The sequence below is a fragment of the Patiria miniata genome, unplaced genomic scaffold, assembly GCF_015706575.1.
Source record: "Patiria miniata isolate m_02_andy unplaced genomic scaffold, ASM1570657v1 HiC_scaffold_26, whole genome shotgun sequence".
NCBI lineage: Eukaryota > Metazoa > Echinodermata > Asteroidea > Valvatida > Asterinidae > Patiria > Patiria miniata.
In genome coordinates this window covers 3,711,971-3,784,059 of record NW_024037065.1, presented here as the reverse complement: position 1 = coordinate 3,784,059, position 72,089 = coordinate 3,711,971, and the positions used below count along the sequence as shown (strand labels likewise).

Below are 72,089 nucleotides of genomic sequence, written 5' to 3'. Positions count from 1 at the left end.
AACACTTCTACAAACACACCTCACCATGGGGGGTTGTCACTCATTCATGGTGAATAAAAGCGCTCAGGCATGAAAACACTGTGAAAATTAAGGCATGTGCATATGTACATGTACATATGTATGTACAACATGTAGTGCAGTTCGTTTCAGTAGGGGAAGTTGAACATTAGAGGACAATAGGGTTCCCAATTCCCAAAGATTTGGATTCGTGTACCAAACATAATGGGGGGAGTCTTTCTGAGTACAAGCAAAAGAGGGACAATGGTGGTTCCCCTATTGAAGGCTAAACACACTTGTACGAGAATGCAGATGTGCACATCCACATTGTGTCGTTCAATTGTTAATGCATAAAACCACCAAAAAAAAATATCTGACTTTTAATACACATTTTGGTTTTACTTTGGGTCTGAAATTGAAAAGATGTAGGCCTACAAACATGTAGTTCATTTTCAGATGGGCTGTTTTTTGGGGGCTGTTTTAAATACAAGTTGCAAACATTTTAATGGAGGTAAAACTGACCGAATTTGTGTCAAATGTCTTGCCTAAAATGGACAATGTTTGAGGTACATGTAGTTTGTATATTTGTAAAGATGTATTGTGAACCACATTTTGTACATGTTCACCCATTTCACACATTCAATAATTAATGTTTTCCTCCGGACACTTGGCCTCTGAAAAGCAAATAACGGGGGGGGGGGGGGGGGGGGGCTCGTACCATACTTTCAATGGCTGAGGGGGGGGGGTGCATTTTTTGTTCATAAATATGTATGGAAATGTTTATTTTAGAGACCCTTGTGGGTGCCCCCCCCCCCCACCTGGATCGACTGGCAGGGGACATTCTGACATTTGACGCAATGTTTTGTATTAATTCATGATTGCCGTTGGACAAAATGGGCATGAAACTTATGTGGCGTCGGAATTATGGACGGAAAAAAAGTACATACATGTACATTTAATTGTCGGACCCGAGGCTATGAGGTGTTGGACCCACGAGGCATCGGACCTATGGGTCGTCGGACTTTTGAGGGGCCTTTCTTTGGTTAGGGGAGAGAGATTTTATTAGACTTATGTGGCGTCGGTCTTGTGCGCGGACTCAAAATGACACAAACTTGCCTTAAGTTTTATCGAAAATATCTGCCGTCGATAATCTTAAAAATAATGGAAATGCAGGTCAAGTATGCCATAAACACAATGCTAGTCACGACGAGAAACTGGCTAACAACGTCTGAACTTCGCACTAGAACGAGCGTTTGTGATGCTCTGTGTGTGGTGGGCCGGCAATGAGACTCGTTTTACAGTATAGGATTTCGGTGAAACACGCTGCATCGTTTCACTTCACATACCAGTAACACTTCCTCAAAATAAATTCATGAACACGGGAAATACATACACGGACGAGAGAGATCAAGTTCTGTGAATAAGCTTGCAAAGATCGTCCTTCTCATTCGTTCTTTTCTTGGCATTTTTACGATGTCTATTCCGTCCGGCCTGCACGCAAAACACTGTAAGGCAGTGCATTGCACCGCGCGCGACTATCACATTGACTGGTTACCGCATTTTCATCATGCCTTCATTGGGACTTAGTGCGCGGCGCAGCGGGAACCAGTCATTGCTGCACTCGCTCGTATGTATTGTACGGGCCCACGTGTTTTCATGCAGCTTTCATGCAGTTTTCGTGCACGCACAGTATAAAACCGCTGTACACACACGATCTTCTGCAGTACGTACGAGCTCGGTGTTCGTTCATTTTTAGCGATGTCCAGCGGCATATTAACGTGAGTTTGGGCATTATACCAACGAAAAATACGTGTAGCTTAAGACTTATAATCCTTTGCGTTTTTATCACTTCTTATTTTTAAACTTGCCGTGTTTGACGAGCCATCTTGTGGATTTCTGAGGAGCGTTATTTTTGGCACTCCTTCGAGACAGTCGAGGAGCGCAGTAGGAGCGCCTACGCGATCGCGCTCCTTAAAAATGAAGGACTGGTTATGATCAACAAAAAATACAAACAGTAGTAATCCAGCAAGGAAATGTAAAAACCAAAAGATTACCTGCAAACACTTCTAAAAATTAAAATACAAGTGTATTTATATTTAGCAAACATGCTTCATTGTTAACCACAAAATCATTACATGCCAGGAAGTACATGTTTGTTCGTACCGGCGCGGCCGTGGGGCTGTAATAAAAAGTGTACTCTGTGTGTGATGAAACTGTGCTGTCACTCAGCTGATAAGAGCGCAGGGGATTAGCAGCATTATCTGATAACAGGGGCTGTTTTGTTGACAAAGGGATTAACAACATAACAGTGTACCGCTAGAAGTACTGTTTTCTTTCCGAGTTTAGAGAGGCCCAAACTCAGAAAGCCTCTAGCAGCACTTAAACGTGATGTACACGTACTAAATTAAAGATCATTGCGCAATGTTTTCCCGGGCAACCCGTTACGAACAAAACTAAGGACGACAATGAAGGGCATGCAACAAATTAAAGGGGTATCAAAAGGTCCCCTACAAAATGAATATCATTTATTTAAATGACACGATTGGCCTCCAATCTGAAAACTCCATCTTATCCTCGCATTCACACCTGGCCCTAGACTAAACTATAGGCCTTACGCTAGACTAGGCCAGGTCTAGACTGTTTTTAAATCAACATGCGCAATATTAAGCTAAACCTTGACTTAATCATCACAAGACATTGCCTTTTGTTACTTATTAGAGAGGTTAAGTTACGCGTTCTCGCAAGAACGCGTACGCCTACGGCCCGCGTTGCGTCATGGATACACGCGTGGACGTCACGAAAATTGCGTTCGCAACACACGTACAACTGCTAGCTTGCCGTTCGCAACGCCAAAATACTGGTTTTGCCGTTCGTAAAAACGTGTAGAAAGGTAAGGAAAACCTCCCTTTTTTAAAGGCGCATTCCATGTATAATAAGTTATAACGAAGTTTTCTCGCAAGTTACTTCATCTGTTGTCACATTCATGAGAAAAAAATATCATTTGAAATAAAATGCGAATCTTTTTAACCTCATTGAAAAAGGTATGTTTTATGTGTGTGCTTTGATGGTGATCGTGTTGCTGTGATGGTTAAACAAGCATGAATTTATCGTCATCATCCTATTACACGAAGGCCTATGAAGAATTTTGTGTAATTACATCTTTATGTACCATACACTCGCACATCGTAGTCATTAAAAACACTTGGTTTCTGGTATGTAATTGATGACGAATCCATTAAATCACTCTCATCTGTGGGTTGATCAAACATCCATCTCCAAGCATCATTTTTTTTCATTATGTACTTTTTTTTAGATGATCTGTACGTTTCCCGGTATTTCGATTCTATCTTTGTCGAAAAAAAGATGCCTCCATACCTCATCACATCTTTTCGACAATCCTATTTACTATTTCTTGTATTCCCTGCCTGTATTTTTCATTTGGAATGGAAATTAATGTGAGTTTGAATGAATTAAAGTGAATTGAATCAGTGATGTGCATGCTTTGCTTGGCTCAGATTGCTCTTAGTTTCGTTATTCTTTGGTTTGGTAAAGCTATAAGCTTATTCTCGATAGTTTACTTTCCAACAGAAAAGATAAAGCCTACCTACTATGGCCGGAGCAAAAAAAAGCCATTCCGATTTTCGGCCAATGACGACATCATCTTGTTGCGAGAGGTCTTGGCTAATGATCCATACTCCTCTGCTGAACCTGGAAAGAAATGGGATGAAATTGCAGACGCAACGGAACTCCAGGGTCTGAGTGGGCGACGCTGCAGGGAAAGAACATCCCTTTTATTGACCTACTACAAGAAAGAAGATGCCGAGGCGCTGAAGAGGTGCTAACCGATATTTCTTCTCATGAAATCGCTCAAGTCCACTTTATTGTGCGTGATGATTACAGAGAGAGCTATAACTGAAAGTGAGTTAAGAGCTTTCAATTATAACATTGTCGAAATTCTCGTTGTTAAAACTGCTGCATCTTTTTATCAATTTTGTAGATCTGACACGAATGAGGAGGTGGAGGAGAAACATCAACTCCTTCAAGAAATCAAAGAGCTTCAGGAGGAGCAGGTTACCAGACTTGAGAGTGAAAACAAGAAAAAGGAGAAGCAGAGGAAAATCGCATTGGAGATAAAAAAGGCGGATTTGGAAACATTGCCTAAGAAACGTACAGGTAGGTGTCTCGTTGCTGTCATAGTTAAGATGCTTTGATGTTACAAGTTTTGAACATTCACGTAATGCTTTTTTTTTTTAATTTCATTTCATTTGTTACCTATATATTGCAGCCGATGAAAGCCAGATTAGCGACTCTCATTCTGACAACAACTCCACACCCCAGAAAGCAAGGAGATCTTCGTCGTCCTCAGATCTGATGATATTTCTTAAGTCGAAAGCAGAGAAAGAAATGTCACTGAAGGAGCAGGAGATCAAATTGAAAAGTGAACAACTGGAATTTGAGAAAGAAAAGTTTGAGCTAGAGAGAAAAGAAAGGGAAAAGAAAATGGAAGCGGAAAGTGAGGAAAGAAAGATGATAATGGAATTCATGAGGCGGCAACTTCTAAAGTAATTAGGCTATACATGTAGATATCGAGGTGGCAAAAAACTCGTCTGGTTTATTAACAAATTTTATTTGGGCTTCAATATTGAAATAATAAGAGTGTATTATTTTGCAAAACGGTTTGTAACTTTAATGGCTTTGTATTTATTGTAATTTATTGTAGCTATTACCACAAACGCATTGTAAACCCTGGACTCTTGCCGTATTCATGTGACAGAAGAATTTAATAAAACATTTTGAGCTAACGACTTTTAGTTAAAGCCTGTGTGTCTAATAATCATCTTTCAAATGCTGTTGAAATGTACTCAATCATAACATTACGCCAAATACTCTTCCAGCCGTGGGGGCCTGACACCAAAGTAATCTGAAATCTGGGAACCGCAGAGGCAGGTGTGGCAGTTGGTCATCAGAACTGCAACTTTGTACGTTTTGCCCACAGATTGCAAGTAAAACTTCTGATTTTTCTTGAAGTCGACAAAGGCAAAAAACGACACGACCTTTCCAAATGCCCACTCGACGCATTCACGAACACTGCTCATTTTCTTGTTGAACAGCTGCTGGTCCTCCGTTAGATTCGCTCCCTTGAATGGCCCTAGTAGCTGTGGTCGTAACGGGTAAGCTGTATCCTCGTATAAGCGGAGTGTATCCCCTGATGAATGGTTGGGGAGCATCTAAAGATCTTCCATGAGGTTGCTTTCGGTTAGCAAAGCTGAGTCGTGGCGTCACCCTTCCATTGGCCCGAACACGTTGGCAATCAGGCCATTAGGGGTGACGACTGACTGGTATTTGAGAGCGTGCGTTCTCTTATGGACGTTGTATACCTGTTGAAAGAAGGCAATTACTTTAATATGAAAGTTTCCCATCTCATCAGACTAAAGACAGTCTTAGTCACAACTAAAGTATCTTACATGACTTGATCTTACATGACTTGAAGCTTTGCATAGCGGATGAGATAAAGTATCAAGTTTGCGGGAAACACCATGTGGAAAGAAATCTCTTCTTGGAAGAAGTGTGGTCCTAATAAGAACCGGTTGGTTTAGTGTAGAACTCGACGTTTCAGACAGTGTGCTCTGCCTGTCCTCACTCAACCTCCTGAGGACGGACGGAGCACACTGCCTGAAATGTCGAGTTCTACTCTCAACCAACCTCTTTTCAGGACCACACTTCTCCAAGAAGAGATGTCTTTCCACATATGGTGTTACCGATAAACTTTACAATTTATCTTACATGAGGTTATCGGCTTAAGTTTGCCCTTACGATTATTAACCGAAATCAGAACAAATCTTCCTACTTCTCGTTGATGTCTGCCAGGTCGACAAATCGGGCGTACGGTACCATCAATGAATGCCCAGATCGATGCAAGTGGACTCCCACGTTGATGGATGGCATATGCGAATTCTTCCAATGAGTGGGACAGCCAGGGTTGATTGAGATCGGATAACTTATCTCCAGCATTTTCCCATATTATATCTTGGATGGCGTTGATCATTATGGACAACTCTTCAGGATGGCGGCCAAACAGTCTGCTAAGATCTGTCAATCTGTAGTGTAACAAAAATGCGACGTTATAGTCATATTTAGAATTGTGTTCAAGCATTTCCGTTTCCCCTTTTCTTTGATATGTATTGTTACACATTAATAAAAGTAAGCTGAACCAAATGCATACAAAAATTGTACAAACTATACTGATAATCTATAAAAGGTATAATACAAAAAGTGTACTAATTTAAACAAACCTGTTTGGGTACGCCAGACGTCTAAGCAAGAAGAACATGGAATCCTGGCCAGAAACTGTGGACTTCGTGTAGCAAGTGATCTCAGGAGGGATTCTCAGTAGAGTAGTTAGCTGTCTAACCTGATCATGGCTAAATCTAAATAGGTTTAGACATTCACTATCAGTGAGGCTACTCGTGTCAAGCCTTGCGCAAAGAACTCTTTTTACTCGTAGAGCATGCTCCAACAAAATTAAGTCCTCATCGGCATCAGTTAATTCCTCACTTATCAAATAAGCAAAAGCAATATCGTCGACACTCGCTGCCATAGTTGATCCCGTACGAACACGTACTTCAGCAGGGTCTCGGACAACTTAAAATCTTTATCGCGTCCTCGTACGGCAACGCGTACTGGAAGAAGCTTCCAGTACGCGTTGCCGTACGCGTTCAGCAAAAACGCCTAACTTAACCTCTCTAATGCCATATATGTATATTTATTGACTTTTGTCTATTTAAACCGAAGGTAGAGAGATTTCTGACTCTCTAATAATGTGTATCATTTCCAAGTATGTCATATGGTTAAAAGATAATTTTGTTTTTTTTCCAGTTTCAAAAGAACAAATTATGACGGAAAAAAGAAAGTCCCTTATATGTAAACAGCTGTTGATGAACCTTTTTTTGTCCTTGGCTTTCTTGGAACGAAATCTGCGAATCATTTTCATGATCTTTGTCTATATTCCTAGTAATAATATTAATATGTTGCTCGACAGAAAGACTTGGGCTAAGGCCTATGCTAAAACAAAATATACTGGACTTTTTGTATCCTCCGCGCGCTATTTTTATTACAGTATGCCTATATTGCTCCTCATATTTTATATTAGGCTACTAGTTTTGGACGTACGTCTCCATCAGAAATTACAAGAGAATAACAGCAACAGCAACAACAAAACAACTGGATATTCTATTCGTTTATAGACGTATAACGGTGCTCATGTAAACACGTTAGCACGACATGGTTAGGCCTGAGCTGCTAGCCTAGGGCATAGGACTAGGCCTACATGTAGGCCTACATGCCATGCTACATACAACGTATAGCGTGCACGTACACGGTGTTTTCCCAACACAAAAACTTCACAAGCAAGGGTCTTTTTGCACATCAGAAATGCATCAAAATAGACTAAAGTTTGACAAATAAGTACGTCATTAGTGGTCTTCTTTTCCAAAAAAACGTTTCAAAAATGTTGCAATTACTCACGCTTTGACCCGAAATGAACTTACCATGTTACATGAATTGGACGTCTGAATTTTGTATTGGGTTATCTATTTTGGGCCGCCTGAGGGCGCCCTATATGAGACAAACAGTTCCATATGAACGGCACCGCTTCACTGCTTTTTACACCTGGTAAGCTGTGTCCACTTATTCCAGTCGTCCTTATAGTGACTCTAGACAACCGCAATGACAGAAAACGTTGGTCTACACCCACGAATGCAATGGGACGATCCACATCAGGCAAATGGAACCCACATTTTCAAACAGCAGTGTGCTCAATACTTCTCAGTCAAAGACATCCATGCAGATAAGCAAGTGGATCACATTCTACTGTTCATGGGTGCACCAGGTTCACGAATATACAACTCCTGGAGCTTGAATGAAGCTAATCAGAAGAATCCAGAGCTAGTTTGGGACAAATCACGCAGCAAATCCAGCCTAAAGAGAAATTTCGAGTAACCAGGCTGTACTTACAGAAGTTCGCACAGGGAGGCAATGGAACAGTCGATGAGTTCCAGTTCCGATCAGTTCTGGCAATCCGTCTGCAGATCTGGTTCGACTGACAGCAATCAACGCAGCCGTTCAAAGTCCAAAGGAGCACGCGCCAGATCAGCGCAACACAGACAGACTCGCTCCAGTTCCAGACCAAAGACAAAATCCAGCCATGATGTCCACTCCATCTCCAATCCAGACCCTGAGAGTGACCTTAAGGACCAGTTTTTCCAAGTAGTCATTAGTCCAATCGCCATGTCTGACCCCAACACCCCAAATCATCGTGAATCTGACACACGCGTTGAGGCTTACACCTTCATAGATGTGAAACGAGACAGAAAAATACTTGTAAAGCTGTGGGTGAAAGTTGACACAGGCGCTCATGGCAACAAGTTTACAACATTACAACAGCACAAAACATTTTTTTTTAAGACTTTTTTTCAGTTCCTGACTTCCAAGCAAGTAAACATTGAAAATGTACATTCTGTAACGATTAAAAAGTGAAAAATACATGTAACTTTTAGTTTCGGCAAGACTGTGTCTATATGCAAAAATTTGTTAAAGCATTTGATTGTAAAAACAAAAATAAAGTGAATACATGAACATGGGTACTGAATTTGTACTATTATAATAAGGAATTTTGCGTCGGGGTGATAGAAATCAAATTAGGTTTTGCCCTTCACCGACGTTTAAACACTGTATACTCAGAGTGTTACCTCCCGAGTGAAAGTTTGAAAAAATCACTCTGGTGAAACTCGAACCCACGACCTCCTGCCTTCTAGTGCAGATGTCTTACCACTCGACCACCGAGCTAACGGGATCGATTGGCCGGTTCGAATCTGATGTACATAGCAGCGGGTACCGCATAAACTATTATAATAAGGAATTTTGCGTCGGGGTGATAGAAATCAAATTAGTTTTTGCCCTTCACCGACGTTTAAACACTGTATATACTCAGTGTGTTACCTCCCAAGTGATGGTTGGAAAAATCACTCTGGTGGGACTCGAACCCACGACCTCCTGCCTTCTAGTGCAGATGTCTTACCACTCGACCACCGAGCTAACGGGATCGATTGGCCGGTTCGAATCTGATGTACATAGCAGCGGGTACCGCATATACTATTGTAACGGACAGTTTGTTTTCCGTAGTTACAAGTAGTAGACGGCGCCACCGCCGCCGGCGGAGTGCCTCCGGCGGCGCGCACCTGGCCTGGTTTTGGGTCTGGGCCGGCGCGCGCTCCGGAAATAGGTTGTTGTAAATAGATCACTTCAATTGGGTTCTTTTGTTTGGGTACGCGGGAAGGGTTTGGATAAGTTCCAGGGCTGGGTTAAGTTGTTACAAATGTATATATTTTTCAGACAGTGCGTTTTGTATGCTGAGAATGTTCAGTTGTGTTTTTGGAAGCATTGCGGCAGGTAGCCGGTCTTTACAGAATTAAAACGAAACAAGTTGAGTTTTGCTTCAAGCCTTGAGTCAATTGCGTCCCCTTTTTCTGGCGTTTTGCTAAATTGGGGGACAAGAACCCAACTAGGTCTACGCTACACTATTATAATAAGGAATTTTGGGTCGGGGTGATAGAAATCAAATTAGGTTTTGCCCTTCACCGACGTTTATACACTGTATACTCAGTGTGTTACCTCCCCATTGAAAGTTGGAAAAAATCACTCTGGTGAGTATACAGTGTTTAAACGTTGGTGAAGGGCAAAACCTAATTTGATGAAATTGTACTTGTGACGTCAACCTCCCGGAAGACCTGTGCTGACTATTAATTGAATTTTATTTTTATTTTGCGTTTTGGGAGTGATGCACCTAATAGGCATGAAATATTTCCATGCAATTTAAATTGTGAAAAAAACTTTCAGCTGTTGCACTCAATTCCAATAGTGCCCATGAGCACATAACATGCAATTATTATGAAAACTGTAATTTGTTTATGGTATATATGACATGGAGCTCGCCAGGAAATACATTCTTTTCAACTTTGATATAATACATTCATTCTGCAATTCATAGGAAATGAAATCTTTACTAACTTTAACATAATTATTGATCACAATCGCTGAGTCTGACATAATCCCACAAAAGAAATGTGTGAAGCCTGTAAATCCGATACAGTTCACCTGGCCTTTTGTTTACTGCTCACACAAACTCGTAAAGTGCCCACTGTTGGATATCGTTAGGTACAGTACAGTAATTTCGTGCTATATACGAAATACCACTCTCGTATTATTTTTAAAATGGCAAGTTCAGTTAGGCACACAAGTGTTATGATCCTTAAGTTATATAAAAAACAACCTTTTCTTTTCGTTGCATAAATACAAATTAAATGTACAATGTTAATCAGATTTTTCCTGAGATGTTGATCGGTCTATGTAACGTCCCATCAAAACTTTTATTTGAAAGTTTCATATTTCTTTCATGTTTCATACTTAATGGTTTAAACATGAATAAGAGTCCCAAGAGATTTACAGACGGATTAAAAATGCTTTGAATAATAAAATCACAATTTAAATCACCCAAATTTACAATTAATTTTAAAAAAAAACTCATTGTAAAAGAAGATTTTTTTAGATTGTAAGAGATTTTAAAACTTTGAAATCAGGAAATAGCCGAAACAAATATCAGCGCTGGGTTTCAAGACATTAATGACACCTTGCATGCACAATACCTCAGTCATGTGAGTAGGACGTGCAAATTCATCCCCTTCATGGTAAACTCTGGTTTTTTTTTTAGATTTCAAGGTACTGAAAACCAGAAACACACTAAATGATGCACAGTACACTATTAGCAGAAACCTACGGTTTTTCTAGAGAAGTGAATTTTTCAATGGTAGATGAAACAGATTTTTCAGATCAATTTAAAAGGTCCAGTACATCAGACTGCTGAATAATCCTGGTGGAATATGAATTTTTCATAAAAAAAACCTTTTTAGGTTGAAAAATCTCAATGCATATAACACGCCTTGTTTAAACCACGTTTTGCAATGGACATAGGATATGGAGGATTTGAGGACTGAGAGGGTTCGTGGTAAACTCAGGATTTTCCAGAATTTTTCCAGATGTTGTCACCCCTTCAGTTTTACTGGTTCATGTGTGTAAAAGTGGTTCAGTAATCACGTTTTATATGTGCATTCAATGCTATTTATAGAATCACAAACTGTGACTCAGAGCAACTATGTTTGGATTATGCTAGTTCGTGGCTGGTAATCATGGTTACTGCGTGGGGCGGCTTTTTGTATTAATTTTCAAATTGTCATGCAATTATTTTGAAAACTGTAATTTGCTTTTGGTTGACAAACAGGATCGATGATGTTTCTTATAGGCATATTAATGGCATCATTGTTTGTGACTTTTTATCAACAAAGCGATGCTGTCCCAGCTGGCATTGGAAATGTATAATTAAATGTAATTCACAAGGTATGTGTCTGACCCAGAAAAGGTGCCGCTAGCATTTTTGGGCAAGCTATATACATGTACGCATACTTTCTCCACAACTGTGTTTTTGTAAAACACACGTACCTCAGTACTTTATTCCTCCTTTGTGAAGGACGAAACATTCTAGTATTTAACAATCTTGTAATTATCACAAAGCATGCCCCCTTTTTCATATTGCGCTCATTTATGGCTTTCTATATGTTATTATTTTGAGAACTTGTGTGTGCTTTAGTTTCCTGGTGCACTTATGTATGGCCACGGGAGCAAGAGATACATGTAGATGTGATGTGGCCAATGTATCTCACACTTTTTCATGGCGCCATTTGGTTGCTTCTAGAGTACTATTATTTTTCGAAAATGGGTTTTTGGTTTCTTCTCTCCTAGAAGCAATTACAACTTGTAAGATGTTTTTCTTTCAAGTTGTTGGTGACTCACACCTTTAATTACAGGCTGTATAAAGTTTGTCTGATTTCACATTGGCACTTTTGCTTCGACTTCTTAGGCGTGATTATAAAGGTATCACCAGCATTTGCTCCCATTACCATTTGGACCATGGAGATTATCGGCTACTTGCTTTTGTCCTACATACGTGTGCATACCTGTAATTTCAGAAGTAAATAGAGGTATACCCGATTCAATTTACTATTAATTAAAGTACTATGTCCAGTGTATAAAGGCCGGCGGACATGTTTAAGAACATTACTACATTGATAGTAATCATCCTTCTGTGTCATTAGTAACTAGCTATAATTTATCACATCAGTATCTTATAAATTATAATCCAGCAGTTAATTTTAGGCTCTCAAGGCATTTATTGACACGTGTACATTACGGTACATGTAGGGCTAGCATAGGAGATTCTAATAATTTGTAATTTCTGAGGCTATAGCACTCGTGTGGGCAATGCATTGCGATTTCTTTCTTTTGTAGGGCCATATGCCTCCCTTAACATTGGTTGTGTGTGGATTGTGGGTGACACGATCATTTGCTGAGCCCAGTGGCCATTGCGCTTACCTGTATAAAATGGCTTTATGGAAGGGCCAATTGGGCCCGGTGCATGCGTAGCTGCTGTAGCTATCTTACTATAAACTGGTTTGTCATTATGGGTGCGATCCCCCCTCAATTGATCAGTACTCTCATAAACACTGACGAGTTTGCATTTTGTTAGAGTGTTAGCGTGTATTGCGTGATTGCACGTAAGCTTTCACACAAGTTCTGCCGGTGTGGCGGACTTTTTGCCACGAATTATTTTGGAGCGCAATCTATTTGCAATCGAGGGGAAGCGGCGCTCGGTCAATCATTGGGCTAAATTAAAGCGCAGTGCGCTAGCAATTCATGCTTTTTGTCTGCACCACTCCCTGTGTCCTTTCTCTTTGGTTTAAATGTGATGGGGTGCTCCAATGTGAATGATGGTTTTGTGGCCAAACAATACTTGCGTTTTGCATCATGCATCATCTCGGGGGTGGCTGCCCTTCCCTTGTGGGCGCGCGCGTTTGGCAAGTTTTTGTCGGGTTCAGGCTGCCATTTCCCCCTTTCTCATGGTTAAGAGACATTTGTTCACTTATAATTCTTGTTGATGTTCTAAATATTGTACAGTTGCAATAGCGCTCGCAAGTCTCATGGGGTTGGATTTCTGACTGAATGTTACATCAGTGAAAATGCAACTTTTTAATGTTTCTGTCTTATTGATGGACATGGATATGGCCTATAACCACTTGTTTTGGTTTACAGGTACATGCATGTACCTTGTAGCTTCGGCTCTGTACCCTGCTAAGTCTTGGGTCTGTGCACTCTGTGGTGCCAGTGGCTGTATATTGATCACTCAGTAGTGTTCGAAATCATGGGAGTGTACGTTTCCCATGTTGTTGATGTGACCGGTTTGCCCAATCATCGGTATCCGGCACAGTTATGAATATGGAATAATTGGAATGAATTAATAGTTTCAAATGACTGTGGCATAAGCTCAAACCTGCGAGTAATTACATGTGTTTTTGTTATTTGAGTCTGAGTATAATAATGCATTATGTAAACAGCCTTTTATCCTTCTGTTCGGGTGAATCTCCTATGCTTTCTGCAGTCAACTACCAGTACATGTACTAAAGGGCTGTAAACCTATTTCGGACTTCTATATCTGCATCTATATCATTAAGGAAACGGCGAACGTCACAATGGAGCAACAATTGTTGACGTCATGAAATTTGCTTTGTGCCTAGATTCTATATCTAGACTCCCCTATCTGCGCTCCTATTGCACTGTGCGTACGAGCGCAATGCGCGCGTAGAAAAACTAACCAGTTCTTAATTACAGTATCAAACCTGCACCCGATTTCATCAAACTCTTCGTAACTTACAATGCATCGCAGCGATGCGACGCGTCGTAGCTCTACGACGCGTACGCGTCCTGCGATCCATTTCACAAAACACGTCGTAGGTGCGACGTGTCGTAGGTGTATTTATAGCACAACTCGGTGACTGTTTTATGTACTTAGTCACCATACAGTGAATAGTCGTCTGATATTCAACAAAGAGTCGTCGGATCTCAGCTAAATATTCGTTAAAACGTAAAACAAAATGGCGGCCGTGCGTTGCAGTTTTGAAGGAAAACAAGCTCTCATTGGACTGTATAGCTACTTTGAAATTTCATCTCTAATATTCCGGTCTAATTCATAATTATGCAATGAATTTTCTATTTACAACTTTACACACATTGCTTCGGTATTATAATCTCGTTAATGTAATGTTTGTGGCATAAAACTGGCTTAGAAATGACTCTTCTTATTTTGCGATGACCACTAGACACGTCGTAATTTGCGACGTGTTTTAAGCCGTTGTCAAGGAACTTACGACGCGTTCAACACATCGTAACTTTAGTGAAATGGAAGATACGACGCGTCGCGAGTTGCGACGTGTTACACGTCGTAACTTGAGTTGCAACGCGTCGCAGCGCTTCGTGAAATCGGGTGCAGGCGTCACGTAGCTCATGTAAAGTTGCAAGATAATAAAATAAACAGCTTTAATAAGCCTTTATGAATTTTGTGGTGGATAGAGCAGTTATCCTTTATTTTTCTTCAACAGCATTCCATCAAAAAAAACAAAACCCTGATTGTTTCATGTCTGCCAATTCAGGAACCTACATGTAACTGTAAATGTCTTTCTGCATCACAACCCTACATGAGGACTTACAAATGGATAAATCTGAGTGAATTATAACAGAACCTATAAACAGAAGAAAAATAAAACATGTTGCATAATTATAAAGAAGGTGTAAATTGTCATTTGATTTGCAATCATGAAGTTTATGAAGGATACATTTGCTATCCCACATGCTTTTGTAACAAATGGGAAAAACCATTTCAACTGCGGGCACGACAAGTCCCGCCCCCTTTGTTAAATGGATGCCACGCCCCTAAAAGGGTAAATTTGCGATGGCTCCACATCTAAAACAGTTTCTCGCATAAATATAAACAACTGTGCCAAGTTTCACGCTTTTATGCAAAAGTGCACAATTCATCGATATTTTGTCACATATCCGCTTGACTATTTGTGGAACTCAGAAAAATATAGCGCGTCTGCGTCCCATATTCCACTCGGCCTGCGGCCTTGTGGCATGTCGGACGCAGAACCGCTTGTGGGATAACTGCGGCCTTGTGGCATATCGGACGCAGAAGCGCTTGTGGGATAACTAATAGTGAATGTTGGAAAGTTCCACATACAATTCACACTGACTGCATAGGGAATACTCAGTGGTGCATTATGTACAGCCTTGCAGTTGAAAGTCACACACTGACTCCACAATCAAGGAGAGAAAAAATCTGCTTGATCTGCTTCGCCACAGGGGAAACTGTTATCATAATGAGCAAGTACATAAAAACAAAAGCGGGGAACTCATTCTGCTACAAAGACCAGGTGCTATTGAAGACAACTGCCCTGAAGACTATGGCCCATGTCCACAGTGTCTGGGGTACGTATTCAAAGATGACTATGGAGACATGCCAAATATCGTTGTGTGGCAGCAAAGGAGAGGAAGCTGGTCAATCAGGAATCTGGCACTATGAAAAAAATGTCTCCAAATGGAAAGTGACATTTCGACAAGCAGACACATGGCTTCCAGTTCATATTTGATGTTCCAGAAAGTCGTACTGGCATCGATGAACAGGGATGAAGTTTACCTGACTGTGAAGAACGACTCCCTAATTTTGGAGATTGGAAAACAAGTTCTAAAAAAATCAAGAGGATAGAAAACGTCTGTCTGCCCAAAAGATGCGTTCAGTTAGAAGACTGCTTCAAAAGTTGCGGCAGAGAAGTCCAACAGGATGGAATGTCTATGACTGACTTCATAAATCCATCCCATTTTGATGTAGTTGTTCAGGCAGTTGAGGAAGTAGCAGGTCAGTCAGATGTTGACGGAGATGAGGATGTTGATTTCAAGCACCCATCGGTTGCTATTAAGCTCGTCCATGACTTAGCGTGGCTTGCAAGGATCAAAAGGGGACAGGGAATTCGAACCAGTTACAGAAAAGCAGAGGAAGAAGCCGAAAGATTTTTTCAGTTGCATTCAAGCGAATGGGAAGTCAACGTCTCTGCAAGTGCATCAAGAATTCTGAACAATCGTAATAGCAGAAAAGTGGAAAGCCTCCCGAATACAAATGACTTGACAAAACTAACCAAACACATAGTTAGAGAGATTGAGAGTCAATTGTGGAGCTGTGTAAGGTGTCAAAGCTGCTGATGGCAATAGATGCAGGGGAGGTTGGAAAGTGGACAGGAAAAACATTGGACGAAATTTCAGGATCCCTATCCACTGTGCATTATGCTTATGGTGGTGAACCATATTGTCAGATCTTAGCTTTAAGGGGCAAACATCATTGGTATAATTGGTAGTTTAGGATTGTTTAATTCCAGTTTAAGTAACCTGTGACAATTTTCTTGTCAATAGGTGCTCACAATGTTGGGAGAAGGATTAAAAAACAATCTTCCCACAGCTCCAATCTCTGTTTATTTGTTTTTTTATCAACAAATAAACAGAGATTGGAGCTGTGGAAAGATTGTTTTGACTCCTCTTTTTAATACTAGTAGCACAGTTGGTAGGCATGACGGGCCAATTTGAGGACTGTACAAGAAATGACTGATTGCAAATCAGCATCCAAATTTGTCTTAATTTAATCAAGTATTCATATTTTCAAGTTTCAATACGCTTTTTGTCTCAAATTAACACATTTGAGATGTAATAACTTCTCCAAGTGATTCAAAATCTTGTCAACATGATGTTTTATTGGCTTTTTTTTCAGAAGAAAATCGTCGGCCTGGTCCATCATCAGCCTCAGTAGCAGCAGGGCCCAGGCAGCCCTCTTTTGCAAACACTTCCTATCAGCATTCAGGTATTTTTGGGTCACTATTGTCTTACTGTATGTGCCAATTTCAAAAAATGTTTGTATAATTATAAGCAGATAAAATTGCATACATGTTGGTTTCTTTAGACACATTACATAATGTGAAGCATGCATGAGACATTTGTATCGGGCACTATAATTAGTACTAAATAATAGTTATGCTTATAGTATAAGTATAAGATTCTTACTTGTCAATTTATTCCCATGTGTTGAAATCTAACACTGTTCTTAGGCTTCCAAATATTGTCTAACATGGGAGATCAGGTAATTCTTCTGCAGAATTTGAACTGTGTTTATTTTGTTTTTTCTTTCAGAAAATCAGCCCGGTCACTCATCAGCCTCAGTTATAGCAGCATGGCCCACTAGCAGGCAGCCTTTTTTTTGCAAACACTTCCTATCAGCATTCAGATATTTTTTTGGTAACTTGTTTTGCCATAACCGCTGGAGTATTTACTGGTTCATCACACAGCGAGTTGACTGTTTACGTAATACAACATTTTTTTTTTTTTTCAATTTATGAAAAAAAAACTTGTTCCGAGACTTCATGTATTCCTCATTCAATCTCCCTAGTTTAAGCCTGTACAGTCACCTTTAGTCTGGGGTTACCCAGCAAGGACAGTGAGTGTGAGAAAACGGACCCTCCAGGCAAGCCCCATTCATGTGTGTACAAAACTTGTAAAACATTGATCCTTTTTGTATAACCTCTCTCGTTGCCGCTCTGTTATGGCTTACAATCATCCCTGAGGCTGTTTCCAACTAATCTCTGGCCCTGATAAAGGTCTCTGGGGCAGCTGGTTGGCCGAAGGGTGTTCGGTATAGCATTGGGTTGGGGGTGCAGCAGAAAGACAAAACAGTCCCTTGTTCGTCGTCTGTCATCCGTTCCCCCCCTCCTCTCTCCCCCCCCCCCCCCCCAATTTAATGAATTAAAAGATTGTAATTTGTTTGTTTAATCACAAGGAGGAAATGATCATCACCAGACTGACTCAACACAGTCTTCTGCAGGGGCCACACAGCAGCAGCTGCCTCCAACAAACGCTTCAGCCAAGTTCATGTATATTGTACTTCTCCATATTTTTGGTTTACATTATACTGTCTAGTTTGTAATGTTGCCAGATCTAATCTGGCAATTGATTAGCCTTTGCTTCTTGAAGGCAACCAGAAACTTATTCCTGGATGTCCTGCATGGTTTGCATCTCAATATATTTGAACTCCCTCTTTGGTCCTGCATTATTTCAATTTTGGGTGAGAAATCTAAATCCTGCTCTACAGCAGGGCAGAGTTCAACCTGGTTTGAAACCAATCTTGGGGTTGATGTGGGGCACCGCAGGTTTGAAAATTGTCAAGTATGAAACATAGCTTGTTTCCAACCCTGCCTGAACTGCGACCAAATCAACCCTGAGATTTGACAAGAATGGAAAAAGACTATCATTGTTTGGCTTGCATTTAAACTAGCCTTGCTGCATTTTGTGTAAATGGTGTTGATACAACATTGCTAAAGAGTGCAGATTCATACATACAACTCTAATCGGAACTTATGTTGAAATATTTGCCCCTTTGTCTACATTCCAATGTTTTTTCTTCAAATATTAGGAAGGGTTAAAATGCTATGGACTCCACAAGAGACCAAAGTTTTATGGGAAGGAATGCTTGAGTTCATTGTTAGTGAACAAACCCCTTCAATGGAGCCTTGCCTAGCCTGCATCCATGACCATCCAATCTTGCATCGCAGGAGGTGGCAGTACATCATATGCAAGACATATGGCATTATTAAATCTCTGCTGAGGAAAAAAAAAACCTAAGAAAATAAACAATCCTGTTGGAAGTCTCTGTCAATATTGCAATACAGGGTAAGTAAAAAAAAAGAAGTGCCCATTGTTTTAAAATGTAGCGTTATATATGATATCTTTTTGCATGTATTTTTAGAGTAACTCCTAGAGTAATTATCCAGGTTAGGAGACAAGACAGGCAGATGGTTCTCCGTGCATTATCAGCAATGATTCCCCGAGCCCATATCGAACGAGGTCACCATGTTCAAAACTTCACGAAACTTAAATATTTGACTGGCAAAATGTTTAGCATTGAAATCAACGAAAACTTTCAATAAAAGTAATGAAATCCTTTGTTGTCTCTTCCCTTTCCCACACTTAACAAGTTGGCACAATTGTGATTTCAAATAATCCTCTTAATTGTCTCGTGTGCAGTCAACCATGAATATTAAAGAGGTTGTGGAATGCTAAAAATCGTTTTGTTTTTTATATTTTTATATTGTAGAGTAGACCCATATATTTCATAATGACAAACTCCCATTCTTTTCTAATGTGCGTATATAATGTTTATAAAACTGAAATTCATCGCGTAATTTGTTGGTCGGTTAGCGCATAATTGAAATCAACAGCCATCGGGTTCTTCGTAACATCAGAAAAATCGTGACGTAATAAACAGGACTCGTTTATACAACAACTGTTTACTGCTGCCCAACCCACCCCTTCAGTACCTATGACTTGCAGTCAAGCAGTGAAAAAAAAATGGAAAAGACTCTTGGAGATTAATATTCCTTCCCATTGCTTAATTTTTTGATGAGTATATTGTACAAGGACACAGTGACCTCTGAGCTGTTCTTCCGTATAAATTTGAGCCCCAACTGCCCGAAAAAAGGACTAGCAAAAACAAAGATACTGCAACTGGCCAGCTGAAAACGCCAGGCAACGCGGCTCTGATGAGTGGTAGGTCTGCGACGTTTGCGTAAAAAAACAGCTGTGTTTTATCCAAGGACTCAAAGTATTATGTTCATTATAACGTTATTCTGGTGTATATTCAGTCCAAAGAGACGACAAATCGTCAGGTTGTTTTCAAATTATACGCGTACGGCACGCATAACGCACGGCTGTTTCAGCGCTGTAAAAGTGCGCCCTCTGTTGGCCATCTGTGAACGGCCGATAATTTATGCATTATGACGTCATAATCACTGGGCGGGTTTGCGTTTGGGCGATGCGTCTTGCGTTTGAATTCCGGGGAGAGTAACAACGTGATCACCTGACCTCATAGGGTTAGCATAAATTATGTCAATAGGCCATTTAACAAAAGAAACCCATGATTTATTCATAACATGTTGGCTGGTGTCCGTGGTTTGAGGAATAAACAATTTAAGTGGTCTTGCGAAATACCAGCGATTCGAACGAAAACCGTTAAATTTGGCGCTAGCGTTCCTCGACCTTCACAAAAAGGGCAAATGATTCCTCGACTCCGGTGGATTCATGGGAAATGTTATCACTAGTCGACTCTTCGAGGCTTACTAAACACCTATCAAATCATAGCTTTCCTGGGCCGTTGCGATTTGCGTGGCAAAAAGCTGCTGAAAATCCAAGTATGGGGGTAGGCTACCACGCGATGACGGGCAGTACATGTACATGTACATGTACGTGTACGTACAATCGTGTAGGTCTACATGTACATGCACACGTACATGTACATGTACATCGCGTGCAGTGCCATGCCGTGCACATGCATTGTGGACAACTTAGCAGCCGCGTGCCTTCGCCCTGTTTTTCCAAGGTAAGTTCAGTTAATTAAGTTTTAATTTTCATTCATGAAATGATCATTATAATAATGGTGACTAGCATGTTGAGTCTATGGCCTATGCTGTGGGCCTATGTACATGTACATGTTTGAAAAATATGAAAACAGGAATTTTACCGGATCAGATGTTATTGTTAAATAACACATGGGCCTAGGTCCTGTACGTAAGTTAATGTCACAGTCATTACTATAAAAAATACTAAACTGATCTGATGTGATCATGCTGGAACTGGAAGGGACGTTAAACAAAGTTTATCCTTGACCATGTTGACACTCACCATGCTCACTGCTTGATGTGTCTGTCGAGTGTCAATACATTGTTACTGTAAGCAGCCATACTAGCATGACTAAGCTACCTTACTGTAAATTCTTTTCATGCTTTTGCTGCACCATGACACGGATTAAGCCAAATAAATTATAAAACTTAAAAGAACAGACATGAACCGTCATTGATGGTTTATGGAAATCTTAATTTTAACAAAATGTAAATACTCCATCAACAATATAATTATATACATTTATATACATCATTATACATGTACATTATGCACGAACGTTTTATGGTATTCATTCGCAGCATTGGACCATATTTGACATCTACAGGAAAATTGGGAAATGGCACTGCTCAAGCCAATTACAAACATGTACCGATATAATTATAAACAATTATCATACGTTATATAATGGGTTTATAGCATGAGCATTTTATGTTACTCATGCCTAGGATTGAACCTGTATGACACCTACAGGAAAATTGGGAAACAGCGCTGCTCAAACCAATTTCTGTGAACTGATCAAAAACAGAATTGGCTTTCAATTCGTGCATTTTTTTGTACTACTTTGAGAAGTGACCAAATTTAGCAACAAGAAAAGACAAGGCATCAAAATCTGTGACTTTTGTGTATGGCCATGATCACCTTGTTGCTAAACATGAACATGTACATGTATGTTATATTTACTAAAAAATGAAAGACCCTTTTTTCTGTTATATGATTTCTTTTCCAATTTTTCACGATACTTCAGGACAGGTCGAGACATGATGTCGTCGCATGACTGCCATGAGCCTGTCCAAGTCATCCCGCATCCCTTGAACCACTCGGCCGATTCTGTTGAATTCTGCATGGAAAGAAATATAGTTTCGTTAATTTTTTTTGGAGATTAGCAAACTAAACATTTTTAGAATCTTCAGAGCATGGAGAATCGGAAAATCAATCAAATTGTTGAAGCAGATTGCAGTTCCATTCAAGTGTACTGCAATTCAGATGATGCATTGTAAGTACATGCAATTTAAATGTCTCTTGATGTCAAATCATTTTTTTTTTCATTTTGGCCTCTATACATTTATGTTCACGCAACTTTCTATGTGCCCCCAAACAAAACTACATATACAATGTATTTTGATTTTTCTGTATTGTTTACACGAAGGCTGCGTAGGCTACATTACTTTTTGTTTTGTACCGGCTAATTAACTTTCAAGAATACTCTAGTTTAATCCCTTGATCCCAGTTGAAGAGCATGGTTGGTATATGTAAGACCACTTTAATGATGGTCTGAAATAATAGAATTGTTGACAACATAATTCTAATTCATATAGGAATCGTTTCAAACTGTACTTCATGAAATCACTGTGCACACTGGATGTTAGTAATGTAAATTCTATTTCAGCATACCAAAACATGCTTGCTCATTGTAATTTGACAGGTTCATGGTTAAGGTAACTTTGCCGTTCGCTGAAAAATTGGAGGAGCTGAAAGCAAAGGGCATAAGTAATCATTTTTTATTAAATCCAGAAATTTTGTTGTGACAATTTTCATGTTTTCCCATAAGACCGTTAGTACTCGCAAACTAATGCGTCATTTTAAATTTCTTCTGTTCGATCCTGTGTTCCAAATTTTTGAAATATACCATTTGATGAATTAAAAAATCAGTTTTTATCAATTCAGTTTTCTATTTTGTATTTCCATTAGGGGCCGTTCACAATTATCAACATTTTCACGAGTGTACGAAGGGTACACTTTTTCAAGACCCCCCTCCCCCTAAAAGTGTACGAAAAAAATGATGATTTTTTTTTTCACACAAGTCTATATAGACACTTGCATGTGATTTTGTACATATTGTAGCGGAACAGTTAATATTGGCGCGCTAGGTTCACCGTAGTTTAGTTGGTTGGTACACGGACTTCTGTCCGTTGTACAGTGCGCGAGTAGCGTGGCTGGTTGGTACCCAGCGCGGGTATATAAGCGCGTGTCGCGCGCGCACTCACTCTCTTCCATTTCACTCGTCCATGGATTGCACTCTCCCATTGCACTGCTCACGTTGTGTGCTTTAGCTGTTAATTGTGGCGGGAAGCGTAGCACAGTTGCCGCTCAGAGACTTGGAGTTGCTGAAGCGTGTGTAGTACAGCTGTGGTCAGTCTTTCACTCAGGAAGAGCACTGGTTTAGTTCCGGTGAGTGCAGGGATTAGGAAATCTGGTTGGTACGGGAAGCATTCCAGTTCTTGACGATTATTGGAAAGGGGCCAATTCTTACAATTGAGCGGGACACACCTAAGTAGGACACACCTAAGTAGGACACACCTTAGTAGGACGCACCTAAGTAGGACGCATCTTATTGGGTCTCCAAGTAGTTATAATAAAGCAGTGAAGCCCTAAATACCCGAGTGTCTGATCTATTCATTGGACGTTAACCCTTCCCCGAGTGTTGTAGTGAGGTTTGCGAGAAAGCGCGAGTGAGTGTGTTCCCTGTGCGCCTGGCGGTAGACTGCCCCAAAACGGACCTGTTCCCCTGGCCTTCCCCACAGCCGCTCGTCAGGTCGGCAGAGAGCAATATCCAAGGCATCTTTGACACAAGACTGCCACAATGGTGTCAGAAGTGGGATAGGCGCCAGGATTACACAACACAGAACCCATCACAAACTACGAGCAAACAATCACCTACCTAGGACAGAGTCGCCCAGATAGGCGTACGTCATGGACAAGAAACAAGCAAACCAACCTAGACCGGTACTAATAGAGGAACTGACCGAGGACGCGGCTGAAACTTCCCAGTACGCGGAGGAGCAACAACGCCTAGAAGTTGAGACTGAGAAGCTCTGGGCAAAATTGGGTCAACTCCATGAACAGCTAGACAAACTGGAGACGAGAAGGGTGCGACTTGAAAGTCGGCAGGTGGATGCAGATGCAGGTTCCCAAGTGGAGTTATCAACAACGAGTTTCAGATATCTGGACACTGTAAGAGATGCATCAAGTAGCCTGATATCATCGTCAACACCTATGCCAAGGTGCAGACCTACGCCAAAACCCAGAACCAGGTATCCTACACTATCGTCTTCATTACTGGTACCTACAAATACACCAGTCACATCTTCGACATCGGTAGAAGCGTCCCATCAAGAAATCAAGAGTAATGCTGATGCAGAAAAAGGGTGGTCAATGGAGAGAAATTTCTCAGCAGGTGCAGCCGGAAGAGCATCAGAGCCAGAAAAGCAAGTTTCAGGCGAGGACAGGTCTAGCCTAGATAGGCGAGAGCCGGTGGTTGAAGTGAAGAGAGAAGGCCGTTCGCCTGCAGAGTTGAAGCGACCTAATATTGTACCAGATCGGTACAATGGCAAGACTGTATGGAGGGATTTTTGGCAGCATTTTGAAGCGTGCAAACTCGCTAACGGGTGGACGGACGAACAAGCTAAAGTCTTCTTGGCTGCGAGCTTGCAGGGGATAGCGGTGAAGGTGCTATCAAACAGTCCGGATGGTAGTCAAACGATGACGTATGAAGAATTAAAAGACAGGCTTGAAAGGAGATTCGGACCGGGCCAATTGTCGGAAAACCACTTGATTGAGCTGCGTTGCAGACGACAGGGACCAAAGGAAACACTGAGGGAGCTAGGTCAGTCAATCAGGGAGTTGGCCACGCTGGCATATCCTGAGATAGCAGACGAAGGGAAGGATCGCCTAGCGAGAGGTCACTTTTCGGACGCGATAGAGGACCAGGCCATCCGTGAAGGAATCTTCAGGACACAGCCAAAGACACTCGATGAGGCTATAAGGGCAACAATGGCGACAGAGAGTTTCCTCAAGGTGGAACAACAGAGGCCCAGTCGCAACCCAAAGCAAGCACGAGTACTAGAGGGACAAAATGACCCTTCGTTGGAAAAGCTGGAAGATTTTGTAAGAAATAGCCAGAAACGGATGGCAGAGGCCATACAAAGAGCTCAAGAAGAGACAAAAGCTTGGGTGGCTAACCTGGTGCAAGGGAGACCTACAGGTGCAGGGAACGACAAGCCAAACATGACAGAAGGCGTTCCGAGTACCTCCTACAGGAGACGACCTAGAGAGGACATTGTGTGCTTCAGGTACGACAGGAAAGGACATTTCGCTCGTGACTGTAAATGGCCGCCAGCAAAGAGACACGGGTCGGGAAACGGATCGCAGCTGACCCAAGGGCCCGAGGGAAAGCTGGGAGAAGAGGGCCACAAGACCGTCGTCCACGAGACAAACCAGTAGACAAGGGTCATGTAATTACCATTTCAATTGCAACAGCAGAAAGAGTGAAAAGGGGCATGTTTGTACCAGCAGTGGTGAGGGGACAGCAGGCGAAGCTTCTGGTGGACACCGGGGCAACAGACACGTTTCTGTCATCTACTCTCTACCACAAGATCTCACCTGAGAATAGGCCTCATCTTTCTAATGAGGGTTCGTGCATTAAAAATGCTGATGGTTCGCGGATAGTGACGTTAGGTAGCGCCTGGGTGGAGTTACAGGTGGGAAGAACGACACATCCAGTGTACGCGACCTTCGGAAATTTACACTCTATGGATGGAATCCTGGGTATGGATTTTGTGTACCCAACATGCGGGTCACTCAACTTTAGGACACTTGAGCCCACAGTAAATGGAGAACGGGTGAAGTGCAGCGATGAGTACGCAGGAGAAGCCGGGGGAAGGAACCTATACAGGCCAGACCATAAGGGTTACCCAAGCGTTGAACAGAATGCGTGTGTGGACATGCTACGGAATGCCCGAGCCAGTTCTTTAACTAGCCATGAGAAACTAACGAGATTCATTTCTTTTCATCATTGTCAGGAGGAAAACATGGGTCGAGACTCACCAGCGAAGAGGACTCCACTGGACCTAGACGAGGCGAAGACAATAGACTGTCCGAGATGCCACAGTGTGTTTCTACATCGGAGGAGTCTGGACCGACATCTGACAGTGGAGCATGGGCCACGAGTGTTTTATTGGTGCCGGCAGTGTTCACACAAGAACAATCGGCGGGATAATCTGCTGAATCATTATAAAGATTGTCATCCGTCCTGCCTGGCTGAGGTGAATGGGATCAAGGCTGAGTCCTATGAGGACAGGGAGCGTGAGGCGCGTACCAGGAGGGAGGCAGAAAGGCATCGCCTAGGAGGCAAAAAGTCACCTAAAGGTAAATGGGGTGAACCAGGTTCCCAACCAGAGGTCAAGTCGCGTTCTGCTGGACGGAGCGAGAGTGGACCTACTGCCGCTACAAAGAAGCGTAGCCGGGACAAGAAAGATGAGAAAGAAGTGACTAGGAAGCGTCCCAAAGAGAAGAAGGTGCCATCAACAGTTTCACGTGCACCTGAGGAGGAGGAGGTACGAAGCAGTACCAGTGTTCGCGATGAGCCTGATGGGCCAAGGCCGAGCTCTACTCTTCAGACGCCGTCGGCTTTAAACGTAGCACCAGAGTTGGGGGCGAAAGGAGAAGGAAAGGGGCCGGAAGTAGTTGAAGTACCAGATGTTGCTGTGGAGTTGGAAATAGCAGCAATCATAGATGACCGCGGGAGTGGAGAGCTCCCAGAGATCACACTGTCGCCTACCCCTCCGCTGATGATGGATTTAGAGGAGCCCCACAGCCAAGAGGAGCCAGGCATGCCGCCGAGAGGGAAGCCGCGAGCGATGATAGAGTTGATGAGGGATAAGGCCAAACGACGCGATGGTCAGGAAACCACCGCTAAGGGGGGAGAGAACATTCCAATCATGTCAACACCACTGCACCTAGACAGGCTGCTACCGGGACAGGCAGTCCGGATCAAGGAGGTTAAGGAATCCTACCTGTACAGAGATGGAGACAAGACACTCCAAGGCTCGACGACACTTGAGTATGATGTCGTTTACTTGAGACACCTAAATGCAAAGAGGTCGACAGAGCAACAAACCTCACCAAGTCCAACATCACAGGGAGAAGGTCGCCTATGCAGGTTGATGAAGACCGATGGTGATTCAGTCGGCACACCTTATTCGGATGAGGATCTCATCGGTGCCATGATGAGTAGAGTCAACCGCGTGTTGGAGACTACTACACGACAGGTGTACCATGAAGGCAACAAAGTGACCAAGGACAAACTACAGCGCACCTACGACGTGGACTTCCTGGCTGGAGTTGCACAGGATCCTTAGAAGCTATAAGGATAACGTCTACCTAAAGAGGCTTTGTTGAACTGTTTGTTGAACTGTTGAGGATCTTTTTTGTTAACATTTGTTACACACTTGTTCAAGTTTGTAATAGAAGAGGCATTTTGAACTGTTTTATATAAAGTTTCGTTTTGAAAAAGTTTTGTTTTCTTGTAAACTAAAGGAGAGGTTTGTATAAGGACCTAGGTAGGTCAAACCATCATTTTGTATAAAGACCTAAAGTAGGTCGAACCATTATTTTGTATAAGGACCTGAGTAGGTCAGCAAATTATTTTGTACAAGGATTCCAGATGAGACACTTTTTGACTGTTATTAAGTTAAGCTTTATTTAAGTTAGCCAAAGGTGGCAGAGCACCTTGTTAGGAGTTATAGTTTTTATAACTGTTCCTTATTGTTATCAGTTTTTAAGGTCAAGGGACTGACCAAACCTGGGGCGCGGCTGTATAGCGGAACAGTTTATATTGGCGCGCTAGGTTCACCGTAGTTTAGTTGGTTGGTACACGGACTTCTGTCCGTTGTACAGTGCGCGAGTAGCGTGGCTGGTTGGTACCCAGCGCGGGTATATAAGCGCGTGTCGCGCGCGCACTCACTCTCTTCCATTTCACTCGTCCATGGATTGCACTCTTCCATTGCACTGCTCACGTTGTGTGCTTTAGCTGTTAATTGTGGCGCGAAGCGTAGCACAGTTGCCGCTCAGAGACTTGGAGTTGCTGAAGCGTGTGTAGTGCAGCTGTGGTCAGTCTTTCACTCAGAAAGAGCACTGGTTTAGTTCCGGTTAGTGCAGGGATTAGAAAATCTGGTTGGTACGGGAAGCATTCCAGTTCTTGACGATTATTGGAAAGGGGCCAATTCTTACAATTGAGCAGGACACACCTAACTAGGACACACCTTAGTAGGACGCACCTAAGTAGGGCGCATCTTATTGGGTCTCCAAGTAGTTATAATAAAGCAGTGAAGCCCTAAATACCCGAGTGTCTGATCTATTCATTGGACGTTAACCCTTCCCCGAGTGTGGTCGTGAGGTTTGCGAGAAAGCGCGAGTGAGTGTGTTCCCTGAGCGCCTGGCTGTAGACTGCCCCAAAACGGACCTGTTCCCCTGGCCTTCCCCAATACTGCACAATATGCAGTACATTTTCATGTACGTGTGTAGGACTATGCTGCGCATGCTGTACACAATACGTTCATGGGATGCAATGCTGGGCCTGGTGTGGGGCGCGACCGGCTCTGCAAGTGCTCGATTGGCATCGGTTGCGGCTGTCAGCTGTGGCGACGGGCGAGAAAACATATCGACATTTAAAAAAAAAAGCGTACGGCGGCCATTAACCCCCCCCCCTAGCGTACGGTCTGTACGCTCGTAAAAATGTTGATAATTGTGAACGGCCCCTTAAAACAGGCTTTATAGTTAAGTAAATACATGTACTAACAGTATGGTAAAGTTTTAGCTGATTTTTTTGTCTGCAATTACATGTGAAGAGTGAAGACAATAATCAATGCATTACACGTGATTTTTTTTTATATGGTTGTTTTATAGTTCGCATATCATTTTTTTTCGTGGATAAACAGACACACAAAATTGAATAATAGATTAAACATCTTAAATTTGACTCAATAGACCATATGTAACACATTTCTTTAGGTTTACATGTATGTCGTGAAAAAAGTTTTTAAGAGCACATATTTTACTTGATTAACATGTGAAACAAAAATATCTAAGGCCTAAATTGTCTAAACACGAAACTTGCCCATTCTATTATTGTAATATGAAAAAGTGTTATTTTTTTCCATTTTGTTTGTATGTTTGAGTGGGTGGTTTATATTCTTACGTTAAGAGTAAGACTTTCTTTGGTCTAGACTGTGGTCAGTCGATTTAACCCATTTTTTATTTTTTTTTCCTCTTTACTAAAAGTGCCGGTTTGTATGGTCTAGACTTTGGCTAGGTGTTTTTAACCCTAATTTATCTTATCTTTATTTTAATCTTTCTAATATTTTCCAATTTATTATAAATTATCTAAAAATGTATAACTGGGAAAGAATGTAGTAGCCTGCTTCCCAAATCTATGAACAGTCATGAAAGTATTCATTGTTTTCTTCCAAAATTGAAAAATATATTTTCAGTCCAATATTCTCAGATTCGGACCCTCATTTTCATTTGGATGAAAATATGATTACAGAACATGTACTTAAGTTGAGAAACACACAACATACCATGTTTATAATGATGGATTTCAATAAATAACAAGTTTTTGTAGGCTTCTGTTCTGAGAAAAAGCATGTTTTGACTGATCTTGACAGTTTCGGTAAACATGAGTTTGAGTTGCAATAAAATGTCAGTTTTTTCCCCCCAGGAATTCTGAAAAGATAACGCCAGGATGAAACACTGCAGTGCTTCCTTGGAGATATTGCCTGGGTTCTCAAAAAGAGTAAGTTTTTTTGGTCTCAATTAATTTGATTTTCACAAGAATTAACCAGTAGTTTCTTAGTTGCAAAAGATTTGTCAATTTAGGCACACAACTTTCAATTATAATGTGTGTTTATACTCAAAATGTACACACTTAGAAATGTACACACTTGAATTGTTAGTATGGATATGTAGACCAAACGTGCAAGGAAGGGTTTGTTGCAGGGATTGCAGCATGTAACAGTATTGGAGCACCTATCGTTTTGACAAAATTTACATTTTCACACAATTTAATTGTTCCTGGACAGATCTTGTAGAGGCACCAGAGGACACTCTGACTACAGACTACAGTGGAACTATTGTCCCAGCAAAACAGAGAAAGCCCAGTGGACACCTCAGACACGACAGGGAATACTCAAGTCAAGACCGCAGTTGATCCAACCGCACAGCATAACAGAGAAGGCCCAGATGACATTTCAGAGACGTCAGAGGACACTCCAGTCAAGACTGCAGTTGATCCTCCTCACAGCGTGACAGAAAAAGCCCAGATGACATCTCAGAGAAGTCAGAGGACACTCCAGTCAATACTGCAGTTGAATCATCCTCACACTCACAGCACGACAGAGAAAGCCCAGGTGACATCTCAGAGATATCAGAGGACACTCCAGTCAAGACCACAGTTGATTCAACCACACAGCATGACAGAGAAGGCCCAGATGACATCTCAGAGACGTCAGAGGACACTCCAGTCAATACTGCAGTTGAATCGCCCTCACAGCCGGTCAGAGAAAGCCCAGACAACATCTCAGAGACGTCAGAGGACACTCCAGTCAAGACTGCAGTTGAATCCTCCTCACAGCGTGACAAAGAAAGCCCAGATGACATCTCAGAGAAGTCAGAGGACACTCCAGTCAATACTGCAGTTGAATCATCCTCACACTCACAGCACGACAGAGAAAGCCCAGGTGACATCTCAGAGATATCAGAGGACACTCCAGTCAAGACCACAGTTGATCCAGCCCCACATCATGACAGAGAAGGCCCAGACAACATGTCAGAGACGTCAGAGGACTCTCCAGTCAAGACTGCAGTTGAATCGTCCTCCCAGCCTGACGGAGAAAGCCCACACAACATTTTAGAGATGTCAGAGGATACTCCAGTCAAGACTGCAGTTGATCCAACCACACAGCATGACAGAGAAAGCCCAGATGACATCTCAGAGACGTCAGAGGACACTCCAGTCAAGACTGCAGTTGATCCAACCACACAGCATGACAGAGAAAGCCCAGATGACATGTCAGAGACGTCAGAGGACACTCCAGTCAAGACATCAAGAGAAGAAATTGAATTTGTTCCTTCATCACCTGTTGCCTCCGAATCAAGTGGCAGCATTACTTTTCCAATGCACAATCACTGGAGAAAGTCTCTTGTGGGTTCCAAGGAAGGTGTACGTTTGCCAGTTGATGGGGAAGTTAATGATTCTGAGTGGGATTCTGATGATGATTATGACCCCTCCTCTGCAACAAGTGATGATGACTCGGATAGTGAAGTATCAATTCCTGAAGAAAACCAATACAACACAACTGAAGATAAAAACGCCTCGGATCTCTCAGAAGAAGACGAAATCCTACGAGATATAAATGTTCCGGCAATTCATCTCAGAAAAGTCAAAACATCAATGACAACATCTTTGGGCAAAAGAAAAAAAAAGGATCGTGTTCAAAACAGTGTTCATGCGTGTCTGTACTGTGGTAAAATTGTGCAGCACATTCCTTCTCACAGGTCTAAGCATGCAAATGAAAAGGAAGTAAAAGAAATCATTAACCACTGGCAGCCTCAAATGACATGCTAAGGGCCAGAGGAGATCATAGGCACTATCTGAAAGTGGTTGGCGAGAAGGAAGGTGAACTGCTGCTTTATCGTAGACCCAAAGACAACTTTGACCATACAAATTATGGGCCTTGCCAAAAGTGCCTTGACTGGATGCTACTTCGATCATTACCTAAGTACCAGAAAACCTGCCCTGGTTACAAGTTTGACAGAGAGAGTAGTGACATTCCAAGGAAACGTGAACTGCTGTTTCAAAGTGACATTCTTGCTGAGAAAGTCAGTTTGTCAACGTCCAAATTACTGAAGAAAGAGGTCTTTAGCATTTTGACACCAGACGAGGTCAGCAATACTGCACAACATGACCTTTTGATCGTTGCCCTTGGTGAATCTTGGCTCAAGAGAAATATTGATAATGAAACCAAAGAAAGTACTACGCCTCACAACACACGCGTCACTGTGCAAGAAGCTAACGATGATATGGCATCACAGAAGCAAATGTGGGAATACCTGAGACCTGCCCATGTGGACAAAATAGTTGAAGCAGCTTTAGACACAGCAGTCCGTAAAATGGATGACGAGGAAGACTTACAAAGCCCTTCAAATGCAACTTAGATCAAGTATGATCTTTTCCGTATGGCCCACACAAAGATAGTGATCTCAATCAAAGAGTTGGATAAGGACAGGAGCTGTGGAAAGAAGCAAAGCAAGAAGCTGAGGATTTTCTGACGTCTATAAAACATGACTGGTCAGAAAGAGTAGGGGTTAGCACGAAAGCTACTCAATGAGAGGAAGTTGAATTAAGTTGAAGGATTGCCAAAGCCTGAAGATGTTGAGGTACTCTCCAAACACTTGCAGAAGAACACTTGCAGAAGAAGTTGACAGATGAGGACCTGTATCAAGGGGATGTCACCTGGTCGAGTTATCAGCAAGTAGCGCAGTATGCTCAGGCCAGACTACTTACCTTCAATAAAAGGCGTTCGGGAGAACTGGAAGCAATACAGTAAGATATTGAATCTTGATAGCTTGATTACTGAGTATGTTTATTCCATGCCCCTCTCTCACTAAATGGGTACCATAGTGATATATTCTCAGTGTTGCAGTTGTACATCTTTTACAATAGTTTTCATAAAAAGACGACTACTTTGTTATTTGACGTAATGTCTTGAGGTCGCTTGAATTTTGAGTCATTTTGGCCTTTAGAAAGTAAACTCGTTATTGCATGTAACTGTGCTTAGCCTAACAAATACACGTGATGGTAAGGGTTCAATGATTTCATCGTTGAGGTTAAATTAAGCTGTTGAGGTTAAATTAAGCTGTTAATAGTTCACCTTTGACCCTCACACCTCTTTCAGCCTAAAGAGCTATCTTCAGCGAACATCCGTGGCTGATGTGGATAGTGGCCTGACTGGACAATTAAGCGAGACAGAGCAGTACCTGCTGCAAAATCATGATTTACTGGAGACTAGAGGAAGGGTAATAATTTGTCATATTTTTTTAATTCTCGTCCAAATTATGTTTGTGTACATTGTGCACTGTATTACTCGCACAGAAGATACACGTACATTTGTAGCTGCTGGTCTTTGAGAGACATCAAATAAACTGTGATCAAACACCGAAGGCCTTTTCTAAAGCCTTGTATAAGTGTGAAATTCAATATTTTTGAAATACAATAGAACAACGGATTGTGTAAATGTTAACTTCATTTGATAAACTTGACTTCTTTTTAAATGTTCAGGAGATTTTATTTTGTATCAGAGTTGGGTTATTTTCCAATCTAATTGGTAGTAACAGCATTTGTAGTCTCCATTTCCACTGTTTTACCGATTACTGATGTTGTTACAGGTTGGACATAGAGTGCCAGTTGTGATCCCGAAGGACTGCCAGAGAGCGCTTGCCTATCTTGCAAATAGTGAAATGAGAAAGAAAGCTGGAGTGAGACAAACAAATAAGTACCTCTTCCCAAATGCTGGTATGTAAAATTCTTGATTCTCTTTGGTTTTTCAATTAGTATGATTTGAATGCTTCTTCTAAACAGCGGTAGCATAGCTAGAGATAAACATGTAGATTTCTAAATCAAAAATGTGCTTGCTTTTTAATTAAATCTGAAATTTATCTTGGAGTTTGTGCCAAAACTTCACAGCTATTTTTGTAGGTCATGTTTGTAGTCGAAGGACAATGTGACAAGTTTCTTATGAGGAGATCGGATTCCTTATCACAAAATGAGGTAAAAACAGTCACAAAAGACAGACACGAAATGTGATTAACTTCATTTTTTCAAACAAAGATATTACCGAATACATCTTTAAAAAATTCTCATAAGTTCAAAACTTTCAATAGTTTGGGGAAAAAAGAATACTCAGGCTTCTTTACGTTATTGCAGTTTTATTTACTTCCCTTGTGTTTATGTTGATCTGTTTCAGGGGATTCCGTTCTCAGGGCCTATGACTCCCTAAAAAAGGTTTGCCAAGAGTGCGATCTCCAAATACCTGGAAGAAACACAAGCGTCAACTTACGCAAGTACATGGCAACATTGGCCCAGGTTATGGACCTAACCCCCAACCAAATGGACTGGGTATGCAAACATCTGGGTCACTCAAAGACAGTGCATTTAAATCACAATAGAGTCATGAGCTCTTTTCTGGAACGTGTTGAAATTGGAAAACTATTGCTCATGCAAGATTTAAATGTTCAGTCCAATTTTGTTGGGAAAACTTTGATTGATGTAGATTTTTCCAGCATTGTGTTTAGAAGAGCCTAAGAGGGAGTTGTTGCCAGTTGCAGCCAAGCATCAACCCGAGAAGGAAGAGCAGTTGAATATGCAACCTCTCAGAGTGGAGAAGAATCCAGCGCTTCTGATTTTGAAGAAGTGCCCAAGAAGGAGAGGAAGGTTACGGTTAGCAAACCTCAAAGACGGTCTCGCACATTCATAGAGCTCGAGGAGTTGCGCAAATACTTGCATGAGAACTTTGAGACCAAAACAACGCCAGGCAAACAGCAGTGCGACAGAGCCATCGAGCTGAGCAGGCAGAATGGGGGGGGGGGGGGGGGGAGCTACACAGACGTCAGTGGCACTTGATAGTCGGAAAAGTATCTAACTTGCTTCAGAAAGTAAGATAAGTCTATGTGTGCATCTATAGTCTTGATGGATTGGTTCAAGGGTAATTTGACCAGGAGCTTGATTGCAGAATGCGCTTTGTGTTAAAATGACAATACATGTAGTTTTTATTTCAAATTTTAAGAGGAGTTTTGCATGAAGCAATACACATACCTTTTTGGGTAATATTTTTAAGTTTCAATATTAAAATTTTCTACAAATTGCATGTTATTCTGGCTTATATTCTCAAACTGATTTAAAACAACGTTTCAAAAAGAAAAAGTAAACCTTTGATGCGACACTGCACGAACATTTTAAGTACATATAGTATACTTCAATTTCATAATGTTAATGCAGAGTGTGTTGTTAATTTAGGTACTGATTTTGTTGTATGTACAAGGCTACATAATTTGAGGTCAACATGTTGACATAAAAACATTTATTTTCACAATTGAAATGAAAATTGCTTAAGATGCCACGTCAACCTATTTTAGTTTAAAACGTTGATAAAAAGTGGTTCTTGTAACATATTCCTTGTAATGTAGGAAAGGCGATTTTATAAGGATAACATTCTGATATGAAAAGAAGTATTTCAAAATTTTAAATGAAAATTGCATGAGATACTGCGCAAAGCTTTTAAAGTAAAATGTTTTTAGATTAAGGTTTTTTTTTCAAGGTTTCATTTTTCTTTCAGTCTGTGAATGGCTATTTGATTATTGGTCAATGTGCCGATTTAACAGGATTTCTTTCCAAAATACAAATGGAAATTGCATGAGACAGCACAAACCTTTTTAAGTAATGGATTTCAATTTATCATGTTCTAGCTTTATTAATCAGATTACTATAGTTGTATTTCAAATTAAATGTTGCATAAGACTGCATAATGTTTTTGAGTAATGTACTGTTGTTTTAATTGAAGTTAATATTTTGTATGTAGGTTCCATTTTTCCTTCTGTACATGTATGTGAAAGGTGACTTGATACATGTACATGTAGGTCAGTGTGCTGGTTTAAAAAGGTCTATTTCCCGAAAAACAAAAAAACCCTGAAAGTTATACAAGACACTGCACAAACTTTGTTTAAGTAATGTACTTTCGTCTTTTAAATTGAGGTTCAATATCTGCTTCATTTAGGCTCTTACATTCCTTTCAGTCTGTGATTTCAGTCTGTAATTATACAATGTAGGTCAACATGTCATGCTGAATAAAAAAGATGTACATGTATGTCCAAAATTAAAATGAAAGTTGCACAAGACACCACACATTTTTTTAGGAATGAATTTTAATTTCAAAAGGTTGATGTACTGTATAGTTTGTTTTTATATTCTGGCTTACATTTCACATTTTTAAATCACTAAGGCAGTGTAATGTTTCTTAAGTAAAGTACTTTAACTTTTTAAATTTCAGGTTGATATGTTTTTACTCGGGCTTTCATTTTCCTGTCAGTATGTAAAGAATAACTTAAGGATAGGTTAGTATGCTGGTTTAAAGCGATATACATGTATTTCCAAAATTAATAGCGAAGTTGCATGAGACACTCTTCGACCCTTTAAAATGATGTACTCCAGTTTTTGAATGTTTATATTTATTTCTTTTACTCCCAGGTTTTCAATTTAAATTTTCAGATTGCAATAATTCTATTTCAGAATAAAAGTTACATAAGACTGCATTATATTTTCTATAAAGTATTATACTTCAATTTTAAATTAAGGTTGATTTGTTTAATATATTAAGGCTTTCATTTTACATTTTCTGATTACATTAGTTTTATTTGAAAATGAAAATTGCATAAGATGGCACTTTTAAGAAGTGTGCTTTCAATTTATTTTAGGATGGATATATCCTTTTTTCATTCAGGCTTTCGTGTTCCTTTTAAACTGTGAAGGCTACTTGATTACAATGTATAGGTCAACATGTTGATTTAAAAGGTCTATTTCCAAAAACAAAATGAAAGTTGCAGGAGACACTGCAAAACCCTTTATGTAATATAGTTAAAGTTTTACAGGTTGACACAGAGTTCTTTTGATGTCAGAGTTGTGAAGTTTTACTGTCGAATTTTGACTGTTGATGTTATGATCTTCGGAGTTTTACTGTATTATAAGTGAATGCCGAGATCAGGAAATTGCATCACACTTCATGCTGGTTTTTCATCAAACCATCCCATAACAATGCGAGACTAAATACTCAGGATATGAGATTGCAACAGAAACCATATTGAAAAGATACATGTACATGTAAATATGTTCTTTTCCCTCTAAGAAATGACACAGTACAAACCAGATTTTAAATTAAAGTTGATTTGTTTATTATATTTAGGCTTACATTTTACATTTTCAGATTACATTAGTTTTATTTGAAACTGAAAGTTGCATAAGACGGCACAAACGTTTTTTAAGAAGTGTGCTTTCAATTTATTTTAGGATGGATATATCCTTTTTTCATTCAGGCTTTCATGTTCCTTTTAAACAGTGAAGGGCTACTCGATTACAATGTATAGTAGGTCAACATGTTGATTTAAAAAGATATATTTCCAAAATCAAAATGAAAGATGCAGGAGACGCTGCAGAAACCTTTAAGTAATATAGTTAAAGTTTGACAGGTTGACACAGAGTTCTTCTGATGTCAGAGTTGTGAAGTTTTACTGTCAAATTTTGACTGTTGATGTTATGATGTTGGGAGTTTTTCTGTATTATATAAGTGAATACCGAGATCAGATAATTGCATCACACTTCATGCTGGTTTTTCATCAAACCATCCCATAACAACGCAAGACTAAGGCCAAAAAAAAAATAAGTCGGTCTCTGGTCAGCGCGCGCGTCGATTTTAATCATGCGCGTCAATCTTTTTTTTCCAAAATGTTCCGCGGTAGCTCCAACAGCGCCCTCTATTTCCGCACCTCCTCAAGTTCTTTTTTACCAAAGAGCACCAAGGAATGGGAAATTGCACCAAGGCAAATGGTCGAAAGCACCAAGGCAACAAAATAGTACCCACATTGTCTGTACAATCCAAGCTTGAAGAAAAAAAAAAAGCCGCGTGGCCGCGTCAATTCTGGAACTTTGGTCTGACCAGAGACCAAATATTTTTTTTTTGGCCTTAATACTCAGGATATCAGATTGCAACAGAAACCATATTGAAAAGATACATGTACATGTAAAAATGTTATTTTCCCTGTAAGAAATGACACGTACAAACCAAATTGTTTCCAAGTGTGAGATGGCAGAAGATTTTCATTTGGTACATCTGCAAATACATGTTAATGAATGTTGGTGAAACTTACCTTTACACATTTAAAGTTCAATTCCACTGCAGTCATATTACGAAACATGCACTTTGCTTACTCAATGTTGAAAGTTACACATTAAAATACATATGAATTGTTCAAATGACACATGTTCAAATGAAAGGAAATATTGTCCGCATAATGTTGGAAGTCACACATGGCTCATTTCATTATGGATAATTCAAATGTGTCCATAATGTTATTTGACTTTCAACTCTTAAGTAATGAATATGCTTATGTATCATTTGAACTGTTCATGTGTAATTTGACTTTAGTTTGCTTTCGACATTAAGTAGTAAATATGCTGATGTGTCATTTACACTGTCCATGTGTAATTTCAATTATGAGGCTTTCAACAAAAAATTTACATGAGTAATTTCACTTGTGTGGCTCAGCATTAAGGAGAAAATGTGCTTATGTGTCGGTTGAACTGTCCATGTGTGATTTGACTTGTGTGGCTTTCAACATAACGTGCTTATGTGTCAGTTAAACTGTCCATGTGTAATTTGACTTGTGTGGCTAGACATTAAGTAGAAAGCGTGCTTATTTGTCGGTTGAACTGTCCATGTGTAATTTGACTTGTGTGGCTTTCAACATAAGTAAAAAGCGTGCTTATGTGTCGGTTGAACTGTCCATGTGTGATTTGACTTGTGTGGCTAGACATTAAGTAGAAAGCGTGCTTATGTGTCAGTTAAACTGTCCATGTGTGATTTGACTTGTGTGGCTTTCAACATAAGTAAAAAGCGTGCTTATGTGTCAGTTAAACTGTCCATGTGTGATTTGACTTGTGTGGCTAGACATTAAGTAGAAAGCGTGCTTATGTGTCTTTACTGTCCATGTGAAATTTGACTTGTGTGGCTTTTAACATTAAGTAGAAAATGTGCTTATGTGTCATTTGAAATGTCTGGTACTAAAGTGTCATTTGAACTGTCAAACGACACATAAGTATATTTTCTACTTGATGTTTAAAATCATACAGGTGGAGAGCTAGTCACAGAAGCTAATATGGACAGTCCGACACACAAGTACTCACAGAAATCAACACTTTTTTGGGAAACACAAAAGGATAATTTATACTTGAATCCACGGCACATAAGCAAAAAGTCACACAAGCATAGCTTTGTTAGTATACGCCTCCGTCCGTCCGTTTTGACGAGTGACCATTTGTGGGGTCCATGACCAGAACATATATTCAGTTCTGGGGTACTTTGTCAAAAGTGGGGTATACCCCACTTTTAAAATTAATATGGATGCTTGTCAGTGCGTTCTGGGGTATAATGAAAGTTTTTGGCTAACCCCACATTTGTTGTGTCCATAAATGTGCACAAAACCTATAGACATAATATGCCTAAGACAAACCGTGCAATAACATTGTTTAAAAGTAAATAGCGCCATCTATTGGTGGATTGATGTTGGGCGCGGCACTGGTATTATGTATGTACATTAGTAAACGATACTCGCGGGTGCCGATCTCCAGCGACATGTGATATCATGTGATCTCTATTTCGCGCGCGTCGTAGGTGGATATCGGTTACCAATGCTGCACCGTCGCACGTTATACACTGCGCCGTGGACCAGGCAATAACCCCGCACGCAGCCGGCCACGCGTGCACTACATGTATGTAGTTGCAGCACGTCGATCTTGTATACGCTGTGGAAAGGATTTTCAAAATCGAAGAACGACAAATTAAAAGGTAAATTTTTCCTGTTTTGTGTGGGTAAAGAATAATATTTTCTGTCTCGTATTGTGTGAATTTTTTGTGGGTTTTTGTATTCAGTAAACTGTTTGAAATTGTTCTCGAAGTGTAACTGTTAGTTGTGGACAAACACAGCAGCCGGGCGGTGCGCGGTAGGCCCTAAAAAAATTAACATGGCACTTGGCAGTGGTTTTCGTTCTGCCGCGCCGTTTAATTTGCCCCGAATTTCTTTATGCAGTGTTGTCAAACTTCTTTGTTTATGAACTTCAAACTCTTTCCGTAAAATACTGGTACTTTTACCTCAATAATATTTGTTGATGTGTTGTGAAATTTAGTCCGAAATTTAAATTAAAAACGGTGTCGTCCGGAAACTGGGCACAACGCACTTGAAAATGCTTGAAGTTGAACAAATCTCGGCGGCCAAATAAACAATTACATGAATGTTGCAACCTGACCCCACACTTTTGTCTTCAATATAGCATCCTAATAAATGTCAATCATTGCAAAAATGTTGCGAAAAGACATGAATCTAGGACCAAAAAACATTTCAATTTTGTTAGGAAAATTTGTGGAAAAAAAGTAAGAATGTTGCAACCTGACATGCTTGACGCCACTTTTTCCTTCCTAACCCCTATATTATCTCAATGAAGCTCAACTCCCTTAAGGTCAGTTATTGCAAAAATGATGAAAAGACATGAATCTGGGACTGAGAAACATTTCCAATTTTGTTGGGAAATAATTTTGTTGACTCTTCATAGACCATGTACACAAGTGGCGTCAGGTTGCAACATTTTTCCCAATTTACTGGACGGGTCCTACTAAAGCGCGTCAACAAGTTTTAGTAATCGTTAAGTGCGCGTCAACAAATTATGTATAGGCTTTTGAACAATAAAAACAGCTTTATATGGTAGAAAAAGCAATAATGAACATCTTCTGCATATCAATTAAAGTTAAAATTATTTTAAAACTTGGTTTTTTGAACGCGAAATGTACGACGAAATTGTCGATAAAACTAGGCCGCCATCTTGTTTGGATGGTGCTGTAGACTTCGCGCATGCGTAGTATGGCTCTTTACACTTCACGCATGCGTAGTACGGCTAGCTACACATAAACAAGATGGCGGCCAACTTTTATCGACAAATTCGTCGTACATTTCGCGTTAAAAAAAAACAAGTTTTAAAATAATTTTAACTTTAATTGATATGCAGAAGATGTTCATTATTGCTTTTTCTACCATATAAAGCTGTTTTTATTGTTCAGAGGCCTATACAAAATTTGTTGACGCGCACTTAACGACTACTAAAACTTGTTGACGCTTGTTGACGCGCTTTAGTAGGACCGTACTGGACTACCTCCGTAAATATAGGCCACACATGGAACATGTAGGCCTACCCAAACATGTGAAACTTTGTCAAATGTGGATTAGCACATTTAGGGTTAAGGCCTAGGCCTATTTATTGTAGTAGGCCTATTTTTACATGTACGGTATTATTAAGAAGTATACTCGCCCTCGGCCCTCTTTATAATTATAGTGATAGAAAAAGTATCCCCCTTTTTCAGACATCTACGTTTCGTGTAATTTCATGTTGGAATTTAGATACGCAAACGTGTCCAAACAAACCTGGAAATTACACAAAATGTAGGGGGGGGGGGTAAATTTCTATCGCTATTGAGCATGTCAAGAGGGTGAGTATGCTTCTAAAGTGTAAATAAACTACAAATAAAGCAGTGAAAATCCAAACTTGACAAAGTTCTACATGTTCGGGTACATGTTCCAAGCTTGGGATTTATTTAAAGAGTCCAGTAAATTGGCCACATTTATGCGGCTAGATACTTACATGTAGGCGAATAAAAAAAAGTGTTAAGCGTCCCCCCGCCCGCTTCCTTTTTGGTGGATGCCTCCTTTTTTTTTAACCAAAAAAATGACACATTGTAAACAGTGACATCATTGTGGCCTCTTTATCTGTTGCATACAGCAACCTGTTTCCTGAGTCCAAAGGTGGCCATTAAAAAAAAACTGGTGACCATCTTGAAAAATAATCTGGTTGGGCGGCCATTTTGGAGGGGGGAAAAAGGGCTTCCCTCTTCCTTTATTTGGTTTTGTTAAAAGCATGACGTTAAACATGTTTTTTTTTATTTCGCCATACTTTTATACTACATCCTTTTTGTCAGATTTTTTTAAAAAAAGAGTTGGGGGCGCATTTTATAAAAGGTTCATTGTTCTCAGGTCATGATGTGCACTTAAGGAAAATTGGAAAAATAGGCCTAGTGGCTGTCGATACGACAGCTGTATTGCAATTTCCAAATATCATTACGGAATTTACGTCATTGTAAAAGCACAATGTGAATAAGATTTACTAGTGCCCATTCAACCAAAATGCTTTGGTAGCTCGATTAGTGCAGCCATTAGCTCAATTATCTTTTTTTTTTAATAGGCCTACATTTCATAAATCTTGGGTTTTTAATCAAATTGTTCTATTTATTTTTAAACAGATTTAATTTTCTTCCCTTTGAAATCTGTGGTTCTGGAAGTTTATTTTTTGTATTTTTTTTTTTTTTATGGGAAATAAAGTCAGAGAACCATGTGGTCTGGTTTCTACAGCCAAAGATTGTGATGTGACATTAAAGTACTATTACATCAGGGAACTAGACAGTTCTGTAATGATAGCAGTCCAAGAAAATGTGCGTTGCGGCTGCTGTAGCGATAAACCATGGATGCTCACTGGAGTAGACTCTCTGCTTAGGGCCATACTTCCCTTTCATGTACTTCCCTGGGAGCTAGTAGTTACATATATTATTTTTTTATGGAGGTAATTCTGCCTCAAACTCGGCATGTAGGTTCACTTACCATAGAACATCCATATTTTTCCAGAATTAGTTAGTTCTTATGATGGTCCCTTTGGTGTAATTTGTCTCTAAAATGTGTGACACAAGGTGCCACTTCCTTCGCCAATCAAGATTCATTTCAATATCGCCGACAAATATTTTAGCACGTCTGTGCAGGCGCACACACCAAAAACCAACAGCTGTGTCATGAAACAGCCCCACGTTTGTTGGCAACTTTGGTAACCAAAACAAAATTTTGCTAATAAGTTTAGAAAGATTTCTAAAATATTCAAATGTTTAAATGTTCAATACAGCATATGCACATGTACAATATACATGTACATGTATCCATGTCGCATGATGGCAAAATAATAGCAATTCACTTGATATTTGATATTTGGTTGAGATGATAATTATGGTAGGATCATTTATTGAACTGTTGATTCTTATGATTTCCCCCACACAGCACTGAACAATGGGGAAAACGCCTACTCAGGTGTTGTTCAAAGGTAAGCTTTATTTGAACATTCTTTTATCTCCAAAACTGTAGCACCTACAAAGCCAAGTTGTACATGTACATCATACTAAAGCTCTTTGAATGGCCTCCATTTCATAAAATAAAACGTAGCATGAAGCGCAAAGAAAATGTGTAACGAAATCATACATACACATGTATGATGTACACTGTACATGTACATGTGCATATTTACCAGTACCTGTTCATATACATGTAGCCCTAATATGGGAATGAATTCCAAACTAGTATGTCAGTTATCTGCCAGTTAAACACATCAGTGGTCACCTGACCTTGTGATTTCACCTAAGATGAATCCAGAAAGCTCTTGAAATGTAAAGACATTTTCGGAAATATGTGTTCATAGAGCAGACTTTGGATGCACACTTCAGCTCGGCAGCAGACAGTCATGATGATTCTTTCCCATACACATGTGTGTACATGTATATCACATCACCATACATTTAATTTCTTATTTTCAGAAGGGGATCTAGTACTAGTGAAGTACTACCAGTCCGTGTGGTGGCCAGCATACGTAAAGAGACCCACTATAAAACAAGGAAACACATTCAAAACTGTGTGCGGGTTTTGGGAGGAGCAGGAGTAAGTGAAGTTTATTTTATTTTAATTTTTTGTTCATCTCAAATTATAGTCATTTCCTCTTACGTTTCCATTAGTCCAGAAAAAAAAGTCTTCGGTTTCTGGTATGGAGCTTGCCCCAAAAATGTTGCGGTGATGTGGCTTTTTTCCTTCTTTTTTTTCCCTTTTTTTTCCCGAACGTCGGCTGATGACTGCAAATGGTGCCCAACTACATTTAGTGCAAAACGTATGGGAGCCCAGAAAGGCCACATAAAGCTTATACTTGATCGTAACCCCATCTTAAAACATGTTAAAATTGTGCAGCAGCAGGATTCCAGTCAAACCTGTGAGTTTGACGGTTTTGAGACGTTGGAAAAAAAAATAATTTTGCTGACCGCATGGCTACGGCGAAGCACGCGCAGACCTGAAACCAGAGGCTTTTTTTTTTTGGCCTTACTCTGCCTTCTTTCACGAATGGGAGCACCTATGCAAATCCGCATTGTGATTGGTTAACCTTTCAGCACTCTACTTATTTGCATAAAGATGTGAAAAGGCCAAAAAAGAAAAAATAGTTCTGCTTCCGATTACATGCCTTTCAAAAATATGGTCGGTCGGAATTTTTTTTTTTGGCCAATTTTTTATGCAGATTGAATGGGGTATTCAATTTTATACAACACCTGAATAAACCCCCGTCATCTGAATGGTGGATCGTTGATCACATGTCATTGAATTTTTCGTCCCAACGCGTGGCGCGCAACGCACAGTGCAATGGAAGTTCTATTGCACGGTGAATAGAACTTCCAATACACGGTGTCACTGCTGCTGGTTGGTGGTGGCGCTGTTTTAAATCGAGATAAATTGAATATGATTGTTCTCAACCTGTTGAACAGTTCGCATAAATTTAATATGATGAACTTGTCGAACTTTTAAACAGTTTTTAACCTGAACAGATTGGCTATTAAAAGTCAACCAATCAGATGACAAGGATTTTTTCAGGTGTTATATAAAACAAATAATGAATGTTTCACATTGGTGCAGTGGAAAGAATAATTTCATTCGGTGACAGATGAAATGTTCCATTCGCCTTGTGGAATGGATCATTTCTTCTGTCACCGAATGAAATTATTCTTACCATTGCACTCACAAACATTCATTATTTGTATAATATGGAAAGTTTTGGCCTGAACTATTTCCATTGCACTACGAAAGCTATACACAAAATGGCCACAAAAAGTAAATAAAACCTACCTTAAGTATTGTCAAAATATTTAAGCTCGATAATTCTTAGAAAAATAATGTAAATTATTACTCAGACTATCCTACATGTAAGGTATGTTGGGGGTCTAACGTATAAAGTAACGACTAAAATGATCTCAATGAACCCCCCCCCCCCCCCCCCCCATTGTAGGCTCTCACATAGTAACAGGACTAAAATGATCTCAATGACCCCCGATTACAGGCTATCAGTTGTGGGATTTGAGTTCTGATAAAAACGTTACTTTATGTGGTCAAAAGGTTAATATTTCTCCAATAGGGAACAATGCGTCACAAGATGTTCAATCAAACGTTTTGACAGCTCCGATCCACTTCTACACAAAGGAAGAGGTAGAATGTTACATGTAGTTATTAATCGAGTTTGGCAAGTTTGTTTTCTTGTTCCTCAAGATAACGCTTTTTTAGTTTGTGTTTTATCAAAACATGTTGGAAATAGAACACCTTAAGCCTTAAGTTCAGAACGAAGCACACTGCATAAATTTTGACTATAACTTCTCCCCCTATTTGATTCCTGTTAATTAAAGCCTTGCTCTATGTTAAAGCATGGACGATTAAAGAAACATTGACATCACTTAAAAAGGAACTACATGCAATATTATGTACAATGTACATGATCAAGATAATTGCCGATTGTATTCATATTGCATAATTTATTATCAAAAATGCTACTTATGGTGATTTGATTGAAAGTTACTATTAAAACATGCGGGCTAGTGAAAAAGGTTGCGGGCCAGCCCAGTGAAAACTCCGGTTTAGTGGCCCGGCCGGCCAGTAAAGGAAAAGTCAAGGGAAACCCCTGCATAACAACTCTTGAAGGTACATGTACATGTGAAACTAGAAAGCATGAAGAAATGTTCTGAATTTACAAAATCCGATGTCAGATGTAACAGGGACACCAACAAAAAGTGGACCCTGATTTTATAGAATTACCCATAATTTGTATGGGGAAAAAAGTAAAACCCTTCGTATAGTATGTTTTTATTTGTTGTTTACTTTTGGTTTTCACTTACCAGGATTTGGTAATTTGGATAAGAAAACTTTCATTTTTTACAAAGTGTTGATTTAATAACCAGGGTTGGAGTTGTGCAAGTTCCTTGTCATCAATTTTTCTTCTGTTTTAAAATAGTTTGCTTTTCTTATTAACTACATGTTTGTCACTCACTGTAATTCAACTGTGCCTGTTTTTTACATGTAACACTTTCAGGATTGCAACTCGTTAATGTACATTGTAATGACTGATGGAGTGCAATTCCAACATTATGTAATGTCCATTTATAACAGAGCTTGTACATGGAAAAACCTCAGTGAATAGACCTGAAAATTTGCTTTTCAAAGGAAATACAAACTAAGAGTTTCGATCATCTAACTCTAAATCTTAACTGGCTCTGTTACAGACATTTCACTGCCTGTCATATTGCTGAAATTGCCCTCATGTATAAACAAGCCTCTCCTGTGGTGCAAAAACTGATCCTCAAAGTTCGGTTGCAGTTCGATTTTTTTTCTCCGAACTTCGGCTCGGTTTGGCTTTGGAAGTGCATACATAATGTACATGTCCATGGTACAATGTATAGGTGCTGATGAATTGCAGGTGCTGAGGTGCGTACCATTTTTTCAAACCATATCAGCCCGATATATCCTATTGTATGCCTGGCTAGAACATAGCAAATAATGAAGATGAATGCGGAGGCTTTTAACCCGGTAAATTCAATCATCCGTGCGCGTTAATTTTGCCCTTTCTTAGCATTCCTAGTGACTCTTCTGAACTGACATTTGGGTTCGGGTTCTGTTCGGAAGGCCAAGTTCGGCAATTTTTTGTTCGGTTCAGCAGTTCGGCTGCAGCACTACTCCTGTTAATTTTTATGTAACAACTTAACAAGTGCCTTAATTCTTCACACCTGCATTTCTTTTGTTTTGAGTTGATTAATTGATAAACTCTACTACTTACCTAGCGAGGGTTCTGGAAGCTCGCTGCATGATATTTTGCTTCCAGGTTCTATTTCTAGAAAATGTCCAACATTTTTCCACAAAGGAGAAAGTTTACAAAACAATGTTGCCAAATTTGTAATGATAATGAACTTTTTTCTTTTTCCAGCTTTCCTCTCAAAATCTGCATCCAAGTATCTCCTCAAGTACAACGCAGATATTGAGAGGGCTAAAAAAGTTCAGGCCAAGGAAATAGGAGACAAGGTCAGGAACTCAGGTGGCCGTTCAGTGATCCCGGATGGTTCTAAAGAACAAAAGCCAATCTCAGGTGGCCAGTCAGTGATCCCAGATGGTTCTGAAGAAGAAAATCCAATCTCAGGTGGCCAGGCATTGATCCCGGATGGTTCTAAACAAAAAACGTCAATCTCAGGTGGCCAGTCAGTGATCCCAGATGGTTCTAAACAAAAAACGTCGATCTCAGGTGGCCAGGCAGTGATCCCAGATGGTTCTAAACAAAAAACTTCGATCTCAGGTGGCCAGGCAGTGATCCCAGATGGTTCTAAACAAAAAACGTCGATCTCAGGTGGCCAGTCAGTGATCCCAGATGGTTCTAAACAAAAAACGTCGATCTCAGGTGGCCAGTCAGTGATCCCAGATGGTTCTAAACAAAAAAACGTCGATCTCAGGTGGCCAGGCAGTGATCCCAGATGGTTCTAAACAAAAAAAAGTCGATCTCAGGTGGCCAGGCAGTGATCCCAGATGGTTCTAAACAAAAAACGTCGATCTCAGGTGGCCAGGCAGTGATACCAGATGGTTCTAAACAAAAAACGTCGATCTCAGGTGGCCAGTCAGTGATCCCGGATGGTTCTAAAAAAAACCCGTCGATCTCGGGTGGCCAGGCAGTGATACCAGATGGTTCTAAACAAAAAACGTCGATCTCAGGTGGCCAGGCAGTGATCCCGGATGATTCTAAACAAAAAACGTCGATCTCAGGTGGCCAGTCAGTGATCCCGGATGGTTCTAAAAAAAAACCCGTCGATCTCAGGTGGCCAGGCAGTGATACCAGATGGTTCTAAACAAAAAACGTCGATCTCAGGTGGCCAGGCAGTGATCCCGGATGATTCTAAACAAAAAACGTCGATCTCAGGTGGCCAGTCAGTGATCCCGGATGGTTCTAAAAAAAAACGTCGATCTCAGGTGGCCAGGCAGTGATACCAGATGGTTCTAAACAAAAAACGTCGATCTCAGGTGGCCAGGCAGTGATCCCAGATGGTTCTAAAAAACACGTCGATCTCAGGTGGCCAGTCAGTGATCCCAGATGGTTCTAAACAAAAAACGTCGATCTCAGGTGGCCAGTCAGTGATCCCGGATGGTTCTAAAAAAAACACGTCGATCTCAGGTGGCCAGGCAGTGATACCAGATGGTTTTAAACAAAAAACGTCGATCTCAGGTGGCCAGGCAGTGATCCCAGATGGTTCTAAAAAAAACCGTCGATCTCAGGTGGCCAGTCAGTGATCCCAGATGGTTCTAAACAAAAAACGTCGATCTCAGGTGGCCAGTCAGTGATCCCAGATGGTTCTAAACAAAAAACGTCGATCTCAGGTGGCCAGGCAGTGATCCCAGATGGTTCTAAACAAAAAACGTCGATCTCAGGTGGCCAGGCAGTGATCCCAGATGGTTCTAAACAAATAACATCGATCTCAGGTGGCCAGTCAGTGATCCCAGATGGTTCTAAACAAAAAACGTCGATCTCAGGTGGCCAGGCAGTGATCCCAGATGGTTCTAAACAGAGAAAGTCGATCTCAGGTGGCCAGTCAGGAATCCCAGATGGTTCTAAACAAAAAACGTCGATGTCAGGTGGCCAGTCAGTGATCCCGGATGGTTCTAAAGAACAAAAGCCAATCTCAGGTGGCCAGGCAGTGATCCCAGATGGTTTTAAAGAAGAAAAGCTGTTCTCAGGTGGCCAGTCAGTGATCCCAGATGGTTCTAAAGAACAAAAGCCAATCTCAGGTGGCCAGTCAGTGATCCCAGATGGTTTTAAAGAACAAAAGCCAATCTCAGGTGGCCAGGCAGTGATCCAAAATAGTTCTAAACAAAAAACATCGATCTCAGGTGGCCAGGCAGTGATCCCAGATGGTTCTAAACAAAAAACGTCGATCTCAGGTGGCCAGTCAGTGATCCCAGATGGTTCTAAACAAAAAACGTCGATCTCAGGTGGCCAGTCAGTGATCCCAGATGGTTCTAAACAAAAAAACGTCGATCTCAGGTGGCCAGGCAGTGATCCCAGATGGTTCTAAACAAAAAAAAGTCGATCTCAGGTGGCCAGGCAGTGATCCCAGATGGTTCTAAACAAAAAACGTCGATCTCAGGTGGCCAGGCAGTGATACCAGATGGTTCTATACAAAAAACGTCGATCTCAGGTGGCCAGTCAGTGATCCCGGATGGTTCTAAAAAAAACCCGTCGATCTCAGGTGGCCAGGCAGTGATACCAGATGGTTCTAAACAAAAAACGTCGATCTCAGGTGGCCAGGCAGTGATCCCGGATGATTCTAAACAAAAAACGTCGATCTCAGGTGGCCAGTCAGTGATCCCGGATGGTTCTAAAAAAAAACGTCGATCTCAGGTGGCCAGGCAGTGATACCAGATGGTTCTAAACAAAAAACGTCGATCTCAGGTGGCCAGGCAGTGATCCCAGATGGTTCTAAAAAAAACACGTCGATCTCAGGTGGCCAGTCAGTGATCCCAGATGGTTCTAAACAAAAAACGTCGATCTCAGGTGGCCAGTCAGTGATCCCGGATGGTTCTAAAAAAAAAAACCGTCGATCTCAGGTGGCCAGGCAGTGATACCAGATGGTTTTAAACAAAAAACGTCGATCTCAGGTGGCCAGGCAGTGATCCCAGATGGTTCTAAAAAAACCCGTCGATCTCAGGTGGCCAGTCAGTGATCCCAGATGGTTCTAAACAAAAAACGTCGATCTCAGGTGGCCAGTCAGTGATCCCAGATGGTTCTAAACAAAAAACGTCGATCTCAGGTGGCCAGGCAGTGATCCCAGATGGTTCTAAACAAAAAACGTCGATCTCAGGTGGCCAGGCAGTGATCCCAGATGGTTCTAAAAAAACCCGTCGATCTCAGGTGGCCAGTCAGTGATCCCAGATGGTTCTAAACAAAAAACGTCGATCTCAGGTGGCCAGTCAGTGATCCCAGATGGTTCTAAACAAAAAACGTCGATCTCAGGTGGCCAGGCAGTGATCCCAGATGGTTCTAAACAAAAAACGTCGATCTCAGGTGGCCAGGCAGGGATCCCAGATGGTTCTAAACAAATAACATCGATCTCAGGTGGCCATTCAGTGATCCCAGATGGTTCTAAACAAAAAACGTCGATCTCAGGTGGCCAGGCAGTGATCCCAGATGGTTCTAAACAGAGAAAGTCGATCTCAGGTGGCCAGTCAGGAATCCCAGATGGTTCTAAACAAAAAACGTCGATGTCAGGTGGCCAGTCAGTGATCCCGGATGGTTCTAAAGAACAAAAGCCAATCTCAGGTGGCCAGGCAGTGATCCCAGATGGTTTTAAAGAAGAAAAGCTGTTCTCAGGTGGCCAGTCAGTGATCCCGGATGGTTCTAAAGAACAAAAGCCAATCTCAGGTGGCCAGTCAGTGATCCTAGATGGTTTTAAAGAACAAAAGCCAATCTCAGGTGGCCAGGCAGTGATCCAAAATAGTTCTAAACAAAAAACATCGATCTCAGGTGGCCAGGCAGTGATACCAGATGGTTCTAAACAAAAAACGTCGATCTCAGGTGGCCAGGCAGTGATACCAGATGGTTCTAAACAGAGAAAGTCGATCTCAGGTGGCCAGTCAGGAATCCCAGATGGTTCTAAACAAAAAACGTCGATGTCAGGTGGCCAGTCAGTGATCCCGGATGGTTCTAAAGAACAAAAGCCAATCTCAGGTGGCCAGGCAGTGATCCCAGATGGTTTTAAAGAAGAAAAGCTGTTCTCAGGTGGCCAGTCAGTGATCCCGGATGGTTCTAAAGAACAAAAGCCAATCTCAGGTGGCCAGTCAGTGATCCCAGATGGTTTTAAAGAAGAAAAGCTGTTCTCAGGTGGCCAGGCAGTGATCCAAAATAGTTCTAAACAAAAAACGTCGATCTCAGGTGGCCAGTCAGTGATCCCAGATGGTTCTAAAAAACACGTCGATCTCAGGTGGCCAGGCAGTGATACCAGATGGTTCTAAACAAAAAACGTCGATCTCAGGTGGCCAGTCAGTGATCCCGGATGGTTCTAAAAAAAACACGTCGATCTCAGGTGGCCAGGCAGTGATACCAGATGGTTTTAAACAAAAAACGTCGATCTCAGGTGGCCAGGCAGTGATCCCAGATGGTTCTAAAAAAAACCGTCGATCTCAGGTGGCCAGTCAGTGATCCCAGATGGTTCTAAACAAAAAACGTCGATCTCAGGTGGCCAGTCAGTGATCCCAGATGGTTCTAAACAAAAAACGTCGATCTCAGGTGGCCAGGCAGTGATCCCAGATGGTTCTAAACAAAAAACGTCGATCTCAGGTGGCCAGGCAGTGATCCCAGATGGTTCTAAACAAATAACATCGATCTCAGGTGGCCAGTCAGTGATCCCAGATGGTTCTAAACAAAAAACGTCGATCTCAGGTGGCCAGGCAGTGATCCCAGATGGTTCTAAACAGAGAAAGTCGATCTCAGGTGGCCAGTCAGGAATCCCAGATGGTTCTAAACAAAAAACGTCGATGTCAGGTGGCCAGTCAGTGATCCCGGATGGTTCTAAAGAACAAAAGCCAATCTCAGGTGGCCAGGCAGTGATCCCAGATGGTTTTAAAGAAGAAAAGCTGTTCTCAGGTGGCCAGTCAGTGATCCCAGATGGTTCTAAAGAACAAAAGCCAATCTCAGGTGGCCAGTCAGTGATCCCAGATGGTTTTAAAGAACAAAAGCCAATCTCAGGTGGCCAGGCAGTGATCCAAAATAGTTCTAAACAAAAAACATCGATCTCAGGTGGCCAGGCAGTGATCCCAGATGGTTCTAAACAAAAAACGTCGATCTCAGGTGGCCAGTCAGTGATCCCAGATGGTTCTAAACAAAAAACGTCGATCTCAGGTGGCCAGTCAGTGATCCCAGATGGTTCTAAACAAAAAAACGTCGATCTCAGGTGGCCAGGCAGTGATCCCAGATGGTTCTAAACAAAAAAAAGTCGATCTCAGGTGGCCAGGCAGTGATCCCAGATGGTTCTAAACAAAAAACGTCGATCTCAGGTGGCCAGGCAGTGATACCAGATGGTTCTATACAAAAAACGTCGATCTCAGGTGGCCAGTCAGTGATCCCGGATGGTTCTAAAAAAAACCCGTCGATCTCAGGTGGCCAGGCAGTGATACCAGATGGTTCTAAACAAAAAACGTCGATCTCAGGTGGCCAGGCAGTGATCCCGGATGATTCTAAACAAAAAACGTCGATCTCAGGTGGCCAGTCAGTGATCCCGGATGGTTCTAAAAAAAAACGTCGATCTCAGGTGGCCAGGCAGTGATACCAGATGGTTCTAAACAAAAAACGTCGATCTCAGGTGGCCAGGCAGTGATCCCAGATGGTTCTAAAAAAAACACGTCGATCTCAGGTGGCCAGTCAGTGATCCCAGATGGTTCTAAACAAAAAACGTCGATCTCAGGTGGCCAGTCAGTGATCCCGGATGGTTCTAAAAAAAAAAACCGTCGATCTCAGGTGGCCAGGCAGTGATACCAGATGGTTTTAAACAAAAAACGTCGATCTCAGGTGGCCAGGCAGTGATCCCAGATGGTTCTAAAAAAACCCGTCGATCTCAGGTGGCCAGTCAGTGATCCCAGATGGTTCTAAACAAAAAACGTCGATCTCAGGTGGCCAGTCAGTGATCCCAGATGGTTCTAAACAAAAAACGTCGATCTCAGGTGGCCAGGCAGTGATCCCAGATGGTTCTAAACAAAAAACGTCGATCTCAGGTGGCCAGGCAGTGATCCCAGATGGTTCTAAACAGAGAAAGTCGATCTCAGGTGGCCAGTCAGGAATCCCAGATGGTTCTAAACAAAAAACGTCGATGTCAGGTGGCCAGTCAGTGATCCCGGATGGTTCTAAAGAACAAAAGCCAATCTCAGGTGGCCAGGCAGTGATCCCAGATGGTTTTAAAGAAGAAAAGCTGTTCTCAGGTGGCCAGTCAGTGATCCCAGATGGTTCTAAAGAACAAAAGCCAATCTCAGGTGGCCAGTCAGTGATCCCAGATGGTTTTAAAGAACAAAAGCCAATCTCAGGTGGCCAGGCAGTGATCCAAAATAGTTCTAAACAAATAACATCGATCTCAGGTGGCCATTCAGTGATCCCAGATGGTTCTAAACAAAAAACGTCGATCTCAGGTGGCCAGGCAGTGATCCCAGATGGTTCTAAACAGAGAAAGTCGATCTCAGGTGGCCAGTCAGGAATCCCAGATGGTTCTAAACAAAAAACGTCGATGTCAGGTGGCCAGTCAGTGATCCCGGATGGTTCTAAAGAACAAAAGCCAATCTCAGGTGGCCAGGCAGTGATCCCAGATGGTTTTAAAGAAGAAAAGCTGTTCTCAGGTGGCCAGTCAGTGATCCCAGATGGTTCTAAACAAAAAAAGGTCGATCTCAGGTGGCCAGGCAGTGATCCCAGATGGTTCTAAACAAAAAACGTCGATCTCAGGTGGCCAGGCAGTGATCCCAGATGGTTCTAAACAAATAACATCGATCTCAGGTGGCCAGTCAGTGATCCCAGATGGTTCTAAACAAAAAACGTCGATCTCAGGTGGCCAGGCAGTGATCCCAGATGGTTCTAAACAGAGAAAGTCGATCTCAGGTGGCCAGTCAGGAATCCCAGATGGTTCTAAACAAAAAACGTCGATGTCAGGTGGCCAGTCAGTGATCCCGGATGGTTCTAAAGAACAAAAGCCAATCTCAGGTGGCCAGGCAGTGATCCCAGATGGTTTTAAAGAAGAAAAGCTGTTCTCAGGTGGCCAGTCAGTGATCCCGGATGGTTCTAAAGAACAAAAGCCAATCTCAGGTGGCCAGTCAGTGATCCCAGATGGTTTTAAAGAAGAAAAGCTGTTCTCAGGTGGCCAGGCAGTGATCCAAAATAGTTCTAAACAAAAAACATCGATCTCAGGTGGCCAGTCAGTGATCCCAGATGGTTCTAAACAACAAACATCGATCTCAGGTGGCCATTCAGTGATCCTGGATGGTTCTAAAGAACAAAAGCCAATCTCAGGTGGCCAGTCAGTGATCCTGGATGGTTCTAAACAAAAAACATCGATCTCAGGTGGCCCTTCAGTGATCCCAGATGGTTCTAAACAGAGAAAGTCGATCTCAGGTGGCCAGTCAGGAATCCCAGATGGTTCTAAACAAAAAACGTCGATCTCAGGTGGCCCGTCAGTGATCCTGGATGGTTCTAAAAAACAAAAGCCAATCTCAGGTGGCCAGTCAGTGATCCCAGATGGTTTTAAAAAAGAAAAGCTGTTCTCAGGTGGCCAGGCAGTGATCCAAAATAGTTCTAAACAAAAAACATCGATCTTAGGTGGCCAGTCAGTGATCCCAGATGGCTCTAAAGAAGAAAAGTCGATCTTGGATGGTTCTGAAGAAAAAATGTCAATCTCAGATGGTCAGTGGGAGATCCCAGATGGTTCTTCAGAAGTAATACTGATAACAGATAGCCAGTTGGAGATCTCAGGTGGTTCTAAAGAAGAAAAGCCGATATCAGATGATTCTGAAGAAGAAACGTCAATCTCAGATGGTTCTGAAGACGAAACGTCAAGCTCAGACGGTTCTGAACATGAAATGGCGACCTCAGATGGTTCTGAAGAAGAAATGTCAATCTCTGATGGTCTAGCTTTGCTAGAGTCGGACAGAAAACGTAGAAAAGTCATTACACAGTTAGTTAATGCCCATGATGACTTTGGTCTTGATACAAATCTGTCTGATGAAGAGGTAGTGTCGGACTCGGATGGAGAGTCTGACGAATCAGATGAATCTGTGAAGTTTCCATTCCTTGTTCCCAGCCGTGAATCTTCGCAAGTGTCGCAAGTGTCGGATAGTCAATTCCTGACAACATTCAAAGAGACGCCTGGCACAAAATGATCTATGTCAAGCTAGTAACACACTCTGAAACGACTAGTGAAGGCAGGAAAAAGAAATGCACCAGAAAGTACGATGCATACCACCATTGTCTATTTTGTCCACCAGGAAAGAACGTTTTCTGTAACTTCTCGAAACACTTGGCCATTCAGAAGCATCAGCACGAGCCGGAGGTGAGAGAAATCAAGAGGTTAGAACCCACAGACACAGACTCCAAAGAAGATGCGGAACTCAAGCTGAAGGAGAGGAAAAGAAAAATTGCCCTGCTCCGATTCAGGGGAGATCACGAGCATAATATTGATGTGTTGAAGAAGAAGCGTGGTGAAGTTGTATTGGGAAGGAGGTTCAACTCAGGCCAGTTTGATGTTACACACTATGGTCCTTGCCCAATATGTTTTGAGTGGTTGCAGTTGAAGCTGATCAGTCGTCACGAATGTCCAGGTGCTTGTGATGGTCCTACACACAGTCAACGTGCTTTAATTACCCGGTCATTGGTTATATCAGGAAGAATCACTGAAGAGGCAAGCATGCCTTTGGTGAAAGAGGTCTTTTCCATCATGCTGTTTGATGAAGTGGGTAAAACAGCCAGAGCCGATGCCCTTATAGTGTGTCTAGGGAACCAGGCACTTGCCCGAAATGTTGGTAACAAGCTAATGAGGGGAAATTACACGAGTAGTGTAATGCGACTGGCAAGCAACTTGCTGCTACACCTCAGGAAAGATCCAGTCCAGAAAATAGCACCTCCTTCACCAGGCAGTCCAGGCTGTTCTAACAAGAATGACATGTGGGACTATATTCGTCCACAGCATTTTGACAGATGTGTCAAAGCTGCACTAGCCACAGCTTTCCAGGACGGGGACGACCTGAACGAGCTGGATGCTCCGTCAAATGCTATCAAAATAGGATACGACCTCAAGAGAATGTGCAATCTGAAAATGGGTATAGCCATCCGTGCAAGGAATGCTGGGACCAGGGAGGAGTGTCGAGACTTCATGGATCTAATGCAAAGTGAATGGAGTACTCGCGTAACGAAACTTGCTAGAGTGCGGCTTGCCGAGAGGCAATATAACCTCAAGCAACAGCTGCCCAAACCAGACGATCTAGTGCAAATGAACAACTTTTTAACAAAGGAGTTGAGTAACTTTGATCTCTCTCTGAGTACCCTGGACAACTACAGGACAGCAGTGCAGCTCGTTGAAGCAAAGCTCATCAGCTATAATCGCAGGAGATGCGGAGAAGTTCAAGCTATGAGGTATACTATAGAGCTCCTTTGTTTACTTATTGACATTTATGAGTCGCAGTATTCCATATCAATTTAGCAGTTTGTGCATATTCACTTTTCTTGATCTGAAACCTATTTTCGGAACTTTTCAATGTTTTTCAAGAATGTTTTTCCTGTTGACAATTTGCACTGTGCGTTATGACATTGGGTAGGTTATGTTATTTAAATTCAGTTTATTTATACGTGTACAATGAAATTGCTTGGGTAATACAGTGTAATGTAATACAGGAACAAAGACCTGCCATTTGTCATGACACACCATGCAAATCTTTGTTGCACAGCTCACTGTTTACAATTTAATGAGACATCTCAAATCTATACATATCTTTTGTTATTCTAGACTATGCTCCTACGAACAGAGAAAGTGCGGTGTGAGTGACCTGGACGAACAATTGACAAGGGACCTAACAGACTTCGAGAAACACCTGCTCGAATCGCAAGAGGTTATTGTGATTCGAGGGAAGGTATTATTACGACGTGATAAACATTTTTTTGCAGATAAATATTTCACCTCGGCCTTATGTGGTGAATTCCAATGTTAATATTTGTTTTTATTAGTGTACAAAATATACCAAAGCAAAACAAATCAGTGAAGGGATTGTTGCTTTTTTTTCAAGGGCAAATGGGGGGTATGGAATACTGAGCACCCTACTACATTTCTTGGCTTACGTGCAATAATCTTAGTGTTGATACCCTGTCGACTCACTAAATTGTTTTTAAATGTCCGACGATGAACCTCTCAGATTGTGGTCAAAACTTTCCTGAGAATACTTCAATTTTTCAAAGTCAGTTAGTTTGTAAACTGAAAATTAAAAATTCGGATTCAGTGCAATTGTTATTGCCAGGTAGTGTGGTTATCTCAGTATCAAACACCTTTATGGGATCACATAATCTGAATAAATATATGATTGAATACCAGATAACTTGGACTTTTTTTGCAGACTGGGAGAGGTGTGCCAGTTCTCGTTCCTGCAGAGTGTTCTGCAGTGCTGAAATTCCTGACGGATGCCGAGGTACGAAGAGATGTGGGGATTCACCCGGAGAACAAATACGTCTTTGCTGCCTCTCGTAAGTACATGCATTAGTAGTCTTATACATGTAGTGCTAAATGTAAGCATTGTTGAGCTTGACCGATTGTATAATTTATGTACAGTATGTAGCAGCTGAATATACTGATTGATTCTCTGCAAGTCTTTCCACTTCTTAAGCTCTCATAACTTGCCCATCCATTTTGGATCCCATTGATAGCCACTCACAGGGGTCTTTCCAAGTATTGAGGCACTCACCCCAGCATCAAAACCTGTCTCTTATGGACTAAAGGGGATGTCACAGAACTTGGATTACTTCAATTATACTTAATCAAGGACGACCCCTACTCTGATTGGGCACGCAATTTCCTTAACTGGCAATAGTCTGGAAATGGCTGATGATGCCATTATTTTGAGGATGCTTGAGTAAGTGACCCATCACCGTTTACGACTAAGCCACACCCCACATCGCGTTTTGTCGATCCCAGATTTTGTGAGGTTGCTCCTTGTATGTTTGCATGTTGGAAAATGACATAAAGGATGAACCTTGTGGCAACACCATGGTAATTGACTTCTCTTGAGTTACCAGGTTGAGAGCAGAACACAAGGCCCAACTAGACATTTTGAACTCTGCACTGTGTCTATTGTCTCCTGTTGATAAAAATGAGCACATTGTTTGAAAAGTCTAGTTAAGTCACTGATTCTTATGTTATTCTAGAACTTCCATACTTCATGGGGACGTTTCTTGTGCATGAAAAACTCGGAATAGCCTCTCCAGATGGGAACAGAGATGGAAACACAGCACTTTCCCCAAAATTAGCTTTCAAAGCAGAGGTGGAATGTTGTTTGGAAGTGCTTATTAATTTTCAGCTTTAATATTTTAAATGGCACTGAAGCTAATGATTTTATGAAGGTAAATTACATTTTGGAGAAAAAAAATTGCAACACAAATATTTCTTTTTAACATGTGCAGGCCTTATGTAATGTTATATGATAATAATAATTATATTGCATTAAATGAGATGATGCAACCAAAATTTACTTTCAGGTGGATTTGGAGTAGTCCGTGGTTACGAGTGTCTCTCAAAAGTATGCCAGAGGGCATCTTTGAGTCATCCTGGCCGGATAACAAGTGTGACCCTGAGAAAGTATATGGCAACAATAAGCCAGGTAAGACCCATAAATATTATGTGGAGAAAATTGCACCTGATTTCTCAAAACTTGTGGTAACTCACAATGTGTTGCAGTGCTGTGACGCATCGTATCCTCGCAGGTGTATTTCAAGCACAACACGGTGACTGTTGCAATTTTGTGTTGTGAAGTGTCCCATCGTTTCATTAAACTGGTGCAGGAGCTGTAATCAGCACAACCTAATATGTCGGCATTGTTTTGTTCACCCAAATCTTAAGTGTCCAGTCTATTTTTTTTCGTGAATACCCATATTTCAGGTTGTGAACTTAAGTCGATCAGAGCTTGACTGGGTGTGTGACCATCTTGGTCATACAGTGGACGTTCATAGGACACACTACAGAGCCAGATCAGATGTCATCGAAAGGATAGAGGTTGCGAAGTTGCTCCTTATCCAAGACAAAGGCATTGTCAACCAGTTTGTCGGCAAAACACTCCAAGACATTCAATTCTCTGGTATGTATACCTAATTCCAAACCATAGGTATGAGATAGTACATGTGTTAATTGTAATTACTATACCTCATATATATTCAATCAGGCAACCGTGGCATTGCATTGCATTGGTCCATTCCAGCAACTAAACCCGTTTGAAGGGTTTTACTATTTCCCCGTGTCTTTGTACATGCGCGTGATGCACAAAAACCAAGGAGGTACTACCACACACCTGGGTCGCAGCCTTAGATTTGTTCCAGTACTGTGTAATCTTTTTACTAACAACGCATGCGGGTGACATTTTACACAATAATAATAAATCCAGTGTTTTGTGTGAATAATAAAGTTATTAAATGACACAAAATTAATCTTTCTATTCTGTTTGTCTCCTGAAATGAAAATGATGTTTCAATTTGTCCAAATACTGCATGATCAAAACATGGTTGAATGGACCTATGAATTACCACAGCTGCCTGATGAATATTTATGAGCCTATTGTAAAACAAATACAACATGTTTTTGCAGAGAAATAGTGAAAACAAATGACCCCTCGGTGCTGGATGATTGGGACTACACCTCGGGGTCATTAGTTTTCACTATTTCCCCATAAACCATGTTGTACATGTAATTTGTATACTGAAAAGAAATTGTGTCCTTTGCCCAGCTCCAATTGTGACTTTCGTAACAATCTTTGTATTGCAATGGGCTCGAAGGGTACCAGGTACATGTGATGGCGATTAACATGCTAACGGGTATTAAGGCCTGTTGTCACGCATCCAACCAATTAAGATAAATCCATTGTGCATTTTGTACTAGCACTCAGAATAGTTGTTCATCCTTGCTTGTAGGACCCATGATGTCTGTGTACATGTATGTATCATTTCTTAAATGTCTGATGTTCAGAAACACAAAAGGCAACAGAAAATCGTAAAAAGTAACAGTAGAACACATTGACTATCAGGTTTTGCATACAAATTCATTTTTGTGCTTGCTATATGTGCATGCATAGACACAACATGTACTGCACGAACCTGTAGTGTACATGCCAAAATAAGTGCTGCTTCCAATTACATGTCATTTGAAAATAGGGAGGGTCGGTAGGTAGGGAATATTTTTGGGGAGGGGGGGGGGGGGGGGGGGGAGGGGGAGTAATTGTTTTTGTGTTAATCATAATGTAGGTGTCTGTCTGTAGTCAAAGGTAAAAGGTAGTAATTGAATTTTTGGGGTTCCCCCCCCTCATATTTTCCAAAAATTAGGGTCGGCTGTCAAAAAAAAGGAAGGGTAGGGTTACCGGAAGCAGAACTATTTTATGTTTTTTTTTGCCTTAGCACACACTTTGAACTATTTACACTCTGGAGGTTAATATACATAATTTGAATGTTTCTCTGATTTTTTTTCTTCAATTGTTGAATCATCAGATATTGTCTTTCCACCTGAATCACCTGACCAGCATCACAACCCTCCACAAGCCAGCCCTCCGCAAGCCAGCCCTCTACAAGCCAGCCCTCTACAAGACGGCCTGCTCGAAGGTTTGATGAGGATGAAACAGATGACAGCGAGCGTGAGGAGTTTGATCTGGATGAAGGTATTTATTGAAATTGTTAATAAATAATGAGTCATAAATATCTCTAGACAGATAAGTTGGAAGTCGGTCGTGTGGGGAGCAATATCACTTTATTTATAAGCATAGCCAGAATTAATAAGACCAGTTTTCATCAACTGATACACAATTGTGCACAGTATTATACACAACGGAGATCAATGGGTTTTAATGTGGATGTTTATAAACCACTTTCTTAGGTTTACTTGTCGATGTTTTTCTGCATTTTGAGGCATTGTTATGAGCACCTGTGCACACACAACTAATCAATATCAGTAGCATTGAAGCAAGGCTGGTATTAATGAACTTTGATTTTGGCTTCATCCATTTACTGCGGCATCACCCCTACCTGTTCATTATTATTACAGTAAAGATCAGGCCATCACAACTGTATCCAATTATTCTCTTAAAACGAGTGCTTTAGAACTAGTATTTAGTGATACATACTTGGAAACTGAATACGCTTAAATGAATTCTACATGTACCACTGGAACTGTAAAAATGTCATACAAAAAGGCTACTTCTTCAGGAATTGTCTACTCATTAAAAGATAGTTATGAATCAAAGTACATGTACATGTATTGGAAAATGGGAGATTATAATATAATTTTCTCTTTTTTAATTGGTTCAGTCGTAGCAGCCCCAAAGAAGAAGAAACGGAAGACAGCCAGTGGGTGCAGCCGTCAAAGGTGGGTGCCGGAAGAGGAATTGGAGCTAAAGAAGTACTTTCGGCAGTTCTTCAAATCTGGAAAATGTCCTCGTCAGGCCGATTGTGAAAGGGCAAAGGAGATAAGTAAAAAGAAGGGGGGGTTAATTTGGAAGAGACCCAGAGATAACATTAAGAAGAAAGTAAACAACATGATGATCAATCAGTGAAAAGTTTAATTTGTTAGTGTGTGAACTACAAAAACATCTTTCCAATCGGGTAAATATTTAAAGCCAATTTAAAATAAGTGCCAGTGTTTCAATCTGTCCAGAGTTTTAATGTTATTTTTGAATAATATAGTGGATTTGAGGTGAAGGTAGTTTTGCTTTGCTTTATCTAGTCTTGTTATTTTGTTCACTTAATTTTTTTATTTTGTTGGCAACAATGGTCATTTTTCTTTTCGGAAGTAATGGTAGTCCTGAAAGAACTGTTTGACTAACTCTTAGATTTCTTCTTTGCTGCTTTGTCTCTGCCCTCTGACTTACTTTCACAAATGCAAGTTCCAGTCCTTGTTCTTATTGTGGCTGTCAAAATGTCAGTGGCCATGGACAAAATGAAAAAGCAGTACATTTGTTCTTGTTTTCAATTGGCCGTAACTCAATAAACATTTATCCAAGTTAACAGATTTTTACGCTGTTGAAAGGCTAATGGACTGTACTCTCTAAATATGTACATGTACATGTATAGATACTTGTGATTCATTTTGTCTCGCCTGAACTTTTTTTCAGGAAAGAGACTATGTCTGTACGTATATAGTATGTATGTATGTATCGGGTATGTATGTAGTATTTTGGTCAAAGTTTCGGAAATTGGTCTCATTTCAAATTGGTCTCATTTCAAGGTCATATACATGTACATGTAGCAATGTCAAAGGTCATCTGAGGTTGCGAAAGCAGGTGAGACGCATGGTTTGAGAACCATCTTGTTGTTGAAAGCTGTGAAATAAAGGACGCTTTGAGGGTTCGTTTTTTTCGCAAGACACCGTGTGTTTCTTTAGTTAAGTTGACCAAAATGTGGTTCGTTTTTTTTTAAGTTAAGATTAAGAATCAAAAGATACAAAATGTTGTAAATAAGGGCGACTTTACAGAAGAGTAAAGGTATGACAAAGGTCCACTATTTGATCAGTGAAAGTAAATTGTTATTGCTGTGATTAAACACCTCTGACAAAAAAATGAAAGAACTTGGTTTAGTTAAGAATTCCAAGATAGTGTGCTTACATGTTGAAGGGGTGACTGATATACATGTAGAAGAGACAAATATGGTCAACAATGATGATCAGTAAAAAGTTCTAAATAGTTTCTTAGTTTCTTTGTTTACTTTAATATCTCTTTAAAAAAATGGAAGAAGATTTTACTTCAGAATCCCAGGAAAGTAATGGTCGTAGATAAGAAGTGGTGACTAAAATAGAAGAGTAAGAAGAAGGTGGACAACATGATTTCAGTAAAAAGTCCTAAATTGTTCGTTTTTCTGACCAAAAAAATGAAGGAATTTTAATACTCAATGAGTCTGTTAACCTGATCATCAGTCAGCAATTTCTTTGGTAGACGACATGATGGTTATTGTTAGACCGAAAAAAAGTAATATTTAGATGAACAAAGAAAACAGCCTGGAGCAAGGTTTGAACCTGGGTTGCCTTATCTGTGGAGCTTCCAATTGAACTGTCCTGAACAATAGTTAGATGTATCCCAAAATGTCAACATCCTTGTTCAGAACAAATGATCCAATAGACCACAAAGGAAAATGGCTGCAATTTTGTTTATTTCAATTATCCAGAATAGGGACTGTGACCTATATTCATCCAAAGTTTAGGATCACAGTTGTTTTTGTTTTTTATATGGAGTGGATGGGGCCACCATGGATGCAATGTTTTGGATAGACATGCGACTTAGTACAAGTTTGGGGCCAAAAGAAAGGAATACTATGAGTATTGATCAAAGAAGAATTTCTTGTAAGGATTAATTGTTTCCAAGTTGATCTGTTAAAGCAATCCTATTTCCTGGGCAGTTTTGTTAGGAGCTGTCCTGAATCTGCCAAAAGAGTTCATTGTTAACCCTTGTCATCCCAAATCTGCCAAAACCAACCGCATTGACTAACTGGAATTTGATGGATTCAGGCCAAACTTTGTGCAAAGAATGATATTGGATGACTGCCCGTGTACAATAATAACTTTTTGCAAATTTAGGATAGTTCCAGCAAAACTGCCAAGGACCACAAAGTTTTTGTTGGATTTTCAAAGTAATGCTGTTATTAATAGTTGATGTTCTGCTTGATCACTTGTTGTAATACATACACATGTACTCTACATGTGTATTCTTGTTTAATTGTTGACATTGTACATATGTTCTGGTGAAGCCAGCTGCGAAAAACTCACCGTGTGTGGGTAACTTAGCTACGTGTTGAGCGAAAAAGTGAACTTGCCAATAAAAGCACATCACTCTGTTCACTAGATTTTAAGATGGCAGCCTCAAACAAAAAAAGTGTAGGTGATGTTTTCAGCGACTATATTTTAGAGGACGAGCTGTTTGATTTGTGACCAGATTATCCTTGTTTTTGTGCTGTTTGGTTTCCAATTTCAAAAATCAACCAGTTTGTCCTCTAATATATAGTAACTGCCTCTTTGTTTGGGGACCGCCATCTGGAAATCAGGTGTACAGAGTGCTTTCATTGACTTGTAATTTATTTTAGCTCGGCACGTAGATTGCCTGCACAGAAATGAAACAGTACAGGTACATTGTACATGTATTTAGAAAACACAGGAAAACTGGACCGTACATGTTATCTTAAAGAGCTAGGTGCTAACCAAACAACCAAAAGTAACTTTTTGCTCAGCAGATATTTCTTGTTAGTGGCAAGTTAAAGTACATTGTTTCGTAGTTTATCCGTAAGTCTTGTCTTTTAAGAGTTTGTCATTAATAGGCTAGTTAAAAGTTGGTGTTACCTTCTTAATATGTGTTTGTATGTGATATGATAAACCACACTTCGCTGATTTTCTTTCTCACAGTAATGAACAAATTAGGCCTTATTACACCATTATTTCTTGGACATGTACCTCACTTGTCATTGAACATTATCCGCAGATTTTAATACATGAATACCCCATTATTTCTTGGACATGTACCTCACTTGTCATTGAACATTATCCGCAGATTTTTAATACATGAATACCCCATTATTTCTTGGACATGTACCCCACTTGTCATTGAACATTATCCGCAGATTTTAATACATGAATACCCCATTATTTCTTGGACATGTACCTCACTTGTCATTGAACATTATCCGCAGATTTTAATACATGAATACCCCATTATTTCTTGGACATGTACCTCACTTGTCATTGAACATTATCCGCAGATTTTAATACATGAATACCACATTATTTCTTGGACATGTACCTCACTTGTCATTGAACATTATCCGCAGTTTTTAATACATGAATACCACATTATTTCTTGGACATGTACCTTACTTTTCATTGAACATTATCCGCAGATTTTAATACATTCCCATTATTTCTTGGACATGTACCTCACTTGTCATTGAACATTATCCGCAGATTTTAATACATGAATACCCCATTATTTCTTGGATATGTACCTCACTTGTCATTGAACATTATCCGCAGATTTTAATACATGAATACCCCATTATTTCTTGGACATGTACCTCACTTGTCATTGAACATTATCCACAGATTTTAATACATGAATACCCCATTATTTCTTGGACATGTACCTCACTTGTCATTGAACATTATCCACAGATTTTAATACATGATTACCCCATTATTTCTTGGACATGTACCTCACTTGTCATTGAACATTATCCGCAGTTTTTAATACATGAATACCACATTATTTCTTGGACATGTACCTCACTTGTCATTGAACATTATCCACAGATTTTAATACATGAATACCCATTATTTCTTGGATATGTACCTCACTTGTCATTGAACATTATCCGCAGATTTTAATACATGAATACCCCATTATTTCTTGGACATGTACCTCACTTGTCATTGAACATTATCCACAGATTTTAATACATGAATACCCCATTATTTCTTGGACATGTACCTCACTTGTCATTGAACATTATCCGCAGATTTTAATACATGAATACCCCATTATTTCTTGGACATGTACCCCACTTGTCATTGAACATTATCCGCAGATTTTAATACATGAATACCCCATTATTTCTTGGACATGTACCTCACTTGTCATTGAACATTATCCGCAGATTTTAATACATGAATACCCCATTATTTCTTGGACATGTACCTCACTTGTCATTGAACATTATCCGCAGATTTTAATACATGAATACCACATTATTTCTTGGACATGTACCTCACTTGTCATTGAACATTATCCGCAGTTTTTAATACATGAATACCACATTATTTCTTGGACATGTACCTTACTTTTCATTGAACATTATCCGCAGATTTTAATACATTCCCATTATTTCTTGGACATGTACCTCACTTGTCATTGAACATTATCCGCAGATTTTAATACATGAATACCCCATTATTTCTTGGAGATGTACCTCACTTGTCATTGAACATTATCCGCAGATTTTAATACATGAATACCCCATTATTTCTTGGACATGTACCTCACTTGTCATTGAACATTATCCACAGATTTTAATACATGAATACCCCATTATTTCTTGGACATGTACCTCACTTGTCATTGAACATTATCCACAGATTTTAATACATGATTACCCCATTATTTCTTGGACATGTACCTCACTTGTCATTGAACATTATCCGCAGTTTTTAATACATGAATACCACATTATTTCTTGGACATGTACCTCACTTGTCATTGAACATTATCCACAGATTTTAATACATGAATACCCATTATTTCTTGGATATGTACCTCACTTGTCATTGAACATTATCCGCAGATTTTAATACATGAATACCCCATTATTTCTTGGATATGTACCTCACTTGTCATTGAACATTATCCGCAGTTGTTAATACATGAATACCCCATTATTTCTTGGACATGTACCTCACTTGTCATTGAACATGAACCCAACAGTTTTGAACACAATAGTAATACTCCATTAGTTGTGGAACATGTACCTAACCTGTCATTGAACATTATCGCCACAGTTCTGATCTCATTAATACCTCGTAAATGTGTGCATTGGCAAGTGCCGTCATAACATAGACCATGCGATTTCGTCATAAATATACATTTTTGAAAATGTCCTATATCTTGCTGGCATTAAAACTTTGTATAAAGTTGTATGTTAGACAGGGATAATGTTACAGGGAAGATATGGTGACGTCATGCATATAGATTAAGACAATTTAGGGGATTCAAATGTATATCTCATGAAAGCAACATGCTTAAATCAATATTCCTTTTAAATGGGTTTGTTAGGTGATCGATATTGCAAAAGAAATGCATGACATCAAAAATGTGTTTTGTTTGTTTTTTTGTATAACAGAGTACATGTAGTGTGAAATCTTGGTGAGAGGTAGACAACGTGATGCAAAATGGTATAAAATGTCATGATGATGTCATCAACTGATTTTTAATGAATTTTAACAGTTTGCATTTTGGGGGCTAATTTTACATAAATGCACTTTAATCAATAAACTCAATGAAATCATAACACATGAAAGCCCTGTCATCTGTTCTCAAGCAGACTTTAACATGTACTTTTTTTATTCTTATATGTGCAATGTTCTGTTTGATTTGCAGATCATGACTTACCTTGAAGGTCAACAATCCATGCACATGTACTTGTGAATATGCATCTTGTCGCAAGATAATGATAAATTCATTAAGTAATAAGTCTTTGATGAAAGACATTATAAACATTTCTCATATGTACATATAATAAATGTACATGTATTTTCATTTGCAAAATGTGAAGCTAGAATATGAGTTACTTGAAATGGATTAGTTTCTTAATTGTGTGTACATGCAAACTTTGATTTAAAGATGTACAAGTCTTCACTATGAATTTTGGTTGGCCAGTACATGTATGTCAAGAATATAAATTAGCATTTAATACCCAATTTAATAAAATTTCCTCTTAAGAGTTAAAATAAATTCTCACAACACTGTGTGGTTTGCCTAAGAAAGCTAAATTTGAGTCATCTTATAGACTGTCAATAATAAAGGTTTACCCCACTAGTGTATTGTCATTAGGTACATGTATGCTATATATGCACTTGTATGTTTAACAGAGTTGTAACGAGTTACTGATTTTTGTGACTCGAGTCGAGTCGAGTCATTTTAAAGAAGTGACTCGAGTCGAGTCATTAGGTCAACAAGGTCGAGTCGAGTCGAGTCACAGTGTGTGGTTGAGTCGAGTCGAGTCAAGTATTTAGCTCGAGTCAATTCGAGTCACGAATGTTTGAACACTATATAATAAATTACAATAACAAGCAACAAACACAAGAGAGAAAGAATACAAGGCACCAGTCTATTACGAAAATCCAAAGACATAAAGTATGCTGTATGGTACCCAACCAACAGTTTCCATTGCTAGCTCACGTCGAAGATAAGAAGATGTGAAACTTCGGTCTTATAACTGTTTTGGCTTTGTTCGCTGATCGCTGACAACGTCAAAACCTAATTACATTATACAAAACTGTTTCTGATTATTTAAAGGTGGTCCCATCCGTATCCATTTTTTGTGTGTGTGAAATCGGGACATAAATTTAGCCAGCCTTCCACCAAGAGCTTTATAAGAAATTGCCCGAAACCAATGATGAAACCACGGATTGAGAAATGCGTTTTAAGTCTGGTTCCGGATTTAGCATTACATGCTATAGAACCACAAGGTGGGAGTCCGCGACACGGTGTATGTTTGTTGTATCATTATGGAGGAAGGAAAACAGACGGCCGCTGTATATGAACGTACATAATTCGCGAACATAACGTGACGTGAAAAAAACTGGCAACGCGAACGGCGCGGCGTAAGTCATTGCAAATATTTTTCGCAAGTAAGTTTTGCTTTTATTTTTGGGACTCGAGTCTTATTAGCCTTCCTCGAGTCGAGTCATTCTGATTAGGGACTCGAGTCGAGTCGAGTCATTTGCTCGCAGTCTCTCGAGTCGAGTCGAGTCATTTACCTGTCCGGACTCGAGTCGAGTCACCAAAAAATGTGACTCAAGTCGGACTCGAGTCGAGTCATTGACTCGAGTCATTACAACTCTGATGTTTAATAAGAACAACCCCACTTGTTAATGGTCATCAAACCCCCACTGTAATAATTGCCTCAAGGAATATGATATACATTGTAAACTGCACTTGCTGATTTTCTGTCCAACAGTATGAATATATTAATTTAATACCCCAATTATTTCTTGGACATGTACAAAAACATGTTTCTCACTTGTCAATGAAGACTATCATCTGTGAGTACAGAGAAGCAGACCACACCATGGATCACATTTTAAATACTCCAGAGCTATCGCAAACTACACCATTAACCCTCGGAGCAGCTTAATGAAAAAATAACGTGGTGTAACTGATATACTGTCTTAACAGTCCCTAGGGGTTACGATTATATAACCTTTTCTTTCATGTGCAATTACCAGTCTAATAGTCTGAAAAGGTTGAATGGATGTCCCTTGGACCCCTTTCAACCTGAAATTGATACAAAACAGCTGCAGACTTGGCGTCTCTAGCTGGGGAGGGGGGGGGGGGGCTAGACTAGCATATAAGGTTTCAACCACGCCCCTGAATGGCGGGCTCCCTGGAGGATCTGATTTCTCACGGTTTATCTCGAGGGGTAAACCCCAGAGTAAAGGTGACTGTACAGGCTCAAAGTAGGTAGATTGATTGAGGAATACATGGAGTTTCACCCGTATCGGCTGAAAGAATTTTTCTTTATTACAAATATGCAAATTTTGTACTAATGAAACAGTCCGTTCGTTGCTCCGAGGGTTAACCAGTTCACGCCGGGTTTATTTTAACAGTGACTGGAACCAGGTGCAGGATTGTCTTTCACGAACATCGATCCCTGCCGGGTTCGGCTTTCATCTGCGGGTAGCACATTGTGATATTTCCGGCCTCGCTCACTGCAAGTGGGTCATTGACAATAATTTCAGCCTCGTTTTACGGGTTTACCCATCATCTTAACTGAATTTCGAAGAAAAAAAATGCGTGTCCTCCGGTGCGAAATAGATGTATGGATTATATAGATAAATGGATTGTACTCAAAAATTAGGAATTACCAAGGTGTGTTGGTCCATCGCAAATTAAAGTATTTTATGTAAGGGATATGAAGTCCGAATTTCAGCCCAGGAAATTAATTCTGGTTATAATAGGAGCATTTTGAAACCACACTATACTCGAAAATATGTAATCTCTTGGTTTTTAATTAAAATTAATAAACATATTATTTCACCTGGAGGATTTCTTAGAACTGTTTGTATGGGATAGAGGACATATTAAGGGTTCAAAACCGTTGATTTGGTTTCTAAAGCAATTTGCTCAAGGTTTAACCATAATTTACGGTCAACTGTACTAGTTGGACATGTACCTCACATGACATTTAAACAATAACCCCACAGTTTTGAACAAGTACCTCACTTGTCAATGAACATTAACCCCACAGTTTTAAACCATAAATGCCCCATTACTTGTTGGACATGTACCCCACTTCACCATGAACATTAACCCCACAGTTTTGAACACATAATACCCCATGATTTGTTGGACATGTACCTCACTTGTCATGAACATTAACACCCCATTACTTGTTGGACATGTACCTCACCTGTCATGAACTTTAAACCCACAGTTTTGAACACATTAACACCCCACTATTTGTTGGACATGTACCTCACTTCTCCATGAACATTAACCCCATTGCTGTTGAACACATAGTTGTGTCCATGTGTTTTCTTAAAAATGGGGTGTTTGTGAAATAGTACCCCATAATGCGCTTACGTACACATTGGTACCCCGCAAAAAAACAACCCCACAAGTCCTTCCCGTTGGTTCGTCCGTCCGTCCGTTCTGACCATACCACCCTTGTGGGGTGATGTTCCTTTCAGGACACATCACCCCACTTTTTTCACAATGGAAAAACATCACACCAGAAGGGAATCTTTAGAAAAAGGGATAATGGGAACACAATGCTATCACCCCACAATTCCGTCTGGCTGGAACGTCCGTCCGTCCGTCCGTCCGTCCGGCCGGCCGGCCGGCCGTCCGCATTCAGATTTAAGTGTTTAAGTTCTTTTGCTTTTTGATAGTTAAATTTAGATCTTATAATTCAGCTTGACAACCTCAAATTGGAGTTCACTCCTTGTAGTTAACTTTATGATTTAGTAAGGAAACTTAATTCAAAAATGTTAAAGTTGTTATCATTGTACATCACTTAGCATGGATATGCAAATGTAATTACAAAAACATACCTTTACATTGGGATGCACATGTACATTTGATTGTACATGTTTCACCACTGTACCATCCATTCTTAACTTTACCAAACCTCTATTAAAACTGATTTTGCTTTGGTTATATATTGAAGGGCAAAAAGTCATTCATGCATGGGTGGTTCATTTGTATCAAAACAAATACATTCATGTGAATATTCACATGAATGGTATTTGTTTTGACATGAATGACCCATTTCCCTTCAATATATAACCAAAGCAAAATCAGTTTATATGTTCCATATAAAGTACATATATTTGATACTGACTACCCCACAACCATACCGGTACTGTCACCCCATTTGTCCCTACATCTTGTGGAATGGGGGTATGATGGAATTGGGGAAAGGATGGCTAGAGTTTGGTGGGTTGGGGTGAGGTGAGGTAGGATGTGGGGGATGGGCAGGATGGAGTGGGATGGTAAGGTGGGGTGATGTGATGCGATGATGGGTTAGTGGGATGTTTAAATTGGATGGAATAAAAATTGGTTGGGGATATGTGGTGGGATGATGGGGTGGGGGATGATGGGATGATTGAATTTGTCTCAGGTATAAACCTTGTACGATGTGAGACGGTAAGGCGCCCTCCCCCCCCCCCCCCCCATCTCCCTATACAGCCCAAAGACTATTGTTATCGGTAACACATCCCGAGATACCTCAAAAGAATTCCTGCGATTCGGGTAGCACCATGACCAAACACAAGGGGGGGGGGGGGTTTCCCTCTGCCACATATCATGCCACATGTGGTAGAGATTGGATGGGGTTAATTTTGGGTTAAATGTATGAGGAACTTCACATATGCACCGTTCATTGATCTTATAAATTTACACACAGGTGTACTAATGTATTTGTGCAGATCCACAAACGGTTATTTTCCACTGGGTCCACATCCCCTGGGCATTCCACACTGCTATTATGCCTAATCTCTTAGCCTAATCCCTTAGCCTAATCCCTTAATGCCTCCTGCCTGTTCTTTTGCCTGTTATAGTAAATGTAGGGATTATTGAACTATTTGTATTTATTTTTTACTACCTAATGATCTGTGACAGTCCAGTTTAAAGACTCAGGACGCCTTCACTGTCAGGGATTTTACTGACCAAAAAGTTTAGAAAAGTTTGCCTGATATTGTCTTGCCAATTTTAGACATTCTTTGAACACAGTCTGCACATGTCGATAATCTCCTTTGCAGTCGTCTTTTATAAAGAAATAAATCCCTTTGAATGTTATCATTGAACTATTAAGTGAACAAGGGTCTGCATACCTGCATTTAGTAACATGGGGTAATTGAAGAATAATGCATTCCTGATTGTGGTGAAACTGCACAGATCTACTCTGAGTACATGTACATGTAGGCCTACATGTACAATACGATACATGCACATTACATGCACAAGCGTTGTCCAGCTTTTGTGCACTACACTTTGTCTTCTCTTCAGCTTCTGCATTCTATAAGGTAAGATAGCAAAAATCTTGAACTTGTCCAGAAAGCACTGTAATGTTTGTTGTTCATATACAAGTATGTTTAAATATGACCAAAAAAACCCCAAAAGTCTTTATTTTGTGTGTGTCGACGCCTCTATCATGTTTCCTTGCATAGCATGATGATACAATACACTACTGGTCTACATTACATGTAAATACATGGTTTGGTCTATGCAAGGAAATGTTTGAAGATGGAAGTTGGTCTTCCTTATAATTTATAAAGTGTTTAAAATTTAGGTTACTGGTCTACCCTTCATGTTCCTGTACCGTTTTCACGAAGAGCCACATTATGTCTGTCAAAAAATTATCATGTCAAAAAATAAAAAATGTTCGATTTCGATTTTTTTTTCTTCAATATTTTGCTTTAAAACAATGAACTTATGTACTTATTTTTTTGGACATATTTCTGTAAGCAAAACATCATTAATTTCCAAGTTACATTAATGTTGCAAGGGGCAGAAATCTTGATAACTTTGCATTTTGCATTTTCATTAAGAGCCACATACATCTTGGCCCCTTGAATGTGTACAAA

The 72,089-nt window shown here is 40.4% G+C and overlaps 4 protein-coding genes and 1 long non-coding RNA gene across 5 annotated transcripts; all 5 read left to right on the top strand.

The window, feature by feature from the left end:
• Positions 1-28,978: 28,978 nt before the first annotated feature.
• LOC119733613 (mediator of RNA polymerase II transcription subunit 15-like) lies at positions 28,979-31,083 on the top strand. Its single transcript, XM_038207024.1, has 2 exons — positions 28,979-29,278; positions 29,565-31,083. Exon 2 carries the CDS (start codon positions 29,805-29,807, stop codon positions 30,393-30,395), a length of 591 nt encoding a protein of 196 aa, XP_038062952.1. The 5' UTR covers positions 28,979-29,278; positions 29,565-29,804; the 3' UTR covers positions 30,396-31,083.
• On the top strand, positions 30,398-34,118 carry LOC119733845. Its single transcript, XM_038207213.1, has 6 exons — positions 30,398-30,904; positions 31,486-31,648; positions 31,942-32,086; positions 32,439-32,559; positions 32,929-33,055; positions 33,507-34,118. Exons 1-6 carry the CDS (start codon positions 30,398-30,400, stop codon positions 33,842-33,844), a joined length of 1,401 nt encoding a protein of 466 aa, XP_038063141.1. The 3' UTR covers positions 33,845-34,118.
• Positions 34,119-38,606: 4,488 nt separating this feature from the next.
• Positions 38,607-46,666, top strand: LOC119734100. The gene is made up of 4 exons (XR_005272035.1): positions 38,607-39,152; positions 42,448-42,490; positions 42,978-43,098; positions 46,442-46,666. It is a non-coding gene; the product is annotated as an uncharacterized LOC119734100 (long non-coding RNA).
• A 1,386-nt stretch (positions 46,667-48,052) lies between these two features.
• LOC119733844 (C protein alpha-antigen-like) lies at positions 48,053-54,370 on the top strand. The gene is made up of 8 exons (XM_038207212.1): positions 48,053-48,231; positions 49,763-50,272; positions 51,035-51,136; positions 52,363-52,464; positions 52,771-52,872; positions 53,180-53,407; positions 53,843-54,178; positions 54,324-54,370. The coding sequence occupies exons 1-8, from the start codon at positions 48,123-48,125 to the stop codon at positions 54,368-54,370; spliced, it is 1,536 nt and encodes a 511-aa protein (XP_038063140.1). The 5' UTR covers positions 48,053-48,122.
• Positions 54,369-60,649, top strand: LOC119733978. The gene is made up of 7 exons (XM_038207358.1): positions 54,369-55,651; positions 56,022-56,145; positions 56,623-56,749; positions 57,758-57,879; positions 58,158-58,353; positions 59,750-59,916; positions 60,563-60,649. Exons 1-7 carry the CDS (start codon positions 54,399-54,401, stop codon positions 60,566-60,568), a joined length of 1,995 nt encoding a protein of 664 aa, XP_038063286.1. The 5' UTR covers positions 54,369-54,398; the 3' UTR covers positions 60,569-60,649.
• The last annotated feature ends 11,440 nt before the right edge of the window (positions 60,650-72,089 follow it).

Excerpts from the sequence above, each read along its gene's own strand:
- LOC119733844 (XM_038207212.1), top strand. The coding sequence starts at position 48,123 with ATGTCAGGTGGCCAGTCAGTGATCCCGGATGGTTCTAAAGAACAAAAG. Across the intron at positions 48,232-49,762 it reads AGAAGAAAAGCTGTTCTCAG|GTGGCCAGTCAGTGATCCCG; the intron begins GTGGCCAGTCAG and ends CGTCGATGTCAG. Across the intron at positions 54,179-54,323 it reads GCTAGAGTCGGACAGAAAAC|CCGTGAATCTTCGCAAGTGT; the intron begins GTAGAAAAGTCA and ends CCTTGTTCCCAG.
- LOC119733978 (XM_038207358.1), top strand. The coding sequence starts at position 54,399 with ATGATCTATGTCAAGCTAGTAACACACTCTGAAACGACTAGTGAAGGC. Across the intron at positions 56,750-57,757 it reads ATACGTCTTTGCTGCCTCTC|GTGGATTTGGAGTAGTCCGT; the intron begins GTAAGTACATGC and ends ATTTACTTTCAG. Across the intron at positions 58,354-59,749 it reads CCAAGACATTCAATTCTCTG|ATATTGTCTTTCCACCTGAA; the intron begins GTATGTATACCT and ends TTGAATCATCAG.
- LOC119733845 (XM_038207213.1), top strand. The coding sequence starts at position 30,398 with ATGTCAGAGGATACTCCAGTCAAGACTGCAGTTGATCCAACCACACAG. Across the intron at positions 31,649-31,941 it reads AGCTTTAGACACAGCAGTCC|AAGAACACTTGCAGAAGAAG; the intron begins GTAAAATGGATG and ends AAACACTTGCAG. Across the intron at positions 33,056-33,506 it reads GTACCTCTTCCCAAATGCTG|GGGATTCCGTTCTCAGGGCC; the intron begins GTATGTAAAATT and ends GATCTGTTTCAG.
- LOC119733613 (XM_038207024.1), top strand. The coding sequence starts at position 29,805 with ATGACATCTCAGAGAAGTCAGAGGACACTCCAGTCAATACTGCAGTTG.